This window comes from Humulus lupulus, chromosome 8, assembly GCF_963169125.1.
Source record: "Humulus lupulus chromosome 8, drHumLupu1.1, whole genome shotgun sequence".
Lineage (NCBI taxonomy): Eukaryota > Viridiplantae > Streptophyta > Magnoliopsida > Rosales > Cannabaceae > Humulus > Humulus lupulus.
The window spans coordinates 174,948,313-175,020,401 of NC_084800.1; the positions used below are offsets into that span (position 1 = coordinate 174,948,313).

At 40.5% G+C, this 72,089-nt stretch overlaps 3 protein-coding genes and 1 non-coding gene across 4 annotated transcripts; 3 read left to right on the forward strand and 1 right to left on the reverse strand.

Annotated features, from left to right (window-relative positions):
• Positions 1-314: 314 nt before the first annotated feature.
• LOC133799082 (small nucleolar RNA R71) lies at positions 315-424 on the forward strand. The gene has a single exon (XR_009876286.1). It is a non-coding gene; the product is annotated as a small nucleolar RNA R71 (small nucleolar RNA).
• Positions 425-16,469: 16,045 nt separating this feature from the next.
• On the forward strand, positions 16,470-18,941 carry LOC133798678 (annexin D4-like). Its single transcript, XM_062237114.1, has 6 exons — positions 16,470-16,624; positions 16,734-16,906; positions 17,400-17,612; positions 18,069-18,284; positions 18,366-18,434; positions 18,519-18,941. Exons 1-6 carry the CDS (start codon positions 16,579-16,581, stop codon positions 18,726-18,728), a joined length of 927 nt encoding a protein of 308 aa, XP_062093098.1. The 5' UTR covers positions 16,470-16,578; the 3' UTR covers positions 18,729-18,941.
• A 12,339-nt stretch (positions 18,942-31,280) lies between these two features.
• LOC133796274 (uncharacterized) lies at positions 31,281-35,067 on the forward strand. The gene is made up of 4 exons (XM_062233747.1): positions 31,281-31,589; positions 31,689-32,073; positions 32,311-32,688; positions 34,925-35,067. Exons 1-4 carry the CDS (start codon positions 31,281-31,283, stop codon positions 35,065-35,067), a joined length of 1,215 nt encoding a protein of 404 aa, XP_062089731.1.
• Positions 35,068-36,077: 1,010 nt separating this feature from the next.
• Positions 36,078-38,871, reverse strand: LOC133798679 (annexin-like protein RJ4). The gene is made up of 6 exons (XM_062237115.1): positions 38,706-38,871; positions 38,391-38,536; positions 37,544-37,762; positions 36,801-37,013; positions 36,607-36,696; positions 36,078-36,507 (listed from the first exon to the last, which is right to left on the reverse strand). Exons 1-6 carry the CDS (start codon positions 38,776-38,778, stop codon positions 36,295-36,297), a joined length of 954 nt encoding a protein of 317 aa, XP_062093099.1. The 5' UTR covers positions 38,779-38,871; the 3' UTR covers positions 36,078-36,294.
• Positions 38,872-72,089: the final 33,218 nt, after the last annotated feature.

Genomic DNA, 72,089 nt, shown 5'->3' on the forward strand with positions numbered 1-72,089 from the left:
TCTCACAACTAATAGGAATAGGTTGTAGTTGCATCGCTTGAGCTTAACTATTGTTTTGTTATTGTATTTGTTTCGTTAGCGAAGCAATTTGAGCAGTGAACATGGCAATAGGATCAACTTCTAAGACTCCCATTACATTCTTATTTTCTCGCTCAGATGGCCAATTATAATTATTCATGGCCATTTACTCTAAAAACTCATAAGCTTCATTATCGCTTTTGCTCATAAATGCTCCACCTGCTACTGCATCTATGATAGTTCTTGTGTTTCCCCTCAGTACATTATAGAAAGTATGTACCAACATCCATTTCACTATACCATGATGTGGACATTTTCGCAACAGCTCTTTAAACCTCTCCCAAGCATCATATAATGATTCCCCCTCAAATTGAGAGAAATTATTTATTTCTCCTCTAATCCGTGTTGATTTAGCAGGAGGAAAGTACTTAGCGAGAAATTTTTGAGCGAGGTCTTCCCATGTCATAATGGAATTGGCTTGCAGTGAAATCAACCAAATTTTAGCACTGTCTCTCAATGAAAACGAAAATAGCCTCAAACGGATTGCGTCGTTACTAACTCTGTTCATTTTGAAAGTATCACATAACTCCAAAAAGTTGGTAATATGGAGATTCGGAAATAGTCCTCCAAACTGATCACAATTCTGAACCATTTTAATTATCGAGGGCTTGATTTCAAAATTGTTCACCTCCACAGTAGGTGGATGAATACTAGAAGGCACCTCTGTAATAGTAGGGAGTACATAGTCCCTCAAAGATAAATCTGCCTCAGTTGCATCATTTCTTGCATTACCCTGATTTAGATTATTATTTGCGACATTATTGACATTCTGGACCATCTTTTCAAGTCTTTTATGTTTTCTTTTTCTTTCGCAGGTCTTCTCAATCTCATGATCAATAGGTACTAGTATTTTCGACCCCTTACGTCGCATAAAAATAAGTCACCTGAAATTGAGAAATTTAAAAGCAACTCGATTTAGAAAAATTTAAATTAAAACCAAATTAGAATGAAAAACAATTATATTTGATATTGATTATTAGTCCCCGGCAACAGTGCCAAAAACTTGATCTGTAAAAATATGATACGCAAGTTCACGCAATCGATTCAAGTAATATAGATAGTAAATAGAGTATCGTTCTCACAAGGACTGTTAACCAATTACTAATAATTGATTTTCAAATTCTATTTGGTGAATTAAAATTTAAATGAATAATTAAAATTAAAATGAATACTCTAAACTACGAACATAATTTAAATAAATGTAAACAAAACAATGAATCAACGAATTAAAAATCAATAATGAAAAGCCTAGGAATTAATTTCATCAACTTCTCATTCTATTAATTTTACTAATCAATTCTAAATCTCTTCTTCCTATTCTAATAGCAGGTTAACATAATCGATTCCTATTCTTTTTCAAGATATAAGATCTAAACCTATATGCATGTTTTCTATATTTCTGTGATAAACTTAAACATATAGAAGGCATTAAGCATAGAAACCTAATTACTACACAAGTCATACAGGTACTTTCGTCCAATATGCAACCTATGTCTATATAATGATAGCATATTCAATTCTCATCTTTCGAATTTTGAATCAAAACAATTAAATCAAGTAAATAGTGATCAAGTATTTACTAGCATTAAACAAACATCATATAGTTATAATAGAGAAGAAGTATCAATAGAATATCATAATAGAATTAAATTGAAATTCAAGTGACTACATTAATCCCTAGATGAAAAATTTAGTTCATAGCTAACATAATGAAAATAAAATTCAAAAAATTGTTTATAGAAAATAACCTAAAGAATTCAGATGAAGAGAAAATCTAGAAAATCATTAAACCAGAAAAAGAACTCTAATTACAGCAACCTTTTCTAAATCTAGGGTTTATAAAACTAAAATTGCTTGCTAAATTCGCAGAATAATGTTCCTTAAATAGCTCTCCAATGCTCCCAAGTGAAAAGACCATTTTGTCCTTCAAAAAGTGGCTAAAAATCTAAAAACCGCGTTGATAGCGCTGTAGAGCCCATAATGTAGCACTGTAGCGCTACTCTTCTGTTCTTGATAGTGCTGTAGCGCCTATTTTGTAGCGCTGGGGCGCTACTGACAGATTCAATAGAGTCTAACATATCCTTCCTAGCGTTGTAGGACCACTTTGATAGCGTTGTAGCGCTATTAACAGTATCATACCTCGGACATATTGCTCCCGAAAAACACGATTTTCTCCAAATTAACTCCATTTTCTTCCACTTTCACTTCATTCCACTCTTTTCACCAACTTAGCATGGAAAACCTGAAACATGAACAAACGAGCATAATTTCGCAATAAAATAGCCCTAAACTAATGAAAACTTAACTAAAATCTAGACCCTAAATGAGCCTAAAACTCGTTTATCATTTGGTTATATCCAGAATATGCATCAATAAAGGACATGAGCTCGTGACCCGCCGTGGCATCTACCAACTGATCAATCCTTGGCAATGGAAAGCAATCCTTGGGACAAGCTTTGTTCAGGTCGGAGAAATCGATGCAGGTCCTCCATTTTCTGTTTGGCTTTGGGACCAGTAAGGGATTGCCAACCCAGATTGGGTATTTTGCTTCACGAATAAACCCGCATTTTAACAGTCGAGCTACTTCTTCCTCTAGTGCTTCAGCTCAGACTATTCCCAAACGCCTCTATTTTTGGGATTTTGCAGGCATGTTCTTGTCCAAGTTTAGAGTGTGCATGATTACACTTGGGCTTATTCCCACCATTCCTTCATGTGACCAGGTGAACACATTTAGATTCCCTTGTGAGAAATTAATCAGTTCCTTCTTCCTTTTATCACCAAGATATTTTCCAATCTTAACAACTCTTGAAGCTTCTTTGGGATCTATGTTTACTTCTTCAAGCTCCTCAATAACTTGGAGCTCTGACCTGTCCTCACCCATTCGTGGGTCAATGTCATCATTTGGGGAGACGTCCCTATCCTTTGTTTCTTGAGGTTCTTCCATCCTGCAAGCAACTTCCACTTCCTGGGACTCCTCACCTCCGTCACTTATGGCCATAGCTTGCTGCGCGGGTTGTGATTTTCCCTTAACATTCCCTAGCAGCGAGTTAATCACCTTTGACAATGCATATTCCCACAGATGAGGGGAATTTGATTGCTAGGTGGAGGTTATGGCTTCAAATGCCATCAACACAAGACGCCCCAAAATTGCATTGTATGCGGCTGGACAATTGATGACCACGAACTCAAGCAGCTTGGAGGCAGTTCGTGAAACTTCTCCCAATGTTACCACTAACTCGATCGTTCCGATGGCAGCCGGCCCTTCAATAAAAAAACCCATATAGAATCATTGAGGTTGCCTTTAGCTCGGTTACAAATAATCCCATTTTTTCTAAGGTGGACCTAAAAAGTAGATTCACAGAACTCCCGTTATCTACTAGTGTCCTCCGTACTCTCCAGTTGGCGAGTTGAACAGTTATGACCAAAGGATCGTTATGTGGCAACTGGACATGGCTAGCATCTTCTTTCATAAAAATGATTGGTTGTTTTTCCAATCCTTGCTGTTTCGATAAGCGTTGTTCTGGGATGAACTCCACTCCGTTATGGGATTTCAATTCGTTAATGTACATTTTCTGAGCACTTCTGCTCATGCCTGCCAGATGAGGTCCTCCCAAAATGGTGGCTATATCTCCCCCTATTACCCGAGGAGGGTCATCCTGATTCGCATGAGCTCCAGTTTGATTCACTGGAGCTTCATGAGCTGACGTAGGGTTTTGTCCAGCGGGCTGATTGGGGACCACTCGATTTTGGGCGTATTGGGCCAAAGGTCCAGCCCTGATGAGAGTCTCGATCTCATCCTTAAACTGTCTATAATCATCAATGTTGTGACCGATATCATTGTGAAATCTGCCGAACTTCGAAGGATCTCTCTTCGCTCTTTGGTTTTTTAATGGTTTTGGCTTCTTCCATAGAAGGCCAGTAGAATTGGCTAAGAAGATGCGCTCCCTAGTATCCGTGAGGTCGGTATAAGTTGCGTAAACAGGTTTGAATTTCTCCCCAGACTTTTTTTTCTTTGTTCTGCTCTGGTCACCCTCACCATTTCCCTTCCTCTTATTATTTCCCCCTTGGTTATTTTGGGCAACGATTTCAGCCATAGCTGCCACATCCGTTACCGCTCCAACGGGCTGAGCAGGGATTTGGCTAGTTCTTGCGACTCTTCCAGGTTAAGCCATCTTTGAGCTCATGCCAAGAACTCGTGCACAATATTAACTCCTTTTCTTTGTAATTCTTCCCACAGGTCGCCTCCAACAAGGATTCCCATCCTCATTGCCATGACTATCGTCGACATCTTTAGCTCATGCAGCAACATTGGCAAATCTACTTAGATATGCTTTCAACGATTCAACAGGTTGTTGCTTTACATTAGCCAATGAATCGACCTTAACTTGAGCTGTCTCAAAAGCCCTGAATGCTCTCTTGAAATCAGCAGAAAAACTCTTCCACGAGCTGATTGAATGCCTTTTGTATTGTTTAAACCACTGCCTGACTGGCCCAATCAGAGCTGAGGGGAATAAAAGGCACCTTAGATCGGGTCCGACGTTGTGGGCCATCATCATGGTGCTAAACATCCCAAGGTGATCAGACGGATCCCCATCTCCATCAAACTTTGACAAGTGTGGCATTCTGAAGCCCACCGGATATGCGTCCGCCACAATATTTGGAGCAAAAAGCTCGAGCTCATCCTTTGAATCACACTCATTTTTATCATTTTTAGATAGAAGCTTCTTCATTAGCTCCCCCATCTGAGCTAGCCTCTCGAGGGTTTGGTCCTTGGTCCCTAGGTTATTTTGGGGTTGTTCAACAGCTCCCATCCTATCGTACGCGCTTGATGGGTTGTTGTCCCTCCAAGCTCGAGCTTGGTTTTGTGGGACATTCCCATTATCACGTACTTCAGAAGGACCTCCCTCTTGACGAGTCTCGAGCTGAATTTCTTCTCTGCGAATTTAGGCAATCATGCAGATCAAGCTATGGATCGTATCGAGGGCTTTGTGCCAAACTTAGATGATTTCTTAGATCACTCTCGAACCTACCACTTCAATGAATTTCAAGTCCAATAACTTCCATTTGTGAAGCTCACAGCTCGCAGTTGAGGCCGAGGATCCGGATTCTCAACACGTGTCCATGGAACATAGGTATGGGCAGACGGAGGAGGATTTCTCTTACTTTCCCCATAAGCAAGAATGTCCCGCATAGGTTGAGGTGGCGTTGGATGTCTTATGGGGATGCCTAACTGGTGAGGCAATCCTTGTCCCATTAGGGCGAACTAAATTAGCCTGACTTTGTTCTGCCCCATCATTTCTAGCCCTCTGTGCCTAGTGATCAGGTTGCGACATTACAGGGTTGGCTGGAACATTCTGTCTCTGTGAACCTGTTCCAGCCTTTCCTTGTGGATTTCCATGAGTACTCCTAGGTGCTTGGGAAGGAGGCACCGAACTTGGGGTTGCGGTCCTAACCGATCGCTGACTTGCTGATGACCCCTTCGAGGGCCACTAGGTTGAGCATTTTGGCAGTCTTGCGCTGTAGGCATAGAAATTGGGGTGGCAGTTCTAACTGACTGACTTGGCTTGGATTGGTTATTCCTGTTGGACTTATGGGACCCATTTTTCTCTTTCTGACATTAGCGTCGGTTGCAAGAGGGGGTAATCTAGCCAAAACCTCCTCAATTTGCATGTTTGCCTTAGAAAGATGGCTTCTTAACTGCATATTCTCCGTCTCAACTACGGTTAAGTAGTCTGGGTTTTGATTCAGCGGCAATGACGCCGAACTTCCAATATTGTCAGGACCCACTGGTTGCTTCCCCGGATGCTGCTGGACTTCAGGGCCATGCTCATTCGCAACAGCGGTATCATGGACCTCCTGCCCACCAGACTGTTCAATCTCATTTTCGTGCATTGAGCAAGTTAGCACCATGATGAGATTCGACCGGGATGTTGATAAAATAATTAATTTCCCTCTCAATGAAAGCACCAAACTATTGACGCGGTTTTTTGCCAATAGTGTCTTAAGAAATAACAAGGTTGATTAGTGCTTAATAATAAACCGAAATATGAAATGAATTCACAAGAACACAAATCTTTTACGTGGTTCAGTGGTTAAAATCCACCTAGTCCACGAGTCTATATTATTATTTTTGTTCTCTCTCTATTTTGGTAGAGTTTCAGTATTACAGGATAATCGTCCCCTTCCCTGTCCAATATTTCCAGTATTTATAGAGAGATTCCATGGGCAGGTTTGGGTAACCGCGTGAGTCAATCACAGGTTTACATATTTATTAGATTTAATATAAACCATTCCCATTTATACCAGGATATTATTTGATCACAAAATAAATGGTCTCCTAATATCTGGGACATTAAATATGACAGGCTGGCCATAAATAATCATATAAAAGTACCCGAGTCTTTGGGGATCCGCGGGTATGCAATATATTTGAGTTATCACGAGCTGGATATTTCTCCGACCTCGTACTTCGGCGGCCATTTGAATATCATGAGCTCACGCTTCGCAACCTATGTACCCCTAGCTCGTATACTCATTGTGCAAACTGAGCTGCCCACGTGGATAATAAATGGATTCATTTGTTATTTCTTCCATATGTTTATTTGCCAGCTGTACTCAAGCTGAGTGAAAGGCTTGTGCTGAAATTAGGGTACACAATACTATATAGTAACACTAGACATAGTTTCCAAATATCACAACTAGTAACTTAATTAGTGGATGGTTACCAAATTAGTTCTCAATTATAAGAGATTAGCTTGGAGGCTGCAATCTGTTAGCATAAATGATGTGGTTTTCTCATTACTAGAATTCCATAGTGAATAAATGGGATATTAAGGGATGTTAGTACAATTAGTGACACTAGACATAGTCATATGTTCTCAATATCACAAACTAGTAACCTAATTAGTGGATAGTTACCAAATTACTTCTCAATTTGTGAGAGATTCACTTGGAGGTTGCAAAATGTGACTATAAATGAGGTGGTTTTCTCATTACTCCCATTTTATTTTCTCTCCACACCCTCCATTAGCTAATTATTTGTTTCTAATTATATCTTTGATATAAATTTACACAAATACCATTACTAGTTATTTAACAATAAAATTATATTTATTCACAAACACTTTTTTAACCCATAAACTAGATAACAAGTATAAAATAAATTATAAATGTTAAATTGTGTTTTTATATATTTTAAAACTTTTTAACAAACATGTAAGGCATATATGTAATTTATTAATTTTGAATTAGGTAAGCTTTAATAATTTCTAACTATAAAAAAAATTGATATTAAAGATGAAATAATATCACATAGCAGGGTTGTCGGGTGACTAAGTGGGATATCATTATTTATGATATTATAAATAATTTTCATTTAATTTTTAAATATTTAAATTAAAAACCAAAAAGTAAATTACCTAGACTGTTGCTACGTGGGCATTTAACAACCAGGTAGATATGGATGCAAAGAATTGTTGACGGGAGATATTGTAACGCCCTGGTTAGCCAAGACCGTTACACTATGTACTTTAATTAGTGCTAGACTTGCTAATCAAGTCCCTTGGTTAAAAACGTGTAACTAAGGTTAATGATAAGGATTAGGGTTAAAAATTTGGTCAAAAAGGAACGTTGACTTTTCATTAAGAGTTTAGTTTATACATGGGATCCCAAAATAAACATTTAAAGGTCATTTACAGTTCAGAATGGTACAACAAGCCGACCTAAGTGGCAAAAGATGGTCCAACCCTAGTTCCTCTGAGATAACCCCGATCGTGGTGGTCAAGCAATTGCATATGTACACGTCGCCACCGAAGCTCTCCAAATCAGAGTTGGTCATGCTTCCCTTTCCCTTTACCTGCACTACGTAGCACCCATGAGCCAAGGCTAAGCAAGAAAACTTTAAACATGTGCATGAACAATAAATACAGATTTCAGATGCATATCTAACATGCCCAGCAGTAATAACCTACTTATGCATGCATACAATTATAAATAAATGATTATAGGATCCTTCTAGGGCCCGTTGCCCTGATAGGTGACCATAGAGTCATCCTGGGGCCCTATGCCCTGGCTAGGTGACTGTAGAGTCACCCGGGGTCCTTTGCCTTAGCTCTGTATAACAAGCCATAGAGCTAGCCAAGCGCTTTGTTTTCCAAGCGACCATAGGGTCGGTCAACGTAATAGTACATTCCATATTAGGCCTAACTCCTTCGACCAGCATATAGCGTGCTATTGCTGCCCTTGACTAATAAGTCAATGACTTAACAATTAACCAGATACATATAAGCATACTCTAGACAACACAACTAGGCATACATAATCATCATATCTTAGTCAATTAAGTGCACACACAGTAATAACTATGTCCTTTAGCGGGGGCCGAGCCCTAATCATACAGATATTCACATATAGCATGTATTGGGTGCAGTTTTCTTACCTCAGGTCCAATGCAAAGCAAATAAGAACGACCCTCGAGCGCGATCCTGGTTCAGAGCTCCTAGCGGTAACCTAGCCACAACTATAGAGTTCTTCAAATTTGTTGGAGAACACTGGATTAACCTTAATTAATTAAAATTCAATTAATATTATTCTAAACTAATATATAGTTTTTAAACAAAACATATCAATTAAATTAATTGCATATAATTATCACATAATTATACATTTGCCTTTAAAATTAATTCCTTGAAATTTTAGTTCTCTCTTAATTTATTTTGTCAATACCACTTGTACCCTGGACAATGTAGTATAAATGTGACTTGGAGACCATGGACCTTTAACCTCCAATAAACCAGACTATTAATTAAACTTTTCAATTAATTTCATTGTTACTCCACTATAAATATGAAATTAAATTCTTAGTTATTCCCTTATTTACCTTCTCCTAATTCTTAGTTGATGAAATCTTTCCTCAACACTTATTACAATTAGCATAAAATACATATTTATATTTAACTTATGCTCACTTTGTTTTTTCTTTTACATATTCTAAATATATTTAAATAAAATATTAGGCAAAAATAATAATATATATACCTATGACAATCGTGAACTAAGAAGAAATAAGGGCACCACTTGTTTTTTATTTTCTTTACTTCTTTTAGTTTATAAAGATAAAATACATAGCGTGAAGCACAGTATTCTCTCTTGCCATGGCAAGGAGGCGAAAAATTGTGCAGAAGCTAGTTCAGCAAGATGCTATGCCGGAGCTCCCTTCATCCAAAGATGAAGCATTAGTTCAGAATCAGAATGGAGAGAATGTTGAGAATAGAGATGATGAGATTTTAGCTACTGATTTCCTTGCGATGGGAGTTGATTCTGCGGGTCTAGTTCCTCCTTCGATGGAACAATCTGCTCCAGCAACAGGTATGGGTTCAACGACTTGGGCTGAAGAGGTAGAGGCTCGATCATTTCAAGAATCAGCCAAAGAAACCTGGACCCATTTTAGGGAATCTCTTCCTTCATATGGGTGTACGAAGTTGCATTTCATGGAGCCAATTCAGAAGGATGGTCAAAAAATTGCTCAGCTGGATGTTGATGAGATTGAAGTCGAAGCCTCCTACTGGAAGTCTGCTTTGATTTGTGTGGTGATTGGTGTTAATCCTCCACTAGTAGTTTTTGAAGGATTCATCAATCGAATTTGGGGAAAACTTGGAATTGAACGTGTGGCTAGAATGAATTCTGGTTTTACGATGGTCAAATTCAAGGATGAAGCAGCTCGTGATTTGGTCCTAGAATCAGGGGCGATACATTTTGATAAGATTCTAGTAGTCCTTCGTCCTTGGACGACTGATATTGATTCCTTGAAGTCAATTAAATCGGTACCAGTGTGGATTAGGCTTCCTGATCTTGGTTCACAATATTGGGGAGTAAAATGCTTGAGTGCTCTTGTTAGTACAATAGGGAAGCCTATAATGATTGATAAGATAACCAAAGAAAGATCTATGATAAAATTCGCTCGAGTTTTATTGGACATGGAGATTTCTGAAACTCTTCCTCGGTTAATTAATTACCTCAATGAGAGAGGTCAAATTATGGAACAACTGGTAGATTATGAATGGTTACCTACGAAGTGCTCACAATGCAAAAAGCTGGGACACACAATTTCTACTTGCAAATTTGATACTGAAGCAGTTTGGAGGAAGAAGGAGGTTAAGAAAGTTCCTGCATCTGATCATGTTGAGCCTAAAGAGATTGCAACTACCCAAGCAGTTGCTCAGGTAAATTCAGCCCAGCCTCAATCGAAGCAGATAGGAGGGTCTCAACCTGAGAAGATCCCAAAAGATCAAGAGTGGTCATATCCGAAAAAATCAGGGACCCTGAAACCAACAAGCCAAGTCCTGTTTCAGAAAACAAGGAACTCATTTAGTGTTCTTCAAGAACAACAGCAGGTATTAAATGACTCATCCCAAAATTTAACTTTGAATGGAGAGTTGCAACATATTGAGTTGGAATGTTAGAGGTATAAATAAGAAGAATAAGCAGATGTCAATCTTAGATGTATGTCGCTTGAATAAAGTGGGTATTGGGGCTCTCCTTGAAACAAAAATTAAGGGTGAGAAGCTTAAGGAAGTTATGTGTACTACTTTTGTGGGTTGGGACTACTATAGTAGTTTGAGATTGGAGGGTAGAATCTTATTCATTTGGAAGGCTAGTTGGGTCAAAATTGAAGCTATCAAAGATCATGATCAATTTTTTCATTGTAGGGTTCGACTATGTACCACTAATCAAGAGTTTTATCTTACAGTTGTTTATGGTTCAAATCAGTTGGAGGCTAGGAGGTCCCTTTGGTTTGAGCTGGCCAATTTGACTTTCCCATTCAAGCCTTGGCTAATCTTAGGTGACTTTAATGCTGTTTTTTATTCAAACGATAGAATGGGTGGTAGGACTATTACAATGAAAGAGCTAGAAGATGCTAGACAATGGCTTGATCTTGGTTTGGTGGAAGAATTGAAGATAATGGGATCTTATTATACCTAGTCTAATAATCAGGAAGGGGGAAATCGTATCTATTCTAAGTTGGATAGGGTGTTCTCAAATGAGGATTGGTTGGACTCTTTTCCTAATGTCAATGTTGTTTCGCACTGGGAGGTGGTTTCAGACCACTGTGCTATTCTTTTGAAGCAAATAGCAGTTAAAAATGAGGGAGTTCAACCTTTCCGTTTCTACAATATGTGGACTTCTCATCCTCAGTTCAGGGCAACAGTTTTGGCCAACTGGTATAAGCCTTTAAAAGTTGAGGGTCGTGGATTGGAGCAGGTCGTTTGGAAGCTTATTCATCTCAAGCATGTGCTGAAGAACTTCAACTGGAGGGTTATTGGAGACGTGGTTAGAAACTATGAGGAAAGTAAAATTGTGTATCAACAGGCAAAATCCAAACTTCTTTCAGACCCGTATAATAGCAACTTGTGTACTGAAGAAAGATCATCATTTCTGGAGTTTAAGAGGCAGGAGAAACTTTATGCCAATTTTCTTTCTCAAAATAGTAAGATTGATTGGCTCCATTTTGCAGATGAAAACTCCTCATTCTTTTATGCTAGTATGAAGAAAAGGAAAATCGCCAACAGGATAGTGTCATTTGTTTCTGAAGGAGGCCAAGTTGAAGATAACTACCAAAAGGTGATCACTCATTTTGTTCAGTATTTCAAGCTTTTCTTGGGTAGTTCAAGTAAAGCTTCAGGTTATATTGATCCTACCACAACAGCTTTGGGTCCGGTTCTGAACTTTGATGATCAGGTGGAGTTGATTAAACCATTCTCTTGTCAAGATGTCAAAGTTGTTATGTTCAGTATTAGTTCTTTAAAAAGCCCAAGTCCTGCTGGTTTTGGAGCTGGCTTTTTTAAAGCTTTATGGAAAGACATAGGCAAGGAGGTGTCCATGGTAGTTCTTGAGTTTTTTGACATCGGGTATATTCCTAAATTTCGGAATAATACAATCTTAGCTCTCATGCCTAAGGTAGATAATCTTATTAATGTTGTTGATTATAGGCCTATTGCTTGTTGTACGACTATTTACAAATGCATCTCAAAAATGCTTTGCCATAGACTGGTTTCTGTTCTTCCTAATCTGATCAATCATAATCAAGGGGCTTTTATAAAGCATAGGTCTCTTGCTCATAATGTTCTTATTCTTCAAGACCTAATTAAGGGATATATTAGGAGACATTGTTCTCCTCGCTGCTTGATGAAGATTGATATAAGTAAAGCTTATGATTCCATAGATTGGGACTTCTTGGAGAATATGCTGAAAGCTTTTAGATTTCCTGGTCATTTCATAAGATGGGTTATGGTCTGTCTAAGAGGCACTTCCTACTGCTTATTGATGAATGGTCGGATACAAGGTTGTTTTCAGGGAGGTAAAGGGCTTCGCCAAGGTGATCTTGTCTCTCCATTGCTCTTTGTAATAGTGATGGAATAACTTACCCGTGTATTACTTAAAGCTTCTAAGGATAAAGGCTTCAGGTTTCATCCTTTATGTAAATCCTTAAATATTATTATTCTTTGCTTTGCTGATGACTTACTTCTTGTTTGCAAAGCTAATGAAAGTTCTGTTCAGATTATTCGAAGATCATTTGAAGCCTTCTCCTCTTCATCGGGTTTGGTTATCAATAATCATAAGTCTAGAATTTATTTTGGAGGAATTTCTGACCCTGTGAAAGCCTCCTTGTTGAATCTTACTCAGTTGGCTGAAGGGGTTTTTCCTTTGACCTATCTTGGAATGCCGATGAGACCAGCAAAATGGAAGGCTATTGACTGTGATATAATTCTTAAGAAAATCAGATTGAGGTTACATGTTTGGGCCAGTAGAAATCTATCGTATGCAGGTTGGGTTCAATTAATCCATTCTGTTTTGTTGGGGATAAGAAATTACTGGATGAGCATTTTCCTTTTACCTCAGGGTGTCATTAAAGATATTGATCGCCTTTGTAGGAATTTTCTGTGGGGAGAAAAAGGTTCCCGAAGTAAGTTTCATCTTACTTCCTGGGAGCAAGTTTTCCGTCCTAAAAGTTATGGTGGTTTGTGTTTTAAAGAGGGGCCTCTTTGGAACAAAATATTGCTTGCAAAATAAACCTGGGCTATATCCTCTAAGCAGGACCTGCTTTGAGTAAAATAGGTGAATTGTATCTATTTAAAAGGAGCTCAGATCTGGGACTATATTTTGCAACAAGATTCTAGCTGGTACTGGAGAAAGTTGATCAAGCTTAGCAAGTCTATATCTAACTCGACTTTGGAATCTGCTGTTGTGCAGGGGAAACTTCAGTTGAGTAAGTTGTATCACTTGACCATTCCTGGTGCTCCAATTAGTAGCATGAAGTCTGTTTGGTGTAGTCTTTCAGTGCCCAAGCATAGGTTCATCTTGTGGCAATCTGTAAACCAGAAGTTACTCACTAGGGATCTGTTATATTCCTGCCATTTGTCTATCCTTTGTTTGGCCGGTCCGGTTTGTGAGTCTGAGGTTGAAAGTCATTCCCACCTCTTTTTTGTTTGTGAATTCTCCAAGAGAGTGATTCAGTCTGTATATGGTTGGTTGGGAGAGCTTATTTGGCTTGAGAAGTTTGAAGACTGGTGTTTTTGGCTGGCTAAAGTTAGAAGAGGTTGCATGGCTCGGGTAGTGATAGCTGCTCTAGCTGCCACAGCTTATTATCTCTGGTTTAATAGAAACAAGTGATGCTTTGAATATAGCTGCACTACTATTTTTCAACTTGATTCTTTGATCAAATATTCTGTTAAAGCTAGAGTTCTAAGTCTTAATTTTAGAACCAAGAAGTTGTCTTCCAGAGAGAAACAATTGATTCATTTTTTTCTCTAGTTTGTAATTGAGGGGAGTTGTTGCTCCGGCCTCTTGTTGTATTTGTTTGTTCGATCAATATAATTTTCCTTCTTGATAAATATATATATATATATATTAAAACTTGTTAAAGTAAAATCAAATATACATGATTTTTATAAAAAAAAAATTACGAAAAAAAAATGATTGAAATTAATACAAAAAAGAAATTAACGAATATAAAAAAAATTGTTAAAATAAATATTATCTTTGGTTTACTATTAGTTTTATTTCTAAATACTTTTTTAAAATTTTAATTTTACTTGTTTTTATTTTCTGTTTAATGAAAAGAATTAAATTTTGTGAGTGAATTTTTTATGAAGTTGTCAAAAAGTATAATTTCAATTATTTTTATTTTTAATGTAGGAGTATAAAAGTTTTAAATTTTTTAGTAAAACAAAGTGTAGATAATATGATGGTCTAGTGTACCAAATTTGTGTTTGAATAATATATTATATTTAATTAGTTGTTTTGAATAATATGAGTGATGTGCCTTATATGTTGAAGGTCTTATCTGTTATATAATATAAAATAGTAAACTGAAAAGAAAAAAATAATGCATAACTAAATTTATCTTCTTGAAGTATAACTCGCCAACTAAGTTTTAAGGAGTAATGATATATTAGCTACCCTTATATATATAGTCTCTCAATAGTCTGTAAAATGTTAGATATTATTTATATTTCTCAAGCACTTCTTTATCCACACGATTGAAACATATACAAATACACGGCTTGGATACTGGAACGACACAAGTCCTGCCTCCGTACCGGGCGGGATAACATCCAAGTCCTATTATAATAATAATAATTATTATTATTTATAATATTTGAATATATATTAATATAATTAGTAAAAAATTAGGATTATATATTATTATAATATCATAACATTTATGTTATGCCCAGATTTCAAGCCATGTTAAATGTGACCTCGAAAGCTGGATTCGCAGCAAATGAACTCGTAAAGTTTGAAGTATGCTCCAGGACTAAATATCGAGCCTACAAGGCTGAGACGACCTCGAATGTGGTGACCTCGAAATATTCACGATCTCGAAGGGTAGCTCCCGAGATGCATCTATTCTCAGGGAAGATCTCGGATCAAGGGTTCCGAGCCTGACACACGTATAATCTCGAAGCCATGTGACCTCAGGAGATGTCATTAGCTCGAAAGCTGATGAGAAACCTGGGAGAATAAGACCTTGGAGATATGTGATAATGACCTTGAAGTGTTGTCTATAAGGGACACGTTCTGCATTTATTATTGTAAATCCCATAAAATCATGGGATATTATTCGATTTGTCGATTTGTTATACGCCCCCTGGTCTTCAGGGGACGTTTCCTTTTATATCAGATTACAGGCATTTAAAGTCATTTATTTTATTTACACCAAAAAGAGTAACTACCCAAAATATGTGGGATAGTATTCTGCAACCTTCTCTATAGATAGAGAGGTCATACACCATTGTAATGGACCGAAATTCTGAACCTGGAGAGAAAACTCTGAAGAATTCTTGCTTAAGAATTTTCAGAGATAATCTTGAGTTTAATAACAGAGACTCGTGGACTAGGCAGATTTAAATGCTAAACCACGTAAAAAATTGTGTTGTGTATTATCATATTTTAATTGGCCATTACTAGTAATTGTTTACGTGCTCTTCTTTCATTGTTGACGAAAAACGGCGTCAACAATTTAAATAATATATATTATAACATTATAATAATATATATTATATATTATTATGATAATAATATTTTATAATATTTAAATTTATACTATAATAATTATTAAATATTTAGTTTTGTATTATATATTATAATGATAATATTTTATAATATTTGAATTTGAATTTAAATTTAAATTTATATTAAATATGTAGTTTTATATTACATATTATTATAATAATGATATTTTATAATATTTGAATTTATATTAATAAATATATATTTTTAGTTAATTTTAAAATTATATTCCATTAAATATAAAAAATATTCGGTTAAAATTAAACAAACAAAATTTTAAAATCTAGAATGAGTTATTTGCTATTTTTTATGCTTAAAATTATAAACAAAACAGTTAGTAAGTTAATAGAAAAAAATTCCTTTTTTAAAAAAAAGTTAATGAAAATTAAATACAATAAAGAATATGTTAATGCTTGTAAAATGAGAAACAAATATTCTTTAATTCAAGCAAATTATTACTCCTAAAAATTATAAATAAGAAAGATATATTCTAAAAAATATAATAATAATTATTAGTTTTATTCCTTTTTTAAAGAGTAATTAGTATTTTTATTCCAGGTTCCAAACGTTATCATTTAAGCATTCAATGCTTGCTTGATTTCAGTAATTTATATTTTTATAATTAAAAGTCCTCGTTTAAAGAAAAACAGATTAATCTTTTTATTTTATTTTAGAAAAAAAACAAATAGCAAATACATTAAAGGAAAAAAAAACGGAATGAAACCATAACATAACGCTATTTTCCTGAACTTGAAGAGTTACTTCACATTTACTTTTGTCTTTAAATTCGTTTGTTACGAAAACAACAATAACTTTAAAGTGACGAAAATGCCCTTCCTCATTCATATAAATTGGCACGGTAGTAGGGTTGGCAAAATGTCTCACATCTCTCTCTGTCTCTTATTTAATTAACTCCAAAACACAACCAATATGGCTCTCTCCGACAAGGTTCAAAATGTCATCACCGCTTTGTCAGGTTAATTTATTTATTTTTTTAAAATTTTGGTGTGTTTATTTTAACTAATAGATGAATTTTATTAATTTCTATTATTAGATTCTAATATTATTTTTATAAAAAAAAAAAGGGCTTGGCGTGGATGAGAAATCACTGATAGATCTTGGAAAATGGGATGAGGCGGAAAGAACCTCATTCAGGGAGAATGCCACCGATTACTTCCAAAAAGATGAGGAACGTGACTTGGAGCACTGGCGAGAGGGTGTAGTCAAAGACCTTAAAAGGGAGTCCTTGCGTTTTAATGTACTTTCTCTCTCTCTCTCTCTCTCTCTCTCTCTCTCTCTCTCTCTTAATCCAAAGATATTTTAATACTTTTTTCCTTCTTCTTAAAAGAACAATAATTAAATCATGAAAACATCTTATGATCTTTCAATTCTACTTTTGAAAGCAAAGAAGTTTGTCAAACTTAGCTCGCTTTGGTTCATATTCGATCTATATTTTAGATAAGATTTGTTTGGTATAACTGAAAAGGGTAATTATTAGTTCTTATAAAATTTCTTACGTAAATTATTGTATTGTTTTATCTCTGTTGACTTTGTAAAATAATATGATAAGTGGGGGCCAGTAATGAGCAACAAGACCATAACTCGTATCGTTTGTTGTTCAAATATATATGGGCCGGGGTCCCTTTATAAGTAGCTAATTTAAGACATATATATTAATTTAGGACTAACAATTATTAATTATGAGGTTTTGTTATAATTATCACAAACATTTTGATGATACATTGGGATAGAATGCTGTGGTTTGGTGGACCATGCATCCCTGGGAACGCGATGCTCGTCTGGCAGATAAGGCCTTCAAGAAGAAGTCGTACGGTATACTGGTTGAGATCGCATGCACCAGATCATCCAATGAACTATTGGGTGCTAGAAAAGCTTACCATTCTCTCTTTGAACACTCTCTCGAGGAAGATGTTTATTCCAAAGTCACGACCACTGAACGTAAGGTAATAAATTAAATACAATATATCTACTGATGCATAAACCACAATTAATCAAGTTTTTTTAATTTATTTATAGGTTTTTATATATATATATATATACTATTTACTTATTAAATAGTAAATTGGTTTGATTGTAAATTAAGTAGTACAATGATTCACTATTTTAGAAGAAAAAAAACATATGGTTTAAAAACAAGAAGTATGTGTATATCTTTTATGATTTTGATTAATTTTATACGACTTAAAAACCATAATATATATATATATATATGTTCAATTGGTAGTCACTCATACAAGAATTTATAATAAATTGCGCGCAAAGGAAAAAAAAATACCCTTAATTAGTTCATTTCCTATTATAAAACATGTATAAAATATACGTAGTGACATTTAATACGATTATTAAACTATATTTTTTATTTAGTACTTAATTGTTTATGATGTATTTATGAACAACAGCTATTGGTTGCACTAGTGAGTGCTTATAGATATGAAGGGGCAAAGGTTACCGAGGCAGAAAAAGATGCAAAAGCACTTGCTGGTGCCATTGAAAAGAAGAAGAACCTCGTTGAAGAGGAAGAAGTCTTAAGGATACTGACCACAAAAAGCAAACCCCATCTCATTGAAGTATATAAGCAATACCATATTTTATCACAAGGAAAGAACTTGGATGAGGTAATTGATATGTAAGTTTCTTCTGTATGGTTTAGTTTATAATTTGTTTGAAATTGACCCTTTATATGCTGCTTCAATAAGGATATTGGTGATTTGATTCTCCAAGAGACAGTACAATGTCTATGTGCTCCACAAAAATATTTCGCCAGTGTAAGTTGTGTAACAAAAATGTATGAACAAATTTGTAAGTGCATATAAATTCTTAGCTAAATTTGTTATTTTTTCCCAAATTAGGTATTGGTCAAAGCACTACAGAAAGATGCTGATAAGAGTGTGAAAAGGGCACTGACTAGAGTAATTGTTACTCGAGCAGATAATAATATGAAGGATATTAAAGAAGAGTTCAAAAACAAGGGTAGTGATGATCTCTCCAGTGCAGTTGAAAAGAACACAAAGGGAAACTACAAGGATTTCTTACTTGCATTGATTGATAGGGAAAAATAATTGTCTGAGGGAGGAGCAACTCAGTTAGAGACTTCGATTGGTTGTCTCTGGAGATCTTAATAAAGTTGGCTTTATAAGCTAGTGTTTTCTCTGGTTATGATTTGAAGAGTTTCAGTTCTTCTGCTTGTAATTTCTTTTACCAATAAAATTATAATACAAATAATAAGTTAATTAATAAAAGTGCCTACTCCTGAATTGAATTTATTATCGTCATTATTTTAGTTAAACACATAGAACATATTATAATTGAGTGAGAGTGTTAATCGTAGATATGGACATTTATAATTTTTGATGAAGAAATGAAACGATAGTTTTTTTTTAGTTTGGTTCAAGGTATTAAATGATAAAAATCTTTATTTCGGTAATTAATATTAGTTTACTGAAATATCATTTTACAAGCAAGTGTTTTAATAATTTTGCTACATATAATAAAAGTTGACACAATAAGCAATGTTTAGGACTTTGGACCATGTGGTGGAGGAGAAGATTTTATCCATCAGTTGGTTCCATGTGGATTAAAACTCATGGTTTTTGCTTTTGTGTTTTAACATTCTATTTAGAAACAATATTCTTTATTGGTCTTTTGAAGTTACCAAATGTGAAAACCTAACTAATCTAAATAGTTAAAGAATTTGTGTATAGTTAAAGAATTTGTGTATACATGTAGGTGTTATTAATAGATGATAATTTTTCAAAAATATGAATTTTATACTATTAATATGTAAAAATATGGAAATTATACTTTTCTTAATTTGTATGAGAAAATTTATTAAAGACAAAATTAAAATATAGGAAACACAATTAGTAACTAACTAGAATATGAAAATACCACATTTTTTATTATAGATATATTTTCTTTGATTTTGAAGATGATTTTATTTTATTTTTTTCAATTTTTTAATCTTTTTTTCAATTATTTTTCTTTCTTTTTTTCTTACTTATTTGTTCTTCCATTTTTTCTTTTTTTTTTCTACTAATTTTTTCCTTTATCATTTTTTTTTCTATTTTCCCATTCTTCTTCTTCTTCTTCTTCTCATTTTTATTCATTTATCTATTTTTTATTTCATTTGTATTGTTTTGTTTTTTTTATTATATTTTTCAGTTTTATTTTTTCATTTTTTCCTTTTTTTTCTTCATTTTTTAATTTATTATTTTCTCCTTCCATATTTTTTTTCACACATATATGCTTTTTTTCTTCTTTCTTTTTTTTCCCCTTTTTTTTTCATTTTTTTCTACCAAGTTTTTCATTCATATTTTTTTTCTTTCTATTTTTCCTTTATCTTTCTTCTTCTTCTTTTCATTATTATTCATTCATCTATTTTTTTTCCTTCATTATTTCTTTTGTTCTGTTTTTTTCTTCATATATTTTTAGTTTTCTTTCCTAAGTTTTTTTTTTTCCTTTTTTGTACTTATTCTTTTCTCATTCCATTTTATTTTTCCCCTTTTTTCACACATATTTTAACATTACATAATTATTTTAATATTTTATTTATTTATTATCTTTTATTATTGTAATTTTTTTTTATAGTTTTTTCCACTATATGTAAAAAAATTCAAATTAATTTTTTCAACATTTTCTTTTTACTATAACCCTTATAGGAACACCAAAATTTGGAAAGAAAACTAATAAAAATATAAAAACATGAATGGGTAACTAGTTACCTTGATGAGAACATTCAAATCTAGAAAAAAAAAATTATATGTAGAAGATGGGAGAGAAGGGAAAGGGGGTGGATCTGATTTTTTTTTTCTATCTTCAGATTTGTGTATTTCTGGGAGTAACTGATTAGATTCACATTTTTTGTGTGTATATTTCTAGGAGTAACTGGTTACCTTCAAGTTATGATGTGTGTGTATATTTTTGGTTCCTTTGGTAACTAGTCACCTATATTATTAAAATCATAGTTACTTCTTCCTTTTTTCATTCAAATTTGATGTTGCTTTTCATATTAAATATGAGTAACCCGTCACCCCTCTTATGGTAACTGGTTACCCCTCTTATGGTAGAAGGTTACTCCTCTCAGGGTAACTGGTTACTCCTCCTGGTACATGTTATTTAACCTAGCTCTAGGATTTTTTTTACATAATTGTCAAAGATCAATCAAGTAACTAGTTAGCTTACACAAGAATTGAAAAAAGAAACATACAATATAAAAATAAGGAAAAAATATTTATAATAAATAAAAAAATAATAAACACAATTCATATCACAAAAGAAAAAAATTGAAAACAACCAAAGAAAAATTTAATATAAAATTAGTTATATAAAAATAATATAGAAAACAAATAAACTAAAAAAATAATAATCAAATTGCAAGCATACCTTTTTAAATTAATAAAATTTGATTAAGAGTAAAACTATAGCATAAACCAATTTTTATAAAAAAAAATATGGGAAAATAAACCCATAAAAGTGAAAAAAAATTTAAAAAAAAAAGCCTGAGATTCACTTTTTTTTTTTATTTTTAAAAAAGCTATATTTTTTGCACACTCTATTAAAATTCTCCTATAAAATGTAATTTCCTCTTAATAGAAATCTACATTACATCACTCTTTACTTTTTAAAACTTTTTTGAGGATTACACGAACACAATTTAAAGAGGTTTTTTTAGGAGATCACGAAGTCATGCTAGAAAAACATATAAAAAGTTATAATAATAAAATATGTGATAATTATTTAAAATTAAATAGTTTTTCTTACTTAATTGATCAAATTATTTCTTTCCATAGTACTATATATTTCAGCAATTTAAAGTATTAGAAAATATTGGATGTACTTAATTATATAAAAAAAAAATATTGGGTCATTTCCAATTTTAATCATATAATAAACAATTCCGATTTCAGTTGAATTTATAGAAATAAGTTTTACAAAATCAAAATTAATAAAAGCTTATTTAAGATTATCTATATCCCAAGAAAAAAACTTGATTAGGACGATTTGATAAATAATTTTGTGTATTAAAAATGATTTTTTTAGGTTAATAAATTTTTTTTAATAATTAAGGCTCTCTTTTGAAGCTCGCCCAAGGCCACCAAATGACAAGAGACGACCCTGGTGCCAAGCATTAAAAAGGCTTGGAACTCCCCCCAAGAGCAAAGCCCTATCAACTATACAGTCAAATACTTTCTCTAGATCCCCTCCCTTAGGAACTAGGAAGTGTGTAATAATGATCACAAAAAATATATGTAGGACACTAGTTAAAAACATGTTATATTAAAATACTAATAAAAGGCTAATTAATAACTAGTTATTTTTGTTTCTCATGGAATAAGTAATCCTCAGAAGGGGCCTAATATTCCTATCAATACCCCGCCCAAACTTTCACCTTATGCTCAAGGTAGAACTCAGGGAATTGTTGAAGGAGTAGGTGATAATCCTCCCAAGTGGCTTAAAATTCTAGAAAATATATCCATTTTATCAACACTTCAAACTCAGTAGTTGGTCTTGCATGCTTTTTGGCATACAACCAGCAATTTCTTGGGTGTTACTTGCATCTCCAAGTCTACAATTATCTGTTGCGGGGTTGTAGGGGTCGAATGTTGTTGGGAGTATGGAAGTAGTTTGAGGAAGTTCGAGTTTGTATGCCACCTTACCCACTCATTTGAATACTCGAAAAGGGTGCATAATAATTGAACACCAACATTGAATTTGTTTGGGTACCCAATGACTTTTTGTTTATAGGGACGCAGGTTTAAAAACACTAATTCGCGCTCCTGAAATTTATGATGATATTCCTTTTTATCAGCTTGGATCTTAATTCATTGTTGAGCTCAAAGAAGATTCATTGTCAAGTCATCTACTACTGATACTACTATTGTCCTATGTTCATAAGGAACAAGTTGTGGCAGATCTTTGCCATATAATGCTTTCAATAGGGTATTTTGTGTGGCTAAGTGATAATTGTATTCTAGGAGTATGCACTCCATGGTAGACATGTTTCCTAAAGCTTAGGCTGCTGACTCGGGAAACATTTGAGGTAGGTTTCTAAGCCCCTATTAAGAATCTCCCTTTCTCCATCTATTTGTGTGGACATTGATTTTCGGTCAATGAAATCTCAAGAGCGAATTAAGTTTCCCAACTATGATGAATACGAAATAGAGAACACATACACAATTTTTATGTGGTTCAATTGTTAAAATCTAGTTAGTCCACGAGTCACTCTTATTTGATTTCTAAGTTTATAAATGTTGACCCAAATTTAAATCAACTCAATGAAATAAGATGAAAAGCTAATAGAAAGGGAAAATTGACACATTGGATTTTTACGTAGTTCGGTCGTTTGTGCTAACTTCTTGAGATAATGTTCTTTTTAGGGGAGGGTAAGGACTTACATGATTTTTATGTGACGATTGTCGTCGTCATGAGAAGGATATAGAGATGATTCTACTTAAAGGTCGTTTGGTATGAGGAGTTCACAGTTTTCATATTACTGGGAAAGTTGAAGAGGGTAATCTGATAGTCTGGAAACTTACATCATTGTGTTTGGTTGTACATTGTAATCTTATCTATGATTCCTTGGAATATCACTTTCTGTGTTTGGTTGTGTATAGGAATCTGTTAAGTTTTCGTATTTTCATAAAATTAATATAATAATATATTTCATCTAAATAATTTATAAACAATTTTATTCATGGAATATTTTTTAAGAGAATTAAAAAAATACACCTATTGAATACTAGAATCAAGTATAATTTTTAAAATTACAAAAATACCCTTATTTTACTTTTAATAATATTTCATTTGTTATTTTAAACTAAAGTAATGATATAAAGGCTTTACAAATCAATTTCTTAAAATAAACAAATATTATTTATCATTTTATAGATTGATATATGTATATTTGTTTTTATATTATAAGCTTCAAAAATAAAATTAATTATTAACTAAAAAAATATTGGTTAAAGATTTTTTTAAAAAAATAATAATAGTAATAATAATTTTGAAGTGTTTCCCATTCCTGGGTATCTGAAAACCACTTGTCAGATGTGTTTCACTTGAACCTAGAATCAGGAGAAGTTAAAATCCCTGGAGTACAGATTCCCAGGTTAGAAAAACTCAAACCCAGTACCAAACATGATAAAGTGTTCAGATTCTCATTCACATGTCCAAATTCTTGCATACCACGACATGTGTCCTTGATAACAAATTATATAGCAACAACTAAATAATACGACATATGCATATATTCAATCCTGACCATGGATATAGCCATGCTTGGCATATTTCTAGGTGCCACTATCAGACGAACCCCAAAATTCGAAAATCAATCAATGTTTTACGTTTTATAAAAGGTGTAAATCCTATAATTGGCATTTTTATAGAAATATCTTTTTTCTTAAAAGAGAAAATGATTGATTTAATTGTTTCCTTTTATTATAATTTTCGGAAATATTTGTTTTCCTTTTATTATAATTTTCGGAAATAGTTGTTTTCCTTTCTTATATTTTTCGGATTTGATTGGAAAATATTTGGTTTCCTTTATTCCATTTTTCGGAATCTCTTTTTTCTTTTGTGTGATTTTTGGTCAATAAAATGCTTCCTTATTTAGCATATATTGCCTCTTTTTGTTTATAAAGGAAACAAAGGTTATTGAAAATATTCGGTACTTACCCAAAGTTATTTTGTGGATTATTTACTGACATATTTTCGTGCAGCTCAAGGATTGCAATCAGGAAACTAGTTTTTAATATCTTTAATTATTGTTTCCTTTTTGAGCTTGTTTTGATCCGGCACAGGTCTGAGCTATCCCCACCGATATCGAATCTGTCGGATCAGCATCTTCTAAATAAGGAAACTCTTCATCAATCAAGATTAACTACTGTGATTCTTGCCTTTATTAGAAGAACTCTTTCTCTGTCTTTGTGAGCACGAAAAAGACTCTATAAATAGGGCTCTAAAGGCAGTGAGAAAAAGTGAACTCTTTGGTGCATTATTTGTGAGCATTATTGTAATATTTGTGAGAGTTCCTCTTTGTATTCAAGATCATAAGTATTCATGTGATCTTGTAGAATTATGTGTGTTTAGTTTTTTAGTGGTGAGTTTATACCATGTTCATGAGTGAATACACATTGTAATTCGAACACAACGTTTATAGTCTTCAGGAGAAGATTTTTACAAGCCTTGCGTCGGGAGGATGCAAGCACTCGCTAGCCATTGAAGGGAGTTCAAGTGGTTGAGCGTTTCAATCAAGATCAGATTAGTGAAGAGAAGTACAACAAGTTGCGGCAAATCTCAAGAGGGAGTCTTGTTTTGTTTAAGTCAATGTTTTTGTACTTGTGATTCTTTATTAATTTGTTTTATTCTCTGGGCGTGGCCCCAAGGAGTAGGTTATCCGAAAGGGTTTCTGAACCTTGTAAAAATTCGTTGTGTTCTTTATTGTTTTGCACTGTCTTTTTATTGTGTTCAGTTTCTGTCGTGACAAGTTTGGTTTCTGTCCCGACAAAACTGTAATCTGTGTAAACAGTGAATTACCATTCCGCACTTTAATTAATTTACTTGGTTTAATTAATTTGGTAATTACTAAAAACGGAATTTCAATTGGTATCAGAGCGGGTCACTCATTTCTGAGTGTGATCTTGGTTTATTCCGTTTATTGTTCGTGTTCTTGCAATGTCTTTTTTCACAGAAGGAGGTTCCATAACTCGCCCCCCTTTACTCAACGATTCAAACTATCCATATTGGAAAGTTCGAATGAGAGCCTTTATCAAATCTCAAGATGAAAAGGCTTGGAGAGCTATTTTAAGTGGTTGGACTCCTCCAGCAGAAAGCGATGATATAACTAAGGTAAAATCTGAACTTGAATGGACTGATGCTGAAGATAAACTGTCCAGTTACAACAATAAAGCATTACATGCCATTTTTAATGGTGTTGGTGAGGGTTACATTAAATTGATTTCTTCATGTGTTTCGGCCAAAGATGCTTGGCAAATTCTTCAAACTCAATTTGAAGGAACTGCTGATGTTAAGCGTTCTAGGCTTGTAATGCTCACAACAAAATTTGAAAATTTGAAAATGAATGAAAATGAAACCCTCACTGAATTTTATGATAAATTGTCAGATATTGCTAACGAATTTTTTGCTCTTGGTGAAAAACTTGAAGAAAATGTTTTGGTTCGAAAAATTGTTAGAGTTCTCCCTGACAGGTTTCAGACAAAGCTAACTGCAATTGAAGAAGCAAAAGATCTGGACAAAATGAAAGTAGAGGAACTAATGGGTTCACTTCGAACTTTTGAGCTAAACCAAAAAATTAGACAAAAAGGTAAGACAGAGGAAATCAAGGAAAAATCTATTGCCTTGAAATCCTCTAAAGAAAAGAAGGAAAGTTCGGATGATGAGATGGCTCTATTGACAAAAAATTTCCAAAAATACATAAAGAAATTGGGAAATAAAAAGGCCTTATCCAAAAACTCAAAAGGTAATTTTTCTAAACCCTTTGAGACTAATAAAAAGGGTATTCAGTGCAGGGAATGTGAAGGATTCGGACATATTCAATCTGAGTGTGCAAATACATTAAAGAAAAAGAAAGTCATGACAGCCACATGGAGTGATCAAGACTTTGAACAGAGTGATGAGGAGGAAAATAGTGTTGCCTTAACCTCTGTTCACAAAGGTATTGTTTTCAATTACAAGGATGTACTATGCCTTAATAATTCTGTTCAGAACAATGAGAATTCAGATAGTGATTCTGATGATTCTGATTTAGATGAGGAGTCATTACAAGAGTCTTATAAAATAATGTATGATCAATGGCTGAAAGTATGTTCTGAGAATCGTCTAATGGCTGGCAATAATAAAAATTTTGTTAAAAAAATTGAAAGTCTTGAAATGATTATTGCCTCCAAAAATGATGAAATTGTTTCTTTGAATAAAGAAATTGAGTTTTTGCAAAAAGGTGTCAAAATGCTTAATCCTAGATCTGGAATTTTGGATGATATTCTTTCTGTAGGAAAAAAGGTTGGTGACTACAGTGGATTAGGATCTAATGGATCTGAGTCCTCAAGAAAAACAGTTTTTGTAAAATCTATGAATTATCCGTCTGTAGTGTCAACTAACCGTGTTGCAGGAACAAGTCACGATGCTGAGAGGACAGAGTTGCCATCTGTTGCAACAGATCTACAACTGAAGAAAATTTCTCCAAAAAGAAACATTGAACATTTTGTACCAGTTTGTCATTTTTGTGGGATGAAAGGTCACATAAGACCTAAGTGTTTTTCTCTGTTAAAATTGTTCAAAAAGAATTATGATAAACACTTTGGTGGTATGAATCAATTCTTGACCGAAAGAAATTCAAAATCAAAAACAGTATGGGTCAAGAAAGTTAACTCTGTTTGCTTGGCTACTTTTACCTGTCACAAAATGCATGCATCTAGTTCATGGTACTTTGATAGCAGTTGTTCGAGACATATGACAGGTAATGCCAACATACTTACCAACTTCAAATCCTTGAAGTGTGGAGTAGTAACTTTTGGGGATGGAATGACAAGAAATATTATGGGTAAAGGTACTCTAAACATTGAAGGGTTACCGAAACTGAAAAATGTGCTTCTTGTTGATGGGCTGAAAGCCAACTTAATTAGCATAAGTCAAATTTGTGACCAAGGTTTTTATGTTAATTTTTCACATGATGAGTGTAATGTTTTAAATCAAAATGGTGATATTATTCTCAAAGGCTCTCGTTTTTTGGATAATTGCTACACTCTCACACAAAAATTCACATGTCATGCATCTTCATCAAGCTTTAATACTACTGACTTGTGGCATGAAAAAGTTGGTCATATAAATTTCAAAAACCTGAAAAAAGATTGCTAATGCAGGTCTCATCCGTGGTATACCCAAGTTGGGTAAAGAATCGCTTGGTAAGTGTGAATCATGCAAATTGGGAAAACAGTTGAAAATTTCCCATAAAGCATTGTCTGATGTTAATACTTCAAATGTGTTAGAATTATTGCATATGGATCTCATGGGTCCTATTCAAGTTGAAAGTATTAATGGCAAGAGATACATTTTTGTTTGTGTGGATGATTTTTCTAGATTTACTTGGGTAGATTTTTTAAGAGAGAAATCAGATACTTTTGAAGCTTTTCAAACACTATGTACAAGATTGAGAGTTGAAAAAAATTGTAACATTGGAAAGATTGTACGAATAAGGAGTGATCATGGTAAGGAGTTTGAAAATTCTGTTTATGATGATTATTGTAAAACATTTGGAATTTTGCATGAATTTTCTGCTCCCAAAACCCCTGAACAAAATGGGGTAGTGGAACGGAAAAATCGTACCTTGCAGGAAATGGCCAGAGTTATGCTTAACAGCAAAAAACTCACAAAGAAATTGTGGGCAGAAGCTATTAATACAGCTTGTTATACAATTAATCGTGTTTTTCTGCGCCCAGGTACAAACAAAAGTCCTTATGAAATCTGGAAAGGTAGAAAACCCAATGTTAACTACTTTCATGTTTTTGGGTGTCTATGCTATATTCTTAGAGATCGTGAGAATCTAGGAAAATTTGATGCTAAGAGTGATATGGGAGTTTTTCTTGGTTATTCCACTAATAGTAGGGCTTATCGTGTCTATAATATGAGAACCCAAACTATTATGGAATCAGCTAATGTGGTTGTAGATGATTTTAAAGATTTTTCTGAGTACTCCCATGAGGAGGAAATTGACAAGCTCATAGATGTGGCGGATCCGACAACACAGCTTTCGGAGGGGACAACAGCCACTGCTGACGTATCAAAAGACAAGTCTGTCGAAACAACAACAGGGCAAACAGAGAAGGAAAATCCAGTTATTTCCTCTGACTCCGTTCAAAAAGAACCATCAACCAGAGTAAAAAAGAATCACCCTTCTGACCTTATTCTGGGAAATCTTGAAGAGAGTATGGTCACTCGAAAGAGGTATGTAAATTTGGTTCAATTTGTTTGTTTTACCTCCTCTTTGGAACCTAAAAATGTGAAGGAGGCCTTAAATGATGAATCATGGATCAATGCTATGCAAGAAGAGTTAGATCAATTCGCAAGGAATGAGGTATGGATTCTTGTCCCTAGACCGAGTCATACCAATGTTATAGGTACAAAGTGGATATTTAAAAACAAAACTGATGAATTTGGGACCATAATAAGAAATAAAGCTAGATTAGTTGCACAGGGGTACACTCAAGTTGAAGGAATTGATTTTGATGAGACATTTGCCCCTGTTGCAAGACTTGAATCCATAAGATTATTACTAGCTATTTCATGTGTTCTTGGTTTTAAATTGTTCCAAATGGATGTAAAATCCGCATTTCTAAATGGTTTTTTGAATGAGGAAGCTTATGTGGAACAGCCCAAAGGGTTTGAGGATCCTTACAATCCTAATCATGTTTTTAAATTGCAAAAAGTTTTGTATGGGCTAAAACAAGCCCCACGGGCTTGGTATGAGAGACTAACTCAATTTTTGGTCTCAAAGGGATACAAGAGAGGGGGAGTAGACAAAACACTGTTTATCAAAAATGTTGATGAAAATATTATGATAGCACAAATTTATGTTGATGATATAGTGTTCGGTTCTACTAATGATTCTCTAGTGCATGAATTTGTGAAACAAATGCAGGAAGAGTTTGAGATGAGCATGGTTGGAGAACTCAATTTCTTCCTAGGACTTCAAGTAAAGCAGTCTGATGAAGGAATTTTTATTTCACAAAGCAAGTATGCAAGAAATCCTGTGAAAAGATTTGGACTCGATGCATCTAAACCTGCTAAAACACCCATGGGTACCACAGTCAAATTGTCTAAAGATGAAAATGGGAAGAAAGTTGATCCAACCCTTTACAGGAGTATGATTGGGAGTCTCCTTTACTTAACTGCAAGTCGCCCTGACATAAGTTACAGTGTTGGAGTGTGTGCTTGGTTCCAAGGGAACCCCATGGAGTCTCATGTGACTGCTGTAAAAAGAATTATTCGTTACATCAATAATACTCTTGACTTAGGCATTTGGTACTCCAAAGAAACAAATTCTAACCTTGTGTGTTATAGTGATGCAGATTGGGCAGGAAACACTGATGATCGAAAAAGCACAAGTGGTGGTTGTTTTTACTTAGGAAACAATTTGGTCTCCTGGCATAGTAAAAAACAAAACTCCATCTCCTTGTCAACAGCCGAAGCTGAGTACATTGCTGCTGGAAGCTGTTGTACTCAACTTTTGTAGATGAAACAAATGTTGGCAGACTATAAGTTTGATGTTAAAACTTTAACCATTTTTTGTGATAATACAAGTGCTATTAATATCTCTAAAAATCCTGTTCAGCACTCTCGCACCAAACATATTGACATTCGTCATCATTTTATTAGGGAACTTGTTGAAAACAAAACATTGATTTTAGAATATGTTGAGACTAACAAACAAATTGCAGATATCTTTACTAAAGCCTTAGACACGGTTAGATTTGATTCCCTCAGGAAATCCTTGGGGGTTTGTTTTATTTGACATTTCCAATAAATTGATTGTCTTGCCTTGCATATGTGTTTTTGTAAATCTCTTGTCCTGATTGGAAGAAATTTGATGAGCATATTTTTTTTTATTAGAGAATGATCGTTATAAGTCCTATACTTTGTTGGAATGAAAAAACATATTTGAAAAATTATAGATCATCCAATTTATATTTGATCAAATCATTATCTTTGTATGAGCATTCCTAATCCAGTTTCTTTTTCAGGCTCCATTTTGGAAAAGTGCTACCTATACTGATGTGTGAAAGCCGACACTGAGTAAGTTGGTACCAGGTAATTAGCAATTATATTGGAGGATACTCTACCAGTGTAAAGGGCTACCATCAGTATAAGAGTTATAGCCTCCATTATGGTTACAATTGGAAAAAGGCTAAAAATCGCCAAATATGGGCAATGACCCTAGCTTTAAAAGGCCAAAAAGAAACGCCAAATTGCTTACACTTGCACACACATATGCCTGTTCTAGACTGTGTAAGATGGTTGTAAGACTCAACATATAATGAATTAACTCAAATATGTTTTGTGTGTGGTATGTTTTTCAAATTATGGTCTCTTAGTATTTGAAGTATAACTCATTTCTCTAATTTGTGAAAAATATGGTTATCTTGTTTCTTCTGAACAGGACTTGGGATTTACATGGACACATATGGTATGGCATTTTACACTTTATTTTCGGCAATTTTGTAATAAAAAATAATAAAAATTTTGAAAAAGAAAATCTGTTATCTACCGTGTATTTTAAAAAAAGGGGTTGAAAAATTATTTTTGCAATTTATTTGTTTTATCTCAATATATTCTAAAAATATTCAAAAGTTTCCAATTTTGAGGTGTGACAGAATTTGTTTTAAAAAGGGAGATTTTTTGGCATTTATCACTAAAAATCTGGTTACCCGTTTTTGGTTACCCAATCTTGAACTTGCCTCATTTGTGTTCCGAATACTTTATATATTCGGAGTCCCTTGGTTGTTTTATGATCAGTGTTTTCTTGTTAAATCTCTCACATATAACCGAAGTGTTTAGGGTTTCTTTCTTTGTGTGTTTCACTTGTTTCTTTCTTAGCAGTCATGAAGACTCGAGGCCGAGGTTCCTCTTCCAAGTCCGTGAAATCTCAGCAGGAGACACTTCCTGTATCTGTTCCCACTGCCACTCCTTCGGTCCCAGCATCAATTCCTGCTGTCTCTCCTACTCCAGGCCGTCGTTCTAAAACCACAGCAAGAAAGAAGGTTCTTGCTCTTTCGGGTCCTATCAGTTCATCTGTTCTTGGTGCTTCTAGCAAAGGAGTTACGTTCCCGAATTTGGATGCTGAGCAAATACCTGCCTCGGCGGTTTCACTCGCCTCTCCCAAAGATCAAATAAAAGTCAAACCGGCCTTGGCAACCAGTTAGTCCAAATCAATTTCTACTGAAGATGTGTCTGCTTCATCTGATCATGACTCTGAATCCTCACTATCTCCTGATGTGTTGACACCCAAGGCAAAGGGCAAACGTAAGTCCAAAGTTGTTGGGTCGAAGAAAGGGAAAAAGGCCAAAGTGACTAAATCTAAAGGTACCAGTTCCATCTCTGATTCATCTCCTTTATCTCGTTTTAAATTAAAGGCCAAAATCAATCCTCCCCCATGCACCTCATCGGAGGATGTCTCTCCCGAGACGGAAGACTCTCAGCCTGAGTTGGATCCTTCTTTGACCGAGCCCAATCCTGAAGTTCCTCTTGATAATTTGGCTGAGGAGACTGACTCTGAAGAAGACCCATCTAAAGCCTCTCCAGTTGCATCGGACCCAAAAGGCACCACTCCTTTGGCTTTTCCTGAATTGTCGTCCAAACTTGATAAGCAAAAAGGTGCTCCTGCCCGTACCTCAGGTTCTTTCAAAGCTCACTCTATTACATTCTGTTTTAATGATAATGAGAAGAACATGCAATTCTATGACCATCGCCATTTTATTAGTGAGCGAAATTTTCTTTTTGCTCCTCATCGTGTTTTTGGGGTATTGCTTACTTTAGAGGAAAGAGGTTGGTTGCGATCCTTGTCTAGGTTTGATGGGTTTGTGCCTCGGGTTGTTAAAGAATTCTATGCAAATTTGAATGATGAATTATTAGACCAATCTTCTTTCATGTTTCATAAAGTTTATGTTAGGGGTCATTGGTACAATTTTAGCCCGTCCGAAATTACTAAGGCTCTCAATCTCGTCCCTGTGGAGATTGATGATTCTATTGAGTTTGCAAAGGATCAAGTTTTGTCTGAACTGGTTGGTCAGGCTATGGTGTGGGAACCAAGCACCTCTCTTCGTGTCACCAATCTCACTCATTTCTATGGTGCTCTTTTCAAGTTTGCTATGTTTAATTGGATGTCTACCACACATTCCTCTACCATCACTCAAGATATGGCCTTCCTGTTGTTCAAAATTGGTACTGGAGTCGCCATAGATCTTGGAGCTGTTATCTTTGACCAAATCATGTCTCTTAGTGGTGCCAAACGTAAGGGGCAACACTTGATGTTTCCTCAGGTCATTTACAAACTTTTGGACTCTCAACGTCCTTTGAAGAAGTCCCATGAGACCTTGACTTCTCCTTTGGTTGGTCCCACCTATACTGTCAAGGATGATCATGCTCCGTCTACAGCTTGAAAAGTCAAAGGCATTAATCTGGCTAGTCCTGCTTCTGGCAATGTTGTGACTGACACTACTGCTGTCCCGACTGATCTTGGTGCTGTCCAGACAGGAATCACAAGTCTGTCTGTCCGGTTCTCACTCATGGAGGAAACTCAGCGCCAAATTCTTGCTTCATTGGCCTCTCTCCATGCATCCAGCTCTCCTGCCCCATGATAATTTCGGTTACCTTGATCTATTTTACTATTGTTAGTTGTAAAAGAACACTTCATGTGTCTTTCTTTTGGTTTCATTTCCTTTTGGTTTCTATGTTTCTTTGGCATTTTTTTTCAAACAATGAGGGGGAGAGAGTGACTCTATTTTTGGTACTTTGATTATACTTTGATTTTGTTCACCTGCTGGTTATTATTGGTTTCTTTCGTTAACTGTGCTTTGGTTAACTTTCGCAGGGGGAGTCATTTTTGTTTATTTTGTGACTCTTATGGTTTTAAGCACCTACTTGTGTTTTGCGGGGATCTTTTAAAAATAGATATTCCTTGTCTATAAAATTGCCAAAGGGGGAGATTGTAAATCCTATAATTGGCATTTTTATAGAAATATCTTTTTTCTTAAAAGAGAAAATGGTTGATTTAATTGTTTCCTTTTATTATAATTTTCGGAAATATTTGTTTTCCTTTTATTATAATTTTCGGAAATAGTTGTTTTCCTTTCTTATATTTTTCGGATTTGATTGGAAAATATTTGGTTTCCTTTATTCCATTTTTCGGAATCTCTTTTTTCTTTTGTGTGATTTTTGGTCAATAAAATGCTTCCTTATTTAGCATATATTGCCTCTTTTTGTTTATAAAGGAAACAAAGGTTATTGAAAATATTCGGTACTTACCCAAAGTTATTTTGTGGATTATTTACTGACATATTTTCGTGCAGCTCAAGGATTGCAATCAGGAAACTGGTTTTTAATATCGTTAATTATTGTTTCCTTTTTGAGCTTGTTTTGATCCGGCACAGGTCTGAGCTATCCCCACCGATATCGAATCTGTCGGATCAGCATCTTCTAAATAAGGCAACTCTTCATCAATCAAGATTAACTACTGTGATTCTTGCCTTTATTAGAAGAACTCTTTCTCTGTCTTTGTGAGCACGAAAAAGACTCTATAAATAAGGCTCTAAAGGCAGTGAGAAAAAGTGAACTCTTTGGTGCATTATTTGTGAGCATTATTGTAATATTTGCGAGAGTTCCTCTTTGTATTCAAGATCATAAGTATTCATGTGATCTTGTAGAATTATGTGTGTTTAGTTTTTTAGTGGTGAGTTTATACCATGTTCATGAGTGAATACACATTGTAATTCGAACACAACGTTTATAGTCTTCGGGAGAAGATTTTTACAAGCCTTGCGTCGGGAGGATGCAAGCACTCGCTAGCCATTGAAGGGAGTTCAAGTGGTTGAGCGTTTCAATCAAGATCAGATTAGTGAAGAGAAGTACAACAAGTTGCGGCAAATCTCAAGAGGGAGTCTTGTTTTGTTTAAGTCAATGTTTCTGTACTTGTGATTATTTATTAATTTGTTTTATTCTCTGGGCGTGGCCCCAAGGAGTAGGTTATCCGAAAGGGTTTCTGAACCTTGTAAAAATTCGTTGTGTTCTTTATTGTTTTGCACTGTCTTTTTATTGTGTTCAGTTTCTGTCGTGACAAGTTTGGTTTCTGTCCCAACAGAACTGTAATCTGTGTAAACAGTGAATTACCATTCCGCACTTTAATTAATTTGGTAATTACTAAAAACGAAATTTCAAAAGGCTAATTATGTAATCCCTCAGTCGGTTTAGAGGGATTACACATCTCAACATATTCTAGGTCGTTGGATTTATGGATAGGCTGCATTTTTGGTATCCAATGGTTGTGACTTGTTGATTGAAAGTGATTATGGACTCTTTTTTGTGCCATTATGCTCTTTTACTTTTTTGGTAAAGTAACTTGCCTCCTCTTCTTCACCAAATCCCATCTCTGTCTTCTTCTTGTTTGTTATTTTTCAAGTCTCCACCATCTTTCTTTTTTTCACCTTTCCCTATTTCATTTGCTTTGTTCTTTTTCTCTTCATTTCAATAGAGGCAAAGCTTTTTGGAGCCACCTTTCCTATTGCCATTGTTCGAATTGAACACCCAACTTCTTTTTTTTATCTCAAAACTGGGCAAAGTCCTAGCTTCACTCTTCTCCAGCATTTGCATTCAAAATTTGAGCCAAACAATTGAAATTTTATGCATATTTTCCTGTATTTGATGTCAATTCTAGCAAATTCAATGGGTCATGTTGTCTCCCTTTTGGATATGAGAGACTGCAATAGATCTTTTCAAAATAGGTGGTTTTTCAATAGTTGCAAGCACCTAAGAGCTTTAAATTGAAATTATGCTCCTACAATCGGAATTCCCTCTCCAAAATTTAAATTCATCATTTCCTTGAATTTCTTGTGATTCAGAGAAAAGAAGAACCTGAATTGATTGGTGTAAGGTTGGAATTTTGCGTATTCAATAAAAGTTTATAACACATTAAAATTTTGAAGTAGTTAGTCATTTTTATATAATTATCCATAAATATATTTCAAATTCTTCAATTAACTAGTTCCCAGCAAACAAATTACTAGCAATATAACTAAACCATTGCAACAGCTGTCAAGGTATTGTTTTACAGACAAAAAAAAAGACAAATAATTGACCAATTTTCAGTTTTGCAGATAAATAACAAAACTGAAAATTTTCTAGCTTCACAGAATCACAAAAAGAAAACCAACCCACCTCAGCCGACGATTCCACACCAACACAATGCCATTATGCTATCATTTTAGAAACTCTGTAATTGATAATCGTATAAACAAATGCATGCAGCCACCACACTATAAATCATTTGAAACAAATAATACATACTCTTTCTATGTAAATACATATCAGTTAAATGTAAATACATTTATCCAATAAAACAAAATTACACATTTATCCTCAATAATATACTTAATTTCAAAAATATTTCTCTGACCAAAAAATGTGTACCATCCGGTTACAAAAACCGGTTTTACTAAGTCATTTCACCTGTAGCTACAGTACAAGTTCTTTGTCCTGTTAGAGGGATCTTAAATCTCGAATTCATGTGAGGTTTTACATAAGCTCCCTTTATAAAATATATAAATAAAACATTATGCTTTGGCCTCCAATAACAGGCCGACCCTGTGCAATATATGTAGGCATGAAAATATGATTCTCCCATAAAATAATAAAAAGATACGCCCATAACTAAAAATAGCATTAATTGAAAGTTGAAACATACAAGTCCATTAAAATCATAAGAGAACACCACAAAGAAAACAGAGTACTCAACTCAGCAGTAAAAACAGTACTCAACTCAGCAATAAAAACAAAGAAAAATTACTATCATATTAAGCCAAAAGGCTGCATAATATTTATTATTTGAAGAACTGCTATTAGAAATTAGTGACAATGGTCCTGTTTTCCAAGGAGAGTGAGGAGAAAGTCTTTGTAATCCCCAGAAGTGTCTTTGGCAATAGCATCATCGAGCGAAATGCTGTTCTTCTTGTAGTAAACCTCTTTGATGTCCTTCAAGTCTTTTTCAGCTCTTGTCACTATCACACGAGTCACTGAATCCTCATCAGTTCCCATCTTCTTCACTCCATCACGCACCACCTATTATTTATATATGCAAATATTGATTTTGTTGCATTAGCGATTATACTTGTTCCCAGAAGAGTTTAGCATTGTTATTATGTTTGAAATAAATACCACCTTTGCATAATACTTGTGGGGATCAGTTATGCAACGAACTGTGGTATGTAGTGCTTTCTGAAAACTATTACCAGAATCACCCAACAAATCCTGCAAAAATGACAACGTTTAAAATTTCATTATAGATACAAAAATAATTTAATTTTGATACAACGTCTTAACAAGAAAAATGAAAAAAAAAAAAAAAAAAAAACCTTAGAGATGGAAGTTTTGTGGTCTTCTCTGTAGCGATTGAAGGTGGCATTGAGCTGGGGCTTGCTCCTTGTGGTAAGAATCCTAATGAGTTCATCGTTGTTGAAGCAATTGTCTTTGATTGCCTTGTGAACTATGTCAGCTTCCGCATCCGCCAACCTTGCATTAACCTCTTCCCCGTTGTATCGATATGCACTCACCAACGCCACCAACAGCTGTTTTTTTATTTAACCAAACCAAACAAAAAGTAAATAAATAAATAAATTATCACCTCTTTTTGATGATCACATTTAAGAAAAAAATTGTATTATTATTAATTTTAGATGTTTAACTTATTAAATTTTGCTCATCAAACTACTTAATTTTTTTAAATGTTCAACCCAAAATCTTACATGTGTGAACAAAACGTCTGAGTTTCATCACTGCTAGAAATACTAATCAATCCCTAAACTAAGTAATGATTATATATTAGGTTACTAAACCTTCAAACTCTCAACGAAGATTCTCAATCATGCTTCTTTTTAGAACATATAAAACATTAGCAAAGGGACAAAGTGGCTGATCTCTCCTAGCTGTTGAACACTTTGTAAATATTAAATTAAGAAAAAAGTAGGCATAATTAGTCGTTCTTTTGTCATAACACATACAAAGTTTTCCTACCTCATTATTTAAAATAATGGAGAGCATTTATATAATCATATAATCGTTAATGATAATAATAACTGGGACTGGGACTGGGAGGAACCTTGCGGAGATCACCAGTGGTATGGGCAGCCAAGTCTTCCTCAAGGGAACGTTTGTAGCGACTCTGGTATGCCCTTCTCACACCCAAAAGCTCTTCAGGCGAATAAATGCATGAAATTTCAATCAAAACCCTGAAATCTGCCTCTGACTTTTTGATCGCTACGTGGGCCAATACTGCATCTCTGTCTACCGGGTCCAGGATCCAACGGTACACAGCTTTCTGATTATCGACAATAAGGATATTAAAAATAACAATAAGAATACAAATGATTTACTTATGTATACTAATTTCTTCTCATGAATTCTTTTGACTGCTCTTTCAAAAAAAAATTCTTTTGACATTGTCCTCGAATTAAGCGACTACTTTAATCAGTTACAACTTACAACTTATAAACATATATAGCTAAAATAATGAGGAAATTATTCTCTTGGCCTTCACTTCATCTCTTTGATATTAACTAGAGGACAAAACTGTGATAATTACTATGACCAAATAAGAAAAAAAATCTATTTTGGTTTAGGATTAAATAATATTCTAAGTTTTCACAAAAATTAATAGTACATTTGTTTTTCAAAAAAGTGTTAATATAATTACAGAACATTTAACATTCCAATGATAATTATGTCTGGATTTTATTTTATATTATCATACCAAAGTACATTTTATGTTGCAATAATACACACAAATATATAATATTATATCAAACATATAAAAAAAATTATATTTAACCAGAACCCATTAATATATTTATATAAATATATTAAAATATGATTAATAAAAGAAATGAAATATATGAATATTATTATTAAAACAAGCATTGATGAATATTAATAATAAAAAAGAGAACCTCAAAGTCACCGGAAAGCTCGGACTCAAGACGCTTGATAAGATCCTCTTCATAGAGCCGCTCATAAGCTTCTCTGATTTGCTTCCTTTGAGTTGCATTTCTATGGCCCAATATGTTAATGATGGCCTTCTCATCAGTGCCCCATCCTGTATATTTAGTTTAAATACCATTATCAAATTAATATTTCTTACAACAACAACAATAATAATAATGACAATCATAATATGTATATATATATATATATAAACACTATATTATAACTTATTTTAGATAAAAATATTCACATAATCATACAAACAAATAATGATCAACGACCTTTACAAGCTTTGTGAAGAAGCTCGGCGTCTTCAATTGGAGAAGCATTGTCGATAGCAATGAGTGTTGCCATTAATTGTGTTGAGCAATATTGGTTTATATGTATAGCAATATAGTGCTATATGTATATAATGAGAGTATGTTTCACTTATTTATATAGAGGATGATAACTAAGTAACCCTATTATTCTATTTTATTACGAAAAAACACAAATTCTTAGTATAGCTAGTTTATTATATATTAATTAATAATCGAATACGATAAGAATCAACATCTATTTCACCAAAACAAAGAGATAAGGGGCTTAGGTGTGAATTAGTTGGCTTACTTTAAACATTTTAATTATAACACAAAAAATAATCAAAAAGTTAGGTGAATTTTGTCAAAATGGCAATTTGTAATAGGATAGGACATTTGCATATATAGTATAAATTTACGCATATAAATGTATTATTCTTGGTATTAATTTTCTATTTTTATTTCTTTCTATATATAAATGTATAATTCCGTTTCGTACAACTCAGTGGTCATATTTCCATATTGAATTGTCAGAGTGACCTATCATATTTGAATTTCAATATGTTTTACCAATTTTTTCAACAAGTCATTATCATCACTAGAAGGAGACACTGCATTTCCTAGCTATAATATCTTCAAAAACAAAAAGAGGTGCAATATTTCTAGATTCTTGATCATTTGCGCTCTTGTGTAGCAGTCTTGTGTTTTCTTTCTTTATACATTATAATAATTTCCTTTCCAAAGGGAAAAAAAATAGTAATAGTAAATTTTTATGGGAATATATATTTTTGGGTGCATATTTTATTACTCATATATATATATATAAATAAATAAGAACTCTTATATCAAGTTACTTTAATGATTAAAATTAAAACAAAAACTAAATGTAAAAAAAAAATCAATATTAGATTAACTTGATCTATCACATTGTAAAATTACTCTAATATTTGTTTATTTCAAACCATCATTTTTTTCCCGTCAATTCCCATATCATTAGTTGTTTTTTTTTAATAATTATATTATTATAATTATTTCAAGATTAAATAGGATCGATATTCGTTTAAAACATACAACATGTAAAAAAAATGGATGCGACTCATATATGGTCATTCAAAAGTGCAAAACTACATTACTAAGCTTTGTACCAGTCTATAACACATGATCGGGTTTTGAGATAAAAAAAAAAGATAATATATATATATATATCTGGCTACGGTGTGTGTGCTTTAAGCATTAGTCCCACATTAGTGAGATATTGTGAGATTATAGAGTTTTAAAATGTGAATTAATCCAATCTCTGATATTAAAAAGATTAAAAAAACAAAAAACAAAAAAAAGCATAAAACGTAATAGGGAACATTTTTTACATTACCATTAAATAAACATTACCTTTGCATGCCTTTTGGAGAGCTTCAGCATCTTCCACCGCGGAATTGTAGTGTTGAGGAGCAATAAGAGTAGAAGTAGCCATTGATTAATATATCTCTTATTTAATTATTAATTAATATATATGTGAGTATGAGGAGTACTGTATGTTCTATTTATAACCCAACCCAATACATTTATCATAGACTTTAACGCCAACTCACGTTTATCATCATCTTTTGACGTTACTTCACATGTGAAATTGCAACAAAACATTTTCTATAGCCACAAGGCTACTTACTATTCCTGGAAAATGTTGTCTTCTTAATCTTTATTATAAGATATATTAATTTATTATATTACAGAATATATATATTATATATATATATAATTAAGTACTGAATTCAGAGTTCACATGGTAAATAGTGTGGTGGGTATTGGCGTTTTCTATTTGCATGGTGGACACGTGGCATTGTACGGTATCTGGTTTTATTTTTCCTTCAGTTTCTTGGCTGGATTTTCTTTTTCTCTTTTGCTTTATCATGTACTGTTTATTCTTTTTCCTTTTCTATAACTAATAATTTTTAGCTTTTACTAAAGCATATTCTACATTCCCTCCAAAACCTATTTAAAAAGACTATATGTAAATAAAGTGTGTATATATTTATACACTATTTAAATATCTATTATAAAACATGCCCATTCCTCACATATTATATGAGGTTGGAATTCCTTCGACTTGAAGTATTCTGGGATACAATATTATGATCAACAGAATGCTCCACTTTAATTGATTCTTTAAATAAATTGATAATATTGAATATGGTTATATTATTGTTATTATTTACTAGGGGTGGCAATTTGGGTCACGACACGATACGATTAAAATAAATACGAACACGATACGTTTAATAATCGTGTTGTGTTCGTGTTTGAGTTTTTGACACGTTAAATAATCGTGTCGTGTTCCTGTTTATCTTAATCGTGTCGTGTCATAATCGTGTTGACCCGTTTAATAATCGTGTCTTGTCATAATCGTGTCAGACACGATAACACGAATAATTTGCATAGGTTTTATGATTTTTTTTATATAATTATGATTAATCGTGTCATAATCGTGTTATTGTGTTTGTGTCGTATTGACCCGTTTAATAATCGTGTCGTGTTCGTGTTCGTATTTTTGACACGTTTAATAATCGTGTCGTGTTCATGTTTACCTAATCATGTTGTCGTGTCATAATCGTGTCGACACGAATCTGACACGTTTACACGAATTGCCAACCCTGTTATTTACCATACATCTACTTCCGCTAAATTAATTTTAGAATCCTATTTTTCAAAATTTTAACTAAATTTATTTTTGTAATACCAAATTGCAAACAACATATAAGTTCATCACTAAATAATATAACAAAAATATAAGTAGTTAAAAATATTTATCTCTCGTCCCCTATTTGTGTAATATGTGAGTGTATCATCATTTTGGTTATCTGTTTTATTTTCCTTAATTAGAAAACATAATTTTCTTTCGCGTAGATTTTGTAACAATTAAAATATATATTTAAATTTTATCTGAAAGATTGTGTGGTAATGAATTTTTTTCATCATATCCATCCAATATACTTCTTATATGCACACGTGGACGCGTCTTGACCCCAATTTTTTTTATGATTGTGTTTATTGTATAACGAATAATTAATGTGCCGAAAACAAAATTCAAACACTTTGTTATACGCGTAATATTATTTATATATTTATTATTACTATTATTATTATACACTTTGCATGATTTTTTTTTTTTAAAAAAAGTTATAAATTATGTATAAAAAAAATTATGTTTTGTGCAAGGATTATTTTGACCGATTGCCCTTTATTTTTAAAAATTAACTTTTGCTCGTGTTTTGTCAAAATGTTAAAAATATGAATAGATAGATCGATTATTTGAACATTCTATTTTGACTGATTACCCGTTTTGAACTTGTATTTTTAAAAATTAATCTTTGGACTGTGTATGTATTCAGAATGTTCAAAACTCTTTATAAAAAGTAAATTATATATAATATGTTTTGTGTAAGGGTTCACACCATTTTAAACCTTCTGTTTTAGTCGATTACTCGTTTGGACCTCGTGTTTTGTCAAAGTGTTAAAAATAGAAATATATAGACATATTATTTGAACCACATGTATTTTGGTCAATTAGTTATTTAGACCCTTTATTTTTAAAATGGTAAAATGAATTATTAAAAATTTATCGAATAAAGAGTTCGTATTGAATTTTCGAAAAAAATATTTGACCAAAATAGAGTAGATCAGAATATATTTTCTTTTCTATAATTGTGTTGTAGTTTAGTTTTAAATCATTTAAATATTTATATATTTATATATATGTGTTATCCCCATTTCCTCTCAGGGTTTTGGGCCCTCGCCCCGGCCCACGGTCAGAGGGGCCGGTTCGGTATTTGGGCCCAATCCGCGGACTACGGACTGGGCCTGTGTAGAAGGGTCTGGGAGGTACCTCCGGGTTCATGATTTGGCTCGAACGGTCCCGGCACTGTCCGGAGTGCCCCGGACCATCGCGGCCATCGCGTCCCGCTCCCGGGCCCAGAATGGTCCGGGCCCGAAGTAAACGCAGCGGGCCCAAGGTAAACGAACCTGGACCGCTTCATCCCCAGGCTATGGGCCAGGCGTCCAGGACACTGAAGCCGCCTCATTTCGCGTGGGTCTTGTTCCCCCACTTTTCACCTGCAGAAAGGGTCTCCTTGGGATTGTCTGCTGGCGTGTCAGGACTGCGCAGCCAAGTACTCTGACCGGTCTTGTCCCCTGAATCTGCCTCGTGATTCGAAGTGGTCAGAGCCAAAGTGCCGTTTTGTCGGGAGAATGCTTGCATCTCATGGTAACTAATTGGGCCTGAGCTGGTTTGGGTTTGATGTACTATATATCTTTTTAGCTCGGGCCTCTACTAGGAAGGCCCCCTGTACACATATTCCAAATGGGCCCGGGTCAGGCCCGGCCCAAACCTGATGTCCCCCTCATTCTATAAATATAAGTTGTAATGCACCGTAGAAAGGGGAGAGAAGGCAGAAACTCTGCTCAAATGCAGTTAAACAACTCCATTGTAAAAGCTTATTCTAGCTCTAATACAGACTTATATACAGACTCGTGGACTAAGGCTAGTTAACGCCCCAACCACGTAAAAATCTTGTGTCGATCCTCTATTCTCTTTATTATAATCAGTAAATATCCTTCTTTAAGATAGTTGCCGAAAATCTCGGTTAACAGTTTGGTGCTTTCATTGAGAGCTGAAGGAAGCTAGCGCCAACGTCAGGCCTTTACTACGATGGTGAACACTCGTAACACCACCTTCGACCCTGCCAACCCGGAGCAGGGCAACGAAGACCCACTGCCTTCTCAGCGCATCCCTCAGAACCTGCCTGAAGACGTGCCTCCTCAGACATCTCACCAAGACGAGTTGCAAGACTACGAGGGTGAGACGGAGTACGAAGTAGGAAACGAAGAAGAGTACTATGAGGAGGAGAACGAGGGGGAGTATCATGATGAAGCCGCGGATCCCGAGGTCCCTCGCGACGATCAGCAAGACCCGGAGGTGACTAGACTGAGGCAGCAGATCAAGGATCAGGAAGCCAGGATGGCTGAGCAGGCGAAGGCACACTGCCAGGTGCAAGAGTCTCTCCATGCCCTGTAAGCGCTGATGGCCGCGCAGGGCCCGGCGGCCAACCCCGCAGTTGGCCCGCACCCAGAAACGCAACATCCCGCTCCCCAAGCGCAAACCGAGGGCCCCAGGGGGGCCAGCCCGATCCGTTTCCCAGAGCCTCCCCCCGACACGGCTCCGAAAGTCCCGGACAAGGAGCGACGGACGACTCGGAAAAAGACTACCCCCGTCAGTAAAGCCGGGGCACGTTCACGACCGTTACCTAGGAAAGAGAAGGTGTGCCCCGTCCCAGGACGAGGCCACCCAATCGATCCGCAGGGGGTACGGCCGCAGGACGGTCAGCCCCGGCCCGCCCCAAGGGCAAACGGGAGGGAAAAGTCTTTGCACCCGAGTGCCTCGGTCAACAAGAACCATCGGGAACGACCCCGCCGCGAGGATCGTGACGCTCTCAGCTCCGGGGACGACACTTCCCGGGTAGATTTACGTGACGGACTGAATGCCCGGAAAGAGCGGGCCCGCAAGCAAAAAATCCTTCCTCGAAACGGCGACCTCAGGAACGACATAAACGACAGGCGGAACGAGAGAATCCCCCTGGAGGACAGCGCGGCCAGGCAGCTCATGGAGCAAATGGCAGCATTAAAAAAGGTCACCAACCGCTTGGTCCGCAAGCAAGAGGGCGCGGACACTGACTCTGACGAAGAGGACAAGGAGCCGTGCGCGAGACATATCTTAGACGCCGTGTTGCCCAAGGGGTTCAAGATGCCAAATCTCACCGCCTACACTGGAAGCACGGACCCTAGGGATCATCTGTCCTGGTACAACCGACTCATGACCGTGGCTCACGTCAGCGACAACGGCAAATGCCTCTGCTTCTCCATCACGTTGGGCGGTCCCGCCGAAGAGTGGTGGAAAAGGCTTAAACCGGGGTCCATCCAAACATGGTCCGGGCTACAGTCAGCTTTTCGGAAGCAATTCGTGGCCGCCATGAGGATGGACATGAAAATCAGTGCCCTCGCCAATATTAAGCAAATGCCCGCAGAAACATTGAGGGCCTACATCCAGCGCTTCACTGAAGAAGCCTCCAAGACAAAGGTCAACGACGGACAGCGCCTGGTGGCACTACAGTCTGGAATCCGGGCCGGGTCCCCGCTCTGGGACGACATGCAGCGCAGTAAAGCCGCCACCCTAGAAGAATTTATTAGGAGGGCCCAAGGATTCATCAATTGGGAGGAGGCCCAGATCCAGGCCTTCGGGTGGCCCTCGGCCCCTCACCCAGTCCCTCAGACGATTCCGGGAGGTGCGGGAAATTTCCCCGCGCAGTCCTACGCATCGCCCCCCATCGTCCCGGGGGGGGGGGGTAGTCGCGCCCGGCATTAGTTACACGCCTACGGTGTACGGTTCTGCCGTTTCGGGGTACGCCCCGGCCCAGTCAACGCCCTTCTCCGGGTATGGTGTCGCGCCAGCGGGGCACAGCATGGCCCCCGTCGTGGCCCAGCAATCGCAGACCGGGGTAACCGAGGCAAGCGTGAATCCCTCCCGGAGTAAGCGGGTAGGCAAAGGCCAGAACCGGCCGGAATTGGCCAAAAAAGGGAAGAGGGGCTACGAGCCCCAATACTCGGAATACACTAACTTGGTGGATAACCGGGAAAACATCTACCTGGCTACGGAAAGAGCGGTCCATTACCGGAAACCTAGCCCCATGTTTAGGGGGGGGAGGAACCCCAGAGACACCAGCAAACGGTGGGCCTATCACAAAGATGTGGTCCACACCACCGACGAGTGTCGGCAGCTCAAAGATGAAATTGAAAACCTCATCAAGCTGGGACACCTCCATCAGTGGGTAAGGATGCCCATAGGCGTCCCGGGCATGACAGCAAATCCCGCGCAGTCCGCGGCGCCGGCAACGACCCGTGCATACCCGCCCCAGGGAGGGTACGTGCAAGGGCTCCCGGCACAGACCCCTCAGGGGGCTGTCACCACGCAGGCCCCCGGTCCTGGGATGCCCTATCCTTCCGGGGCAGCGCCCCCTCGAGTGGACGGGCACGTGTCGACCATTTCAGGCGGACCCCACCTAGGAGGCCCTTCGAAGAATGATCAAAAGCGCTATCTGAGCGAGCTGGACCATGACCAAGAAGTCTGCGCCCTCGTCCAGGCCCCTGCTCAGCGCCCCAAACTGATGAACCTCCCCATCACGTTCATGGAAGACGACGCTCGTAACGTCCATTTCCCGCACCACGACCCACTGGTCATAGATGCTCAAATTTCCAACAAGATGGTGTCCCGAGTGTTGGTGGATGACGGAAGCTCCGTCAACTTGTTGTTCAAATCCGCCTTTGCCGCCATTGGCCTGACGGAGGCTGATCTGGCGTCGTGCCCGACCCAAATCTACGGCTTCAACGGAGACGCACTCCTCCCCATGGGAAAGGTCCAGCTGCCTGTGTACTCTGGGAGACGCGTTGCAGCAATCGTTCAAGTTCTGCACCTTTGTGGTGGTGGATTGCCCAACCGCTTACAACGCCATCTTTGGCCGGCCCGCCCTGGTCGAGTTCGGGGCCATCACCTCCATCCGCCATCTATGCATGAAGTTCCCGTGCAGCAGCGGAGGGATTGGGACGGTCCGCGGAGACCAGAAAAGCGCGCGGAAGTGTTACCATATCTCTGCGCGTCCTGTTTGTATGGTCCGGGATGAGCCCGTTGGGCCGGCACTCCGCCCGCCCTAGCAAGCTATCCAGGACGAAGATGATCTGGACCCACGGTTGGGAGAGGAACGCACTCTTGATCCAATGGACGAAATAGAAGAGGTATGCATCAGCGAGTCCGACCCTGCCAGGGTCATCCAAGTGGGAAAAAGCCTGCCGGAAGACATTCGGGCCGCCGTTATCGCCCAAGTCAAGAAAAACCAGGATCTTCTGGCATGGTCCCACTCCGATATGACCGGGATCGACCGTAACATCATATGCCACGCGCTGAGTATTGACCTAAACGCGACCCCGGTCCGCCAGAAGCGCAGACCTTTGGGGACGGAGAGGGCCGAGGCCCTCAAGCTGGAGGTAGAGAAGCTGTCTTCCATTAACTTCATCCGCGAAGCCGTGTACCCCGTATGGCTGGCCAACCCGGTCTTAGTACCGAAGCCTAACGGGACGTGGAGGACCTGCATCGACTTCACGGACCTCAACAAAGCATGTCCGAAGGACTGTTTCCCGCTCCCCCGAATAGACCAAATGGTGGATGCTACGTCCGGTTACGAGATCTTGAGTTTCATGGACGCCTACTCAGGCTACAACCAGATCTCCATGCACGTGGCAGATCAGGAGCACACCAGTTTCCAAACTGACAAGGGCATCTACTGCTATGTCGTCATGCCTTTCGGACTCAAGAATGCCGGAGCAACCTACCAGAGGCTCGTCAATCGAATGTTTAGGGCCCAGCTGGGTCAAAACATGGAGGTATACATTGACGATATGCTGGTCAAATCCAAGACGTCGCGGGAACATTCGAGCGATTTGGCGGAGGCCTTCGCGGTTATCCGGAAGTACGGGATGAAGCTGAACCCTAAGAAGTGCACCTTCGGCGTCGCATCCGGGAAGTTCCTGGGCTTTATCGTGAGTTTCCGAGGAATTGAGGCCAACCCCGAGAAGATCAAGGCCCTGATCAACATGGCCTCTCCCCGGAAGCACAAGGACGTTCAAAGCCTGACGGGGCGAGTGGCCGCCCTAAGCTGTTTTGTCTCCAAGGCCACGGCAAGTGCGTCCCTTTTTTCAACGTCCTCCGGGGAAGCCAGCGGTTCGAATGGTCACCCGAGTGCGAAGAAGCCTTCCAGAAGCTGAAAGAGCACTTGGCCAAGGCCCCCATCCTGGCAAAGCCAGTCGAAGGAGAACTTTTGTTCTTATACCTGGCCGTAACCGAACACGCCATCAGCTCCGCGTTGGTACGCGAAGAGGAGAGGACTCAACTCCCGGTGTACTACGTGAGCAAGCGATTACTAGACGCCGAATCTAGATACCCACTAATCGAGAAGCTGACTTTCTGTCTGCTGACGGCATCCCGGAAGCTTCGGCCTTATTTCCAGGCCCACACGATAAAGGTCTTAACCAACCACCCCCTGTGGCAGGTGTTGCAGAAACCTGAGGCGTCGGGGAGACTCCTGAAATGGGCCATGGAGCTGAGCCAATTTGATATATCTTACGTGCCCCGGGTGGCCATTAAGGGACAGGCCCTGGCCGACTTCATCGTCGAATGTTCCGGGGTCACCCCAGAAGAGAGTGCCCCCGCGGCCTGCATTTCTCCCGTTTGGAAAGTCTTCATGGACGGAGCATCGAATGAGAACGGGGCCGGCGCCGGGATCATCCTGGTATCCCCGCAGGGGCATCAGCTACAAAACGCTCTCCGTTTCCAGTTCAAAGCGTCGAACAACGAGGCAGAGCATGAGGCCGTCATAGCCGGTTTGCGTCTGGCTCGAGAAGTAGGGGCGGTGAACCTTGAAATATACAGCGATTCTCAGCTGGTAATCACACAGATTTCGGGGGAGTATCAGACCAAGGGAGAGCGAATGGTGGCGTACGTAACCCAAGCGAGGGAGATTCTCCAAGCGTTCGCAGCGCATTCCATCCGCCAGATACCCCGGGAGAAGAACGTCTTTGCGGACACATTAGCGAAGTTAGCAACCGACGCAGAGGCCGAGTTGGCCGGGCTGGTCCCCGTCAACCATCTCCCCTTCCCAAGCATAGGGACTCCGACCGTCCATGCCGTCGATCACTCCAATTCATGGATGGGGCCGCTGATCCGCTACCTGTCCACCGGGGAGGTTCCGAACGAGCGAGCCGCGGCCAGGAAGCTTTTGTACCAGGCCCACCGATATGTCATGATGGACGGGAAACTTTATCGCCGGGGACTGTCCATGCCTTACCTCAGGTGCGTGTCCGGGACTGAACTGGGCGCCATCATGCATGAGGTCCACGGAGGCTTTTGCGGAGACCACACAGCCGGACCCAGTTTGTCCAAGAAGATTCTGCGCCAAGGATACTTCTGGCCCACCATGAAAAGGGACTGCATAGACTACGTCCGCAGGTGCGAACAATGCCAGAGGTATGCGAAGATCCCTCGGGCCCCCCCAACAGAGATAACCTTGATGAACAGTCCCTGGCCCTTTGCAGTGTGGGGGATCGATCTTGTGGGATCCCTCCCAACCGGGAGAGGAGGGGTGAAGTATGCCATTGTGGCGGTAGACTATTTCACGAAATGGGTTGAGGCGGAGCCTATGAACACGATCACGTCCAAGAAGGCCTTAGATTTCGTCGTTAACAACATAGTGTGTCGGTATGGCCTCCCCTACAAAATCGTGTCTGACAACGGGAAACAATTTGACAGCCATCACTTCACGGATTTCTGCGAGAGGCACGGTATAGTGAAGAGTTTCTCCGCCGTGGCCAGGCCCCAGGCGAACGGACAGGCCGAAGCCGTGAACAAAATCCTGAAAGGGACACTGAAGAAAAATCTTCAGGCCTGTAAGAGCAAGTGGCCCGAAGAGCGCCCCCGCGTGTTGTGGGCCTATCGGACAACCGAACGGACATCAACCGGGCACACCCCATACTCAATGACGTACGGATGCGAAGCCGTCATCCCAATCGAAACGACCATCCCGTCCCATCGTCGCGACACGTATGATCCCACCCAGAACCATGCCTTACTCCAAGAATCTCTGGACCTTATCGAGGAAATCCGGGAAGAGTCGCAAGTGCAGTTAAAGATGTACCAGGGCAAGATCGCTCGGCACTTCAACTCCAAAGTCAAGAGCTGTAAGTTCGAAACCGGCGATTTGGTCCTGCGGAGGGTCTTCCCGGCCACTCAGGATCCGGGGGTAGGGGTTCTGGGCCCCAATTGGGAAGGGCCGTATGAGATCCAGCAAGAGATCTGCCCCGGGACGTACCGCTTGAAGCGGCTCGATGGTTCCGAGGTTCCACGAGCCTGGAACGCAGAACACCTCCGTAAATACTACCAGTAGCCTAAGGGCTCGTCCGAGTTTAATGTTTACACTATAACATGTACGCCTCAGGGCTAATTCCCTTTTGTAGAACAATGAAAATGACGTGCGCAAAACGTCATAAAGGGCTATTATTTCCATGAAAATGTGTGCCTCAGGGCTATTATCTCAAGTGACCATAGACCCAGTCTCTACTCACTTGCGGGGGGTGTCATCCCAGGCGTAAAAATAAAAAAGGGGGAACCGAGCCCAAGGCCGGCCCCACCCCGGACGAACGATGTCCGGGGGTATAAATAAAGGGAACCGAGCCCAAGGCCGGTCCCACCCCGGACGAACGATGTCCGGGGGTATAAATAAAGGGAATCGAGCCCAAGGCCAGTCCCACCCTGGACGAACGATGTCCGGGGGTATAAATAAAGGGAACCGAGCCCAAGGCCGGTCCCACACCGGACGAACGATGTCCGGGGGTATAAATAAAGGGAACCGAGCCCAAGGCCGGTCCCACCCCGGACGAACGATGTCCGGGAGTATAAAAATAAGAGGACCGAGCCCAAGGCCGGTCCCACCCCGGACGAACGATGTCCGGGGGTATAAATAAAGGGAACCGAGCCCAAGGCCGATCCCACCCCGGACGAACGATGTCCGGGGGTATAAATAAAGGGAACCGAGCCCAAGGCCGGTCCCACCCCGGACGAACGATGTCCGGGGGTATAAATAAAGGGAACCGAGCCCAAGGCCGGTCCCACCCCGGACGAACGATGTCCGGGGGTATAAATAAAGGGAACCGAGCCCAAGGCCGGTCCCACCCCGGACGAACGATGTCCGGGAGTATAAAAATAAGAGGACCGAGCCCAAGGCCGGTCCCACCCCGGACGAACGACGTCCGGAGGTATAAATAAAGGGAACCGAGCCCAAGGCCGGTCCCACCCTGGACGAACGATGTCCGGGGGTATAAATAAAGGGAACCGAGCCCAAGGCCGGTCCCACCCCAGACGAACGATGTCCGGGAGTATAAAAATAAGAGGACCGAGCCCAAGGCCGGTCCCACCCCGGACGAACGACGTCCGGGGGTATAAATAAAGGGAACCGAGCCCAAGGCCGGTCCCACCCCGGACGAACGATGTCCGGGGGTATAAATAAAGGGAACCGAGCCCAAGGCCGGTCCCACCCCGGACGAACGATGTCCGGGAGTATAAAAATAAGAGGACCGAGCCCAAGGCCGGTCCCACCCCGGACGAACGACGTCCGGGGGTATAAATAAAGGGAACCGAGCCCAAGGCCGGTCCCACCCCGGACGAACGATGTCCGGGGGTATAAATAAAGGGAGTCGAGCCCAAGGCCGGTCCCACCCCGGACGAACGATGTCCGGGAGTATAAAAGTAAGAGGACCGAGCCCAAGGCCGGTCCCACCCCGGACGAACGACGTCGGGGGGTATAAATAAAGGGAACCGAGCCCAAGGCCGGTCCCACCACGGACGAACGAGGTCCGGGAGTATAAAAATAAGAGGACCTAGCCCAAGGCCGGTCCCACCCCGGACGAACGACGTCCGGGGGTATAAATAAAGGGAACCGAGCCCAAGGCCGGTCCCACCTCGGACGAACGATATCTGGGAGTATAAAAATAAAGGGAACCGAGCCCAAGGCCGGTCCCAACCCGGACGAGCGATGTCCGGGAATATAAAAATGAAAGGGAACCGAGCCCAAGGCCGGTCCCACCCGGACGAGCACCGTCCGGGGGTATAAAGTCCGTCCGACCCGGACGTGTTGATCCTCGGAGCACAGAAGCACCAGGTCAACCCCGGAACAAACCCAGGACCTAAAATTCCAGGGAAAGCACACTCCGGGTTAAACAAAGCCCCAAGGGCCCCGAACAGAGCAAAGACTAGTCGTTGGGTTCAGTCTCGGCCGTTGGAACCGGGACAAAACCCCCTGCAATTAGTTAGTCGCGACATCAACTTCTTACTGAATGGTGAAAGGAGAAATCTTTTAAAAACCAAAGGAAGAAGCAGTGTTTGAAATTAAATTACAAGCTAAACTAATTAACAAAAAAAAACGAGGCCGAGACAAGGGCCTACAGCGCGTCCGCCCGGAGGTCCGCATCCTCCCTCTCCTTGGCCTCGTACTCGGCACGCTTCGAGTCGGGATCGGGGAAGATAAGGAGGTTCATGTTCTTGTCCTTGCACCAGGCCATATAAATGGCCTCGTTAAAGGTGACATCCACTAAGTTGTCGGCCTCCTCCTTCTCCCGACGGGTGGTGTCGTGTGCCGCCTTCTCCTGAAGAAGGGAGTCACCCAGCTCAAGAACACGGGCTTTCAGGACCCGGATCTCCTCCTTGTTTTGGACGGACTGTGCCGCAGCCGTCTCCAAGAGAGTCGCCCTTTCGTCAGCAACCTTCGTTGTCCGGGACAACTCCTCTTCCACCCCGGTCTTGGCACGGCTAATTTCCTCGCGCTCCGCCTTCACGCGGGCCAGCTCTTCTTGGAGGCGGGCCGTTTCCTTGCTGAGATTTTCCTTGGCGATCTCCCTCTGGTTCTCGGCCGCCTCTAATTCCAGCCTGGCCGTCTCCATCTTGAGGGCAAGCTCGGCCATCAAATCGGCACTCCTTTGAGATAACAAGGCAACCTGGAACAAACGAAAGTTAGAAAAAAGAGTCGCCACCAACGAATGACTGAAGGACATGAGTTGAAAATTACCGCGGTAGCCTGGTGGCGGAGAGCCTGAGAAATGAACAGCCCGTCCGGATTGGCTATCGTGGCGTACCTCTTCAGCTGGAGGTTAGACATAGTGCTCCCGACCTGATCGAGCAGATCAGCGGCCATGGGGGCAATGTCCTGGCCCAGCTTGGGGCGGAAGCCCACCTCAGCAGCTAGTCGATCTACGATCGGCTGAGGAGCGCTGAACTCGGCGGGACGATCTGAAAACTCGACTTGGCGACGGATCATCAGGGCCTTGTAAGCGTCGTCTCTCCAGCATCGGCCGCTCTCCCAGGTCCGGTTGACCAACCGGGACTGCTCGTCCCGCAGGGCGGACTCCCCCTCCTCGAGAAGGGTTGGGCGGAGGGGAAGGACAGGCGGAGCAGGGATCTCCTTCGCGGTTAGCCTGCTCTCCCTGTGTGACTCCTCGGCTGTCTCTGACAACGTCGTCCGAGGCCTCTTCCCGAGTTTGCCCTCCCGGGCATCATCTCCGGGGCCTCTCTTCCCAGAGCTTCGGCTTGTGGCTTCGCCCGCTTCCAAATCGATTACCGGGGGCTGGTCCGGGAGACCGTCTGCGGCCGGCTCCATGGCCCGGAATGGTACAACGGCCAGTGCCTCGCCTGGGCCGGGCGTTGTCCCGGGTTTTTCACTGGTTGGGGGGAGCTCCGCGCCGGCCACGACATTTGGCCTCCTGGCCGTTTTCAAGGCTGATCTTTCCTTGATAAGCCTCCTCTTCTCGCTGGCCGGGTCAGACATGTTGGAATCCTCTGCAAAAATACAGAAAAACAAAGTTAGTATGATAAGCCGAACGGGAAAGCACAACCGTAAGAAGAAAGTATAAGCCCGGGACAAACCCTCGTCTAGGCCCCGGGCGAGACTCAATTCCCTTAAAGCAAATGAGTGTATCCGGTCTCCTACGTCGTCCGGGATTAGAAACCCCCCATACTGGAGGAACCCGGACAGGAACATTAGGGTTTCTGATCCTACAGGGATGGGAGACGAGGGCCTTATCTCCCCATCAGCCCCAAACGCGGGGCCCGGCGGCTCTAGCCTATTCCTGGCCAAATCCCCAACTTGAGGGGCATAAATTAAGACTAAAGGGGAGTTACCTCTCCCCGATACGCTAGCCCCGGGAGTCCCAACGTTTGGTAGGGCATCTTCGAAAAGCTCTTCCAGCTCTTCCGAGGGGGCCTCTTCCACCGGGGGCTGATTCTTCTTACGCTGGGCTGCGGTGGCCCGCGCCGCTCTCACCACCCCGGCGATGTGGTCAAGGGCTAGCTGCTCCCGGACCTCGACGTTCTTCTCAAACGGGATGCCTCGGAAGCTAGGGACTACAATGGTCTGGGTGGCCGCGAGTAACCCTACTAGCCGGAGGTTTTTGTCGTTGACATAGCCCCCTACGTCCAGCTCCTCCGCGGTCAGCTTGGCGTAGAACCTCCTCCTTTCCAGGAGAAAGGCGGTGAGGGGGGTTTGGATGAAGGGACCTGCGACCCGGAAGATACGATGAGAGATGGAAAACGAAAGGGGAGTGAAATAGAGGGTCCGGGGAAGTACTTACCCACTCGCTGGAAGTCTAGCAGCAGCGTGGGATTCTCGTCAATAAGGAACCCGGATGCATAAACCAGTAATGCCTGACATCCGGGGGGTGCTTCCAGGTACTGGTAGGTGCCGGATAGCCACTCCGCGGCTGCAGCCTGTAAAATTCGTCCTGGCTCTTGTCTTTGGCGTTGACCTGCGGCACCAGCTTGTAGAAGTACAGGACTTCCGCCGGGGTAGGATCCGCGATCTCTTTCGCGACACAGAACACCTTCCACCCAGCAAGCAGACGGTATGCTTGTGGCAGCAGTTGGAATGGTGCGATCCCCACATACGTCAGGAACCGCACGAAGTAGTCATGAAGCGGAAGCGTAGCTGCCGCGCTGATGTGGCCGGCACTCCAGGCCCCGAATCCATCCACGGACGTATGCGCCCGCTCCTCTAACCTGGCCATACGATTGTGAAATAGGCCCGGAGTCGATTCGATGCCCAGCCTCGTCTCCAGGAGCTGCATCATCCGGTAGTTCCAGAACAGGTTGGGCGTTACGTCCATCTCCCACCTGTTGTCTTTGGGCGTCTTGGAGCCGGGAGTGACTACAGGGGCCCTATTAACCTCCTCTTCGGAGTGAAGTGTGACGCTCGTGGACATGAGTGACGATCTGGGAACAAAGAAAGAAAGGCCAAGCAGTCAGTACCTGAACCCAATAGAGTCGGTCGAGGTACAGGGAGTCTCCTAAGGACTGCTCGGAGTCCCGACGGATCAGGCCCGGGACCCCGAAAAGCCCCGGGACCCTGATCGGGAGGAAAGGCTACTACGGTCCATCCCTTATCCAGGGATCATCTGAAACGGTGCCGCCCAAACTGGGCAGCCTTCCTAGCAAATTCTAAAGCACGGAGCCTAGGTGCATGCATCTAGAGAGCCTAGGTTCACAAAATTGACAACAGAATCATAAAATACTTACTGTGTGGTGTCGACGGCTGAAGCTGGCGGTTGTCCGATCGTAAGGACGGCAAAACCTCGTTCTTGAAGTGGCACAGCCGGTGCAGCAGTTCGTTGGCGGGGCAAGTCCGAGAAGCGTCGTCAGGTTGCAGAACGAAAGTTGAGGCCCTGGGAAACAGGCGGTGGCGCAGAACTAGTAAACGACGAAGTATTTCGTCGGCGAGGTTGGACATGCAAAGCTCTGCGAGCGTTCTGGTTTTTCTTTCTCTTAAGTTGGGTCGGAAATGGAAAAATGCCGAATGCCTGTAGTCTGAGTCTTTATATCAGCCCTTAAATGCTGGCCCCCGATCCAACGGTCAGATGCCTCTTCATCCGACGGCCGAGGATCGCGCAGAGGACATTTATGAACTCTTTTGTGGTCTGGATCCTCAGCACCTCCAATCCGACGGTCCAGGAGTGGTGGATTTCAAAGGACGCCCCATCCTACGGTCCGCCCCTTTCCAAGGAAATCAATGATGACTCTCCCCGTGCGGATGAGACGCCTCGTGACGTGCGCTGACACCCTAGCCCAGGCCTAGCAGACTTTAAGAGGCCTAGGCGACTCTTCGAGGCCCTCGCAACAATCACATGGCGACACGTGTCGCTATTCTTGAAGCAGGCCAAGGGTAAACGTCCTCGGGGTACATCAAAAGGTCCGGGCTGGGTAACCTGGCCCAGCCACTGCCTTCCCGTGAGCCTCCTGGCCCTGGCAGAAATTGTGGAGGCAACTTGGCAAGAACTCCGAGGGTGGTGCAACCCTCCACCCGGATAACCGGGATGAAGGCTTGGGGGGTAAATGTTATCCCCATTTCCTCTCAGGGTTTTGGGCCCTCGCCCCGGCCCACGGTCAGAGGGGCCGGTTCGGTATTTGGGCCCAATCCGCGGACTACGGACTGGGCCTGTGTAGAAGGGTCTGGGAGGTACCTCCGGGTTCATGATTTGGCTCGAACGGTCCCGGCATTGTCCGGAGTGCCCCGGACCATCGCGGCCATCGCGTCCCGCTCCCGGGCCCAGAATGGTCCGGGCCCGAAGTAAACGCAGCGGGCCCAAGGTAAACGAACCTGGACCGCTTCATCCCCAGGCTATGGGCCAGGCGTCCAGGACACTGAAGCCGCCTCATTTCGCGTGGGTCTTGTTCCCCCACTTTTCACCTGCAGAAAGGGTCTCCTTGGGATTGTCTGCTGGCGTGTCAGGACTGCGCAGCCAAGTACTCTGACCGGTCTTGTCCCCTGAATCTGCCTCGTGATTCGAAGTGGTCAGAGCCAAAGTGCCGTTTTGTCGGGAGAATGCTTGCATCTCAGGGTAACTAATTGGGCCTGAGCTGGTTTGGGTTTGATGTACTATATATCTTTTTAGCTCGGGCCTCTACTAGGAAGGCCCCCTGTACACATATTCCAAATGGGCCCGGGTCAGGCCCGGCCCAAACCTGATGTCCCCCTCATTCTATAAATATAAGTTGTAATGCACCGTAGAAAGGGGAGAGAAGGCAGAAACTCTGCTCAAATGCAGTTAAACAACTCCATTGTAAAAGCTTATTCTAGCTCTAATACAGACTTATATACAGACTCGTGGACTAAGGCTAGTTAACGCCCCAACCACGTAAAAATCTTGTGTCGATCCTCTATTCTCTTTATTATAATCAGTAAATATCCTTCTTTAGATAGTTGCCGAAAATCTCGGTTAACAATATGCATTCACGTTTCATTTTAATTATAATTTTTTTTTTAAATCTCTCCTTTAAAAAGACACTTAAATATCTCTCATTTAAATTAGTTAATAATTTCTCATTATATATAGACAGATATTTAGAAACTAAGATAAAAGAAAATAGAATTAATAGTAATTAATTTATTATTATATTGTTTACCAAAAAACGGACTATCTGATGACGTGGCAGGATTGGTCTACACGTGGGATGCACGTAGTAGTTTTAAGTGAGTATAATCTGTTCGACCCTCGACCAGAAGATCATTGGCTTATCAGGCATCATAATTGTGGAAGACCAGTCTTGTCGCATATATTCATTTATTTCCTTCAGATATGTGATCTTGTAATTACGTATTGATTGTAATTTCCATCATTATTTAGATACGTTTGCATTGAATGTAATGAAGGCTCATTGGCTCATGTTGAACTCCTTGAGCCTATAAATAAGAATGAAAGGGCTCAAGAGGGGGATGATTTTTGGACTTTTGGCTTTTGGAACTTTTGAATCTTCGGAATTCTAAGAGAGAAACATAGTGTTTTTGTAACGCCCCAAACTCCAAGGACCGTTACGGTGTGCCTTGTAAGCAGTGCTAAACTCGCTAATCGAGTCATTTGGCCAAAATCGTGATCTAGGTATGATTAGCGGTTTAGGGATTAAAACTTTGGTTAGGAGATAACGTCTCACTAGAACGTTTAATATATACATTGGGATCCCGAAAATAAAGTTTCAGAGTCTATTACAGAAAATATTTACAACAGGCCGTTCTAAGCTGCAAAACAGGGTTCAACCCTAGTTCCACTTTAAACCTCGGCCGTGGCGGACGAGTAGCCGCATATGTACACATCATCACCTAAGCTCTCCAACTCAAGGATGGTCCAGCTTCCTCTTGCCTTTACCTGCACCACGTAGCACCCGTGAGCCATAGCCCAGCAAGAAAACACAATAAAGCATGATATAATGTCAACAACGATCATAATAACCATTCAGGACTATCATTCCAAGCAAATAGGTGACAATAGCCAAAAGTCACAATAATGAGCAACGCTCCTTCTAGCCATGTGACGATAGGGTCACCAGGGCTTAACCGATAAGTGATCCTTCCTTAAGTTTGATTAGGACAGGTGCAAGGTGATTAGTCACCAACATAACCTTCCTCACGACTCTAGAGTCGAAACTATGGACAACGTCCCTTAGCCATGTGACAAACGGTCACCGGGGTCATATACCTTGGCTATAGTCATCTGGTCGTAGACCAGGCAAGCGCTTATAAGTTCTTCGACCTTAGGGTCGGTCCCACATTAATGCCATGGAGCTATTGAATGCGTGATCATCGACCTTAGGGTCGGTCTGGCATTAGTGCCTTAGAGCCACTCAATGCGCGATTCTCGACTTTAGAGTCGGTCCAGCATTAATGCCATAGAGCCATTCAATGCATGGTTCATCGACCTTAGGGTCGGTCTAGCATTAATGCCATAGAGCCATTTTTCTTCGTTTTTCCACTTCTAAAACCTTCCAAAAACCCATCTAAACATCTCCAAATCACCAAATCAAAGTTACCAAACTTCCCAATGGTCCAAAACCACCAAAACCTGAAGCTCAAACCAGCCAAAAACTCAACAATTGCCAAAGTCCAATTCTAAGCGTAAAAACTTAAGAAACTAAAAACTTAACTTAAAAACAGAGCACACCATCAAATTCATAACTGGAACTCACCTCAAACACGGTTTTGAATCCCCTTTAATGAGTGAAACAAGTCCCCTAGCTGCCACCTTTGATTTCCTAGCTCAAAACCTCATGATGGCCTCAAGAACACCAAAGAAGGATGAAGGGAAGAGGATAACCTCTGTTTTATCTCTGTTTTAATCTACAACTTTCCACAGCCAGCAGCCTTTAAATCATATATATCCAAAACCCAAAATGACCAAAATACCCTTAAGCCAATAAAAGCCTCTAAACCATTTCAAGGGTAAAATTGGTACTTTCCACCTATCCCGTTAATCATAATTAACGCTTCCCAATCCCCACTAATATCCATATTCCCAAATACAAATAAATCATATCCCATTACCATTTAATTCCCGGTAATGCTCTAATCATTAAATTCACCCCGAGACTCACCCCGAGCCCTGAACTTAAACCCGTTATGACTAGACCGAACACTTACATCTCATGATCGTCTCATGTCGATAGCTCGAACCAATCCACCTTATAGTGTGGCTATATTAATTAATCACAATCATGCACCCAAAATATACAATTACGCCCACAGTGGCCAAATTACCAAAATACCCTCACAATAATAAATTCTCCCATATGCATGCATCCACCATCATATAATAATACAATTCACATAAACATGCATATAATCATTAAATACTATAATAAATCAATTATGGCCCTCCCGGCCTCCTAATCAAGGTCCTAAACCTTATTAGGAAATTTGGGGCATTACAGTTTTTATCCACCATAATTGTATTCATCCGAAAGCTTGTGAAACTCGTGAACCCTAGTTCACTGATCACAGTTCTTGGAATTCTACATCAATAAGAATACTAAGTGGACATAGGTCATTACCATTTGATTGGGGTCGAACCACTATAAATTGTTTGTGTCGTTTATCTTTTTGTCTTGATTTCATCTCATTTTCATCTTATTTTCTATCATTTTATCTGACTCTGTGTCGTTGACCATTTCGAGGGTCAACATTATGGTGCTTTCATTGAGAGCTTGAACTTAAGACTTCCAATAAGATGAAATGGCGAAAACATCCAGAAAGACGGGATAAACTTTTGGCGCCGCACCAACCCAGCCTTTTCCACAAAACGTGGCTAAGGATGAGCCACAAGTGGAGTTTGAAGAGGAGGAAATGGATTCCGAGACCTTGAGAACAACACTGATTGTTGCAGGAGGAGTTAGCCAATTTGCGAGCTAATCAAGAGAATGTGGCTGAAACAATGGCGTTGCAGTAGAGAGAAATTGATTGGCAACGTCAGGAGTTGAATGAGCGGCAGGCGGACATGGACCGCTGACAAAGAGACGCCACTATCGCCCTGGAGGTAGCCATTCAATTGGCCTGGGGACAACCTGCGCCAACCTCTCAACCAAATCAGCCACCAAGTGTACCACCACAACAAGGTCCTCATCCAAGTCATCCACAACATGACAACACTCCACCTCAGCCAGCAAGCCCTCAGAGGCCAGAGGAACCACCTGCTGCTCAACAAGATACTCCATTTCAAGATCTTGAGCAGCCACCACCTTCTCGCGCTGGTCGAGATAATCCCCAGCATCAAAGGCAAATAGGGTCGGGCAGCCTCCCCGAAGCCCTAGACGCCAAACTGCTGAGGAGCCAAATCCACCAAGCAGGGGACAACGTCCTTCTGTTAGCTGAAGACAAGTCGAGTCAGGCTCTACGTTCAGGGGCACCCCACGACATAATAATTCCCAGGGACCCACCAATCAATGCAGGCCTCCCCCTGACGCTCGAGATATGCTAGCAAGAGGAGGAAATAGTGCGATCAGCCGGTCGCGCCATAGCTGGTCGCATTTTAGGGATGACCATGACTACAATAAAGCCGATTCTGGCAAAGGAAATGTTGGTCGAAGGCAAAGAGAGAGGGGTGGAGAACGAAATCCCCCACCAAGAGAAAATAGGCCGACGAGCCAGAATGCTGGGGGCAGCCTAGGAAACATAACGTCTTTGATTGACTGGGCGCTAGCGAGCAAAGGTGTAGGGATGATGACTTAAGGGACGTGGTGAACGATAGGCGAGAAAGGCATGACGAGTACGCTCCTCTAGCACCGGTCGCCCCAACAGTACCAGATGTTGTACAGGCCCAGATTGATGCGTTGAATCAAACCATCCAGCAGTTAGTGGGGAGCCAAACATCCCACATCGAGTATGATTAGAGAAGAGGCACTCAATTCATAGAAAAAATAGCGATGGCAGAAACCCCAAGCAAATTTACGATGCCGCTGTTACCCAACTTTGATGGATTTGGAGACCCAGTATCTCATGTGAATAAATTCGAGATACAAATGGACATCTAGAAGGTGTTGGATGATGCTCGCTGCAGAATCTTTCTGGCCACCTTATCCGATACTGCTCAGGAGTGGTTTTTCAAATTCCCTCCTTCTAGCATAGTGTCATGGGAAATTTTCGTGAAAGAATTCTACGGGCAATTTTACGCTGGTCGAGTACATCCGACCGAAGCCAGCCAACTGGTCGAGATACGCCAGAAGGAGGGAGAATCCTTGAAGGATTATGTCCAGCATTTTATGCGAGCCGCAGCTGAAGCTAAGATAGTTGGTGATGAGGGGAAAATGATGGCACTTACTGTTGGAGTATGACACCACTCCGCTCTCTGGAACAGTTTAAGGAAGAATGGGGTGAAGAGGACCCAAGAATTTCTGGACCGAGCAGACCGGTACATCAAGCTCGAAGAGGCGATTGCTAACGAAGGGAAGGCGCCTGCAGACGACAAGGGGCCGAAGGAAGATCTCGCCAAAGTCGCCAATTGGTCAAATAAACCCAATGACAACGGGAAAAACAATGGAAAAAGGGCGAACCACGAGCCGTCAACGTCTGAGAATAAACGCCCTAAAAGTAACAGATACGAGCCAAGGTTCACCAACTACATGGCTCTAGTCGAAAGTAAAGCAGAAGTGTACTAGGAGACCAACACCACTGTCCCTTACAAGCGACCAGCGCTGATAAGGAAAGATATCTCCAAGAAAGATACAACCAAGTTTTGTCACTTTCACAATGACTATGGTCATGACACCAACGAGTGCAACTAGCTTAAAGATGAAATTGAGTTCCTTATATGACAAGGAAACTTGAGAAGATATGTACGAGCGACTGGAGGTTCTCAGCGAGAGGCTCAAGGAGGCAACGAGCAAGCACCTATACGCCAATGCTTGCCCCCTTTACAGCTAGCTCTAGTGGCAGGTACATTTCTAACCATCTGTGGCGCCACACACCTAGCAGGAGATAGTGGGAAGGGAAGGGAGCGATACGCCCGAACCTTAAACCATGACCAGGACATTGAAATGCTGAATGTAGAGGAGCGAACTCCCAAGAAAGCTCGAACAGATGAAGAACTGATAACTTTCTCTAAATTTGATGCTTAGCATGTCCAGTTTCCCCATTTGGACCCTCTGGTCATGGATGTCCAAATCGCCAATATCATGGTTAAACGGGTGTTAGTGTACACAGGGAGCTTAGTAAACATTTTGTATAAGTCTTCACTTTAAAGGATGAAGTTTTCAGTGAAGGATTTGGAGCCATGCAACCAAACCATTTATGGTTTTTCTGGCGAAGGGCTAGCGCCAACGAGATCGATCAGGCTTCCATTCACAACAGGAACTGCACCTGTGAACAGGACATTACTCACTACCTTTATAGTAGTTGATTGTCCTTTCTGCATATAATGTTGTGATTGGAAGGGCTATTCTAGTTGACTTGCGAGCCGTAACCTCAGTCTGACACCTAGCCATGAAGTTTCCAATCGATGCAGGGGTAGGATGCATGTTGGGAAAGCAGCGAGAAGCGTGGGAATGCTATAATTCCTTGATTACTAAGGCGAAAAAGGGTGGATCGAGGGAAGGAGCCGAGAAAGGATTGCTATTGGCCAATGAAATATAAGCTCAATCAGGTGAGCAGGTCACCAAATAGGATGTTGCCCAAAGTGAGGATAAGGATTTAGATCATCGCTTTGGGGATTTTGAAGAAGATGTAGGATTAGTCAAGGACCTCGAGGAGGTCCAACTTGATGAGGTAGATTCGACCAGGGTTGTGAAAGTCGGCAAAAACTTAAACAACAACAAAACAAAAACCGGTGGAATTTTTAAAGATGAACCAGGAGGTGTTTGCCTGGTCGCATAAGGATATGGTTGGGATTGACCCAGTAGTTATCAGCCATGTCTTGAATATAGATAGAAGTTTTCCACCAGTACAACAGAAAAAGGAGGCTGCTTGACAAAGATATATCAAAAGAATTAAAAGAAGAAATCGAGAAGCTAAAGGAGAATGGGTTCATCAGGGTAGCATTTTATCCATCTTGGGTCTCTATTCCCGTGCTGGTTCCCAAGCCGAATGGCAAGTGGAGAACATGCGTGGATTTCACAGACCTCAATAAAGCTTGCCCAAAGGATTGTTTACCACTCCCAAGGATCGACCAACTGGTCGATGCCACCTCGGGGCATGAGATCCTATCATTCATGGATACATACTCTGGATACAATCAGATCAGTATGCACCCACCTGATGAGGATCACACTAGCTTTCAGACTGATACAGGGCTTTACTATTACGAAGTAATGCCTTTCAATTTGAAAAACGCTGGTGCGAATTACCAGTAATTAGTCAATCACATGTTCAAAGATCTGATTGGTGTAAACATAGAGGTATATGTGGATGACATGCTGGTTAAGTCGAAGAAGGCAGAATAACACATTGGGGACCTGCAAGAGTGCTTCAACGTCTTAAATAAATATAAGATGAAGCTGAATCCCCTTAAGTGTTCCTTCGGAGTTGGATCAGGGAAATTTTTTGGATTTATAGTAAGCTCACGGGGTATCGAAGCTAATCCCGAAAAAATCAAGGCCCTGATCGAGATGAAGTCTCCAACAAAAATAAAAGATGTTCAAAGTTTAACTGGGAGGATTGCCGTTTTAAGTAGATTTATCTCCAAATCAATGGATAAATGTGTTCCATTTTTTAATCTACATAGGGGCGATAAGAAATTCGAGTGGACGGAAGAGTGCGAGTAGGCTTTCCAGGCTCTGAAGTCTCATATGTCATGACCACAGATTTTGTCCAAGTTGGTCAAGAAGGAAACTTTGTTCATCTATTTTGCAGTCACATAATATGCTGCCAGTGTTGTCTTGATCAGAGAGGAGGAGCATGTGCAAAAAGTTGTGTACTATATAAGCAAGAGGCTAGTAGGAGCAAAGTTACGGTATCCACCCATTGAGAAATTAGCCTATTGCTTAACTTTGGCCTCCAGAAAGTTGCGACCATACTTCCAAGCTCACCCCATCATAGTACTCACCGACCAGCCACTACTGCAAATCCTGTAGAAACCAGAAGTCGCCGGTCGATTGTTGAAATGGGAAGTTGAACTTGGACAATTCGATATTTCTTACTCGCCACGAGCAGCTATGAAGAGACAGGCTCTAGCAGACTTTGTCGCAGAACTTACTGAAGTTGTTCGTAGATGGCTCTTCCAACGAACATAACGCTGGAGCAGGGTTGATCTTAGTCATGCCTGAAGGACATCGATTCCACTGCGCAATTAGATTCGACTTCACAGCGTCCAATAACGAAGCCGAATACGAAGCTTTGCTCGTAGGATTAAGATTAGCCAAGGTCATTGATATAAAGTCACTTGAAATCTACAGTGACTCTCAGTTAGTGGTTAATTAAATCATTGGAGAATATCAATCCCGGGGTCTGAAGATGGTTGCTTATTTAAACAAAGCAGGGGCCTTATTGGCACAATTCGAAAAATATACTCTCCAGCAAATACCTCACGATCAGAACTCAAACACTGATGCTTTGGCAAAGTTAGCAAGTGTAACGCCCTGGCTACCCCAGAACAGTTACGGTGAACGATGGACCGGAAATTTGACTCACTACCTGAGTCCTTTGGTCAAAAACGTGCTCTAAGTATAATTAACAGGTCAAGGAATAAAACTAGTAAAATAGGTAATGGAGATTTTCATTACAAACTGCTCTGCAGAGCTAACAAAATGTTTACAAGCTGTTCACAGTACAAAATGGTCACTACTGTTGTAAAGTTACAATCCCGCCGACCTAAGCGGCAAAAATAGGGTAAACCCCCTAGTTCCTCTGAGAACACCTTGACCGTGGTGGTCAAGCGGCTGCATATGTACACACCACCACATCAGCTCTCCACTCAAGGCTAGGTGAGCTTCTCTTTCCCTTTACCTGCACCACATAGCACCCATGAGCCAAGGCCCAGCAAGAAAACATAACACTTTATATAAACATTATCAAATGATTATCATTATAATCACACTGAGCATAAAGCTTTCAAACAAATGAGTAAACACCACACGAGGTCCTGATAAACCACACTGAGTGACTGACAAGCAAGTCACTAATTCAAATGGAAGAGTGGCTGATAGGTAAGCCACTAGCCTTCAACAGGTTCTGGTAACTGTACTGAGTGACTGCCATACATGTCACTAATTCAGATGGGAGAGTGGCTGCTAAGTAAGCCACTAGCCTCCAAGCACTTATTTCATTCATCGACCCTCGGGGTCGGTCTGGCATTAATGCTCTTTGAGTCATTCAATGCTAGTAGTCGATTAGATCTAATCTATGTTGGCCTGCGTGACTCACGCTGAGACCGTCCTGACTAATGAGCCAGCTCAACGTGATCAGTGCCCAGTATCACCGCCGAACCTGACTAATAAGTCACAGCTTCGCAGCTGATACTAGCACCCTTGCCAAACCTGACTAATAAGTCAGTACCATGCACAAATGAGCAACATATGCTAAGCATCCTATATTCAATCCATGTCCATATTCTCACAATCACATGCCTTGTAAATATCCACGCATGTCACATTTGGGGTGCAGTTTTCTTACTTTTGGTTCGAGCAAGAACGAATAAAAGAACAACCCTGAGAACGATCGACTTTTTGATCCTTTAGCGGTTACCTGGTCATAACCAAATCATGGGATTCCATCAATAAAATGAATAATAAAAGGTTCCCAAACCAAAACCTAACCTCCGGGACCTCAAACACTACTCAACCGGGTAGTAGGTTCAATCCCGAGGCCTTAGGCTTGCATCCCCGAGCCAAAAAGCTAATTCTGGCCAAAAATGCCTTAAGGGCCGCGGCCCTCCTTGGCCATGCCGCGGCCTGCCCCTCAGACAGAGGTGCCTAAACCCAGCAGCCCCCAAGGGCCGCGGCTCACCCCTGCCATGCCGCGGCGCAAGCTCCATTTCAGCCAAAACTCCTGTTTTTCCTCCCTTGCGTTTTCCCTTGAAACCAACCCTTCAAACCCAATTTAAACACCACCCAAACCTCTCTCAAACACCCATTTAAACCTCCAAACATCACCCATAACTATCCCTCATCGTAACCCAAGTAAAACATCCCAAGAACTCCCCTTGATTCCAACTTTCCATACCGAAATCTAAAGCTGAAAACTATGAACGAAAACAGAGCAAAACCAGTAAAACAATGGATAAAACTCACCTCAAATTTGAAACCAAACCCTCCAAGTTCCCTAGCTTAATTTCACACCTTGAGCTCAAAACTCCAAAGAGGAAGAAGAGAGAAATGAACTTACGGGAAGGAGAAGAAGCAAAACTCTGTTTTGGTTATGTTTTCTCTACAGCCATCCAAACCATATATATCCAAATCCCAAATGACCATTATACCCCTAGGTCTTTAAAGCTTCTAAAACCAACTCAAGGGTAGTTTTTGACATTTTCCACCTACACCATTAATCATAATTAACGCTTCCCTTTTCCCGCTAATCTCAATATCCTCAAACACCAATATTTCACCTCCCGTTACCCTTTAATGTCCGGTAACACTCTAATCATTAAAACACCCCGAGACTCGCCCCGAGCCCCGAGCTTAAACCTATTATGACCAAACCGATAATCAACATTCCTTGATCGTCTCATGCCAAATGGCTCGAACAACCCCACATCATAATGTGGTCTCAAATTATATCACCAACATGCGAATAAATAATCAATTTACCCTCAACGGCCAAATTACCACCACACCCCTGTAATAATAAATATGGACTCACATGCATGCATTTCACATCATATCATAATATAATCAACAGATACATGCATTTTATCAATTAATAACATAATTAAGCAAGTACGGCCCTCCCGGCCTACTGTTCACGCCGTTAAACACAACGGAGAATTCGGGGCATTACAACTATCCCCTCCTTACTGAAATTTCGTCCCCGAAATTTACCTGAACAGCTCGGGATACTGACTCTGCATATCTGATTCCAGCTCCCAGGTCGCCTCCTCGACCTTGCTGTTCCTCCACAATACCTTAACCAAAGGTATTGTCTTATTCCTGAGGACCTTGTTCTTTCTGTCAAGTATCTGAACTGGTTGCTCCTCAAAGGAGAGATCTGGTTCAAGCTCCAGATCTTCATAACTCAGAATATGGCCCACATCAGATACATACCTCCGAAGAGCTGATACATGGAACACATTATGCACGGCAGACAACGCCGGAGGCAAAGCCAATCTGTAAGCCACCTGACCTATCCTCTCCAAGATCTCAAATGGACCTACAAATCTAGGACTCAGTTTGCCTTTCTTCCCAAACCTTCTCACCCCTTTCCATGGCGAGACTCTGAGGAAAACATAGTCTCTTACCTGGAACTCCACGTTCTTGCGCTTGGGATCAGCATAGCTCTTTTGTCTACTCTGAGAAGCAAGCATTCTAGCTCTAATCTTCTCTATAGCCTCACTGGTCCTCTGTACTGCATCACGACCTAAGTATCTCCTTTCTCCTATCTCATCCCAATGAATGGGAGATCTGCACTTCCTACCATATAGCATCTCATAAGGTGCTACTCCAATGGTAGACTGGTAACTGTTGTTGTAGGAGAATTCTATCAAAGGCAGATACTTACTCCAAGAACCACCGAAATCCAGTACACATGCTCTCAGCATGTCCTCCAAAATCTGGATCGTCCTCTCAGATTGCCCATCTGTCTGAGGATGATAAGCTATACCGAACTTCAACTTTGTCCCCATGGCTTTCTGCAAACTCCCCCAAAACTTGGAAGTAAAAGTGGGGTCCCGATCTGACACGATCGACCTAGGTGCACCATGGAGCCGCACGACCTCTCTCACATAGAGATCCGCATACTGATCAACCGTTTATGTAGTCCTCACTGGCAAGAAGTGAGCTGACTTGGTGTAGCGATCCACTATCACCCAAACAGAATCATGCTGACCAGTAGTCCTGGGTAAGCCCACCACAAAATCCATTGTGATGTCTTCCCACTTCCACTCTGGAATATCCAGAGGCTGCAGTGACCCTGCCGGCCTCTGATGCTTAGCCTTGACTTGTTGACATGTCAAGCACTTAGCCACATACTCTACTACATCTCTCTTCATCCCCGGCCACCAATATAACGATCTCACATCCTGATACATCTTCGTGGTGCCTGGATGCAAAGAGTAAGGTGTAGTATGAGATTCATCCAGAATCTCTCGCCTCAATGCAGTGTCTAACGGAACACATATCCGCCCCTTGTATCTCAACAAGCCTACCTCAGACACTGTATAATCCCTGGATGCTCCAGCCAAAACATCTTCCCTGATCTTAATCAGCTGAGGATCACTTAACTGACCTTCGTTGATCCTCTCCAACAATGTAGACTGTAGCGTAATGTTAGCCAACTGGCCCACCAGCAACTCTATACCAGCTCTGGTCATATCATCTGCTAACTCTTTGGCTATCAGCCTCATACCATGAATCTGCCCCAGACCTCTCCGGCTCAAGGCATCAGCTACCACGTTGGCTTTCCCTGGGTGATACAAAATCTCACAATCATAGTCCTTCACTAACTCCAGCCAACGCCTTTGCCTCATATTCAAGTCTTTCTGGGTGAAGAAGTATTTCAGGCTCTTGTGGTCTGTATAGATCTCACATTTCTCTCCATAGAGATAATGCCTCCATATCTTCAAAGCAAAAACCACCGTCGCCAACTCCAGATCATGAGTAGGATATCTCTTTTCATACTCCTTCAGCTGACGAGAAGCATAGGCAATAACCCTCTCTGATTGCATCAAAACACAGCCTAAACCCTGATGAGAAGCATCACAGTAAATCACAAACTTCTCCTGGTCTGTCGGAAGACTCAGAATCGGAGCTGTAATCAATCTCTGCTTCAGTTCCTGGAAGCTGTTTTCACACTTATCTGACCACACAAACTTTTGGCTCTTGCGTGTCAGCTCAGTCAAAGCACTTGCAATCTTCGAGAACCCTTCCACGAACCGCCTGTAATAACCTGCCAATCCAAGGAAACTTCGAACCTCAGAAGCATTCTTTGGCCTTGGCCAATCTCTGACCGCTTCGATCTTTGCTGGATCTACCTTAATCCCCTCCTTACTGACAATGTGTCCAAGAAAGGATACTTGAGATAACCAGAATTCACACTTCTTGAACTTTGCAAACAACCTGTGCTCTCTCAGTCTCTGTAGAACCAACCTCAGATGCTGCTCATGCTCTACCTCAGTCTGAGAATATACCAGAATATCATCGATGAAGACGATCACAAACTAGTCTAAGTAATCCTTGAACACTCTGTTCATCATATCCATAAAAGCAGAAGGAGCATTAGTCAACCCAAATGACATAACTAGAAACTCATAATGCCAATACCTGGTACGAAAAGCAGTCTTCGGTATATCTCCCTCCTTGACCCTCAACTGATGATAACCAGAACGAAGGTCGATCTTAGAGAATAACTTCATACCTTGCAACTGATCGAACAGGTCATCTATCCTTGGCAAAGGATATCGGTTCCTAATTGTCAACTTGTTCAGTTCCCTGTAATCTATACACATTCTCAGAGAACCATCTTTCTTCTTTACAAACAGAACTGGCGCACCCTAGGGTGAGAAACTAGGTCTAATGAAACCCATATCTAGCAGCTCTTGCAACTGCACTTTTAATTCTTTCAACTCGGCTGGGGCCATTCTGTACGGTGCTCTAGACACTGGCTCCGTCCCTGGTGCCAGTTCTATAACGAACTCAATCTCCCTGTGTGGTGGCAACCCTGGAAAATCTTCTGGAAACACATCCAGAAACTCACATACAAGTCTAGTATCCTCTGGTCCCACTGGCATGACCTGGGTGGTATCTACCACACTGGCTAAGAATCCAATGCATCCTCTCCGCAAAAGATCCCTGGCCCTCAACACAGAAATCATAGGAATACGGGGTCCATGCACAGTACCAACAAACACAAAAGGATCCTCACCTTCAGGCTCAAAGGTGACCATCTTCCTTCTACAGTCAATAGTTGCCCCATACTTTGCCAACCAATCCATACCCAGTATCATATCAAAGTCAGTCATAACTAACTCTATCAAATCCACTGACAACTCTCTGCCCTCTACTATCACTGGCAAAGATCTGACCCATCTTCTGGATACCACTATCTCCCCAGTGGGTAACAAAGTACCAAATCCCACATCATAGAAATCACAAGGTCTACACAACCTATCAATAATGCTACTAGCAACAAAGGAATGTGTAACACCAGAATCAATTAACACACGATAAGGGGTTCCTGCACTAAGAAGCTGACCTGTAACAACTGAGGGGGAAGCCTCAGCTTCTGCTTGAGTCAACGTGAACACTCGAGCTGGGGCCGAGCTGTCCACCTTTCTGGTTTCTTCTTTACCTACTCGAGGGAAATCTTTCTTAAAGTGACCCACTACTCCACACAAAAAGCAGGCCTTTGCCTTACACTCTCCCAAATGGCGCCTCTTGCACCTAGGGCATTCAGGATGAGTCTTCCAGGCTTCACTGCCCTAGGACGACCTATTGTAATACCACGAGGTCTCCTGTCAGGACCTGGAACTTGGAAGGTATCAGGAACCTTCCTCTTCTGATCATTGGGGCCAACACCCCTACCAGAACCAAAAAATGGAGGACCTGGCCTCCTGAAATCCCTTCTGGCTGCATTGTCACGCCAGATCTTAATCTCTGCACTCTCAGCTGTGAGTGCCTTCTCCACCGCCTGTGCATATGTAGTGACTCCTGCCACAGTGGTGATGCGAACGTCACGGGCTAACCTGGGCTGTAGCCCCTGGAGGAATCTCTCTCTCCTGGTCCCATCAGTGGGCACCAGCTCTTTGGCAAACTTTGCCAAACGGTCAAACCTTAAGGCATATTCAGTAACTGATAAGCTTCCCTGAAGTAGCCTCATAAACTCATCGGCCTTCGCCGCTCTTATAGCATCATTATAGTACTTCTCATTAAACAAAGTCTGAAATTCCTCCCAGCTCAGGAGATTAACATCTTTGGTCTGACCAACCACTTCCCACCATATCCGGGCATTTTCCCGAAACATATAGGCAGCACAGGCCACCCTCTCACTACCCACTACCTTCATAAAGTCAAGAATAGTGTTAAGCATGCTCATCCATTGTTCAGCTTTGATAGGATCAGCGCTGCCTTCAAAAACTGGAGGTTGCTATTTCCTGAACCGCTCATAAAGAGGTTCCAATCTATTCTCAACCCCAGATAGCTGCCCAATAACTGGCACTGACACAGAAGGTGCCTCTGACACATTAACCACTGCAGGCACTTGCTGCTGCCTCAGGAGACGAAGCTCCTCCCCTTGTTTCAACACTATAGCCTGCAAATCATTAAACAACTGCTGCCAGTTTGCAGGCGCTGGCTGTGGAATCTGGGAATGGTCATTCTCTTGACCCTGGCTGTTGTCATTATTCTGACCCTGACCACTCTGGCCAGTTGTAGTGTCTGTCTGTTCTGGGTTCATTCTGTCACTGATACCTTACTGAAACAATAACCAATACGGCCAGTCAGGTAGTAATAACTAAACCTCTTGCCGCCTCACGGTCCAAGAACAAGCAGACAATTATCATATTCCACAGTCATTCAATATGCTCAAACAGATACATGTTTATGGCACTCAGCATGTATCATATCACAGTTCATAATATTTCAGGGGCACAAGGCCAACACAGTGACTCATGCATACAGGTAAAGCATTTGCACCACATTTTGGCAGTTATGCACATAACTACATAAAGAGTTACCAAACCAAGAGTCGAGCTTGACTTCAGTGATGTGTGTACATGCCCAGCCAGTCTACAGGAACCTTAACCTTGGCATTGCTCTGATACCAAGTTGTAACGCCCTGGCTACCCCAGAACAGTTACGGTGAACGGTGGACCGGAAATTTGACTCACTACCTGAGTCCTTTGGTCAAAAACGTGCTCTAAGTATAATTAACAGGTCAAGGAATAAAACTAGTAAAATAGGTAATGGAGATTTTCATTACAAACTGCTCTGCAGAGCTAACAAAATGTTTACAAGCTGTTCACAGTACAAAATGGTCACTACTGTTGTAAAGTTACAATCCCGCCGACCTAAGCGGCAAAAATAGGGTAAACCCCCTAGTTCCTCTGAGAACACCTTGACTGTGGTGGTCAAGCGGCTGCATATGTACACACCACCACATCAGCTCTCCACTCAAGGCTAGGTGAGCTTCTCTTTCCCTTTACCTGCACCACATAGCACCCATGAGCCAAGGCCCAGCAAGAAAACATAACACTTTATATAAACATTATCAAATGATTATCATTATAATCACACTGAGCATAAAGCTTTCAAACAAATGAGTAAACACCACACGAGGT

Bases quoted from the DNA above. Each gene is read 5' to 3' on its own strand.
- LOC133798678 (XM_062237114.1), top strand. From the start codon at position 16,579: ATGGCTCTCTCCGACAAGGTTCAAAATGTCATCACCGCTTTGTCAG. The intron at 16,625-16,733 runs GTTAATTTATTT...AAAAAAAAAAAG, and splicing joins TGTCATCACCGCTTTGTCAG to GGCTTGGCGTGGATGAGAAA. The intron at 18,285-18,365 runs GTAATTGATATG...TGCTTCAATAAG, and splicing joins AAGGAAAGAACTTGGATGAG to GATATTGGTGATTTGATTCT.
- LOC133796274 (XM_062233747.1), top strand. From the start codon at position 31,281: ATGAAGACTCGAGGCCGAGGTTCCTCTTCCAAGTCCGTGAAATCTCAG. The intron at 31,590-31,688 runs GCAACCAGTTAG...TTGACACCCAAG, and splicing joins TAAAAGTCAAACCGGCCTTG to GCAAAGGGCAAACGTAAGTC. The intron at 32,689-34,924 runs GTAAGGGGCAAC...TCATTTCAATAG, and splicing joins GTCTCTTAGTGGTGCCAAAC to AGGCAAAGCTTTTTGGAGCC.
- LOC133798679 (XM_062237115.1), bottom strand. From the start codon at position 38,778: ATGGCAACACTCATTGCTATCGACAATGCTTCTCCAATTGAAGACGCC. The intron at 37,763-38,390 runs GTTCTCTTTTTT...GTCGATAATCAG, and splicing joins AGCTTTCCGGTGACTTTGAG to AAAGCTGTGTACCGTTGGAT. The intron at 37,014-37,543 runs GTTCCTCCCAGT...ATAAAAAAACAG, and splicing joins CCACTGGTGATCTCCGCAAG to CTGTTGGTGGCGTTGGTGAG.